The sequence below is a fragment of the Mya arenaria genome, chromosome 3, assembly GCF_026914265.1.
Source record: "Mya arenaria isolate MELC-2E11 chromosome 3, ASM2691426v1".
Classification (NCBI taxonomy): domain Eukaryota; kingdom Metazoa; phylum Mollusca; class Bivalvia; order Myida; family Myidae; genus Mya; species Mya arenaria.
Window position 1 is genome coordinate 11,567,753 of NC_069124.1, and position 54,804 is coordinate 11,622,556.

Consider the following 54,804-nt stretch of genomic DNA (forward strand, 5'->3'; position numbering starts at 1 on the left):
ATATAGCGCAGTCTACGCCGCTTATGGAGCCCCGCCTTCGGTCTTTTACCAGAGTTTGATTAAGAGTTTAGTTTTTTAAAACACTTCGACAAACCTTTTCACAACATGGCCGTCTGACGGAGCACTGTCAAAACATTATTTTGGTTTGTCAAAGTGTTTGATGAAACTTATCACCTTATCAAACTTGTGTAATAACACGAAGGCGGGGCTCTGTAAGCGGCATAGACTGCCCTTTGTTTTATTTAATTTGGTGTAGTTAAAGAAAAGTTATCTTTGATTTAAGTCTTTATTTAAGGTAAAATGTTGCCTTCCGACGTAGCATATGTGACGTAATTTATCACGTGGTATACACACACTGTATAGTTAATGTCTGTTCATTTTCTCCTAACCCCATAAAAGATTTGATAAAACTTGGTTAAATGTTAATCAAGACATGTTCACCTCCTGGACACAACACCCGTAATCCATTCATTTGCCTCAGTAGTCAACTGCGATGGAACAATAAGACGAGCATGGTGTGAAATCCATGTTGTTGTGGCCAATGATTTATTTTTTTTCGTTTGGGATAGGTTAAATTTGTTGATGTTTTGGATTGTCCAGACTAACTTTTGTCGTACCTGGAAGGATTTTAAAATGAAAATTCAAAATGATAAGAATATAGGTTCATGACAAAGGTCTGCAAGTCATATCAAGGTCACACTAAAGGGTCATTGGTCAAAATAACTGATTATGAAGTATGGCCACATTATATTTATCCTACACAGAAGGATTTTAGGATAAAATGGCATACCTTTTATGTAAACCAAGTTAGACTGTGTTTCGTATGTAAGACACATGTTCTGCATATAGTTGAGGTGAGGTCATGTACGTGAGAGACAAAAAAATATCAGATACGAATGGACAGACACACTAACACATGTATATAAGTGGAACCTGCGACACGGCCTCATCATGCTGAACCTCCATGGCAAGTTTTTAAAAAATCTTCTAATGCATGGTCATGATACAGCCCAGACAAGGATCATTTCATTCTTTGACCTTTAAGCCTGAACTTGACCTTTGCTTAACAGAACTGGGTCTTGTGCTCAACACGCCACCTTATCATGGTGAACCTACATTGCAAGTTCTTTTTTGAAAATCATATAAATGCATGGTTGAGATACAGCCCAGAGATAGATCATTCAACCTTTGACCTCTAAGCATGACCTTGACCTTTCAGGCACAGACATGGGTCTTGTGCACAACATGGAGCCTCATCATGGTGAACCTTCATGGCAAGTTTATTGAAATCCTATAATGCACGGTCAATGTACAGCCCGAAGAAGAATCATTCAACATAGTACCCCTATTAAGCATGATCTTTACCTTTGAGGTTCAGACCTGGATCTTGCGAGCAACAATGCACATTCATGTCAAGTTTCAAGGAAATCCTATAATATCTGGCCCAGACAACGAACAGTGCTATCAACAGTTATCATTTCAACTATTGACCTCTAAGCGTGAACCTCATCAAGGTGAACCTTCATTGCAAGTTTTTTTTAAATCCTATAATGCATGGTCAAGACATAGCATGTACAAGGATAATATCAGCCATTGACCTCTAAGCGTGACCTTGACCTTTGAGGTACAGACCTAGGTCTTGTGGTCTCTTTGCTACCTCAATCCTCATCAGTTAGCCTTCATGGCAAGTTTATTTGAAAATCCTATAAGGCATGATCAAGATACAACACAGAAAAGGATTTTTTCAACCTTGAACACCTCTTACCATGACCATGACCTTCAAGGTACAGACCTTGATCTTTTGAGTGACATACCACCTCATCTTGTTGAACCCTCATGGCAAGTTTTTTGAAAATCTTTTCACACAGCCAGTACTAAAATCATTTCACCCTTTGACCTCTTTAAACGTGACATTGACCTTTAAGGTACAGCCCGGACAAATGCACATTCACCACACACAGGCTCCACAACAATGATAGTATACAAGTTGTTGTCTATCTTGTTTGTACATGCAGTACTGTTCAAACTTGGGTAAAACAGCTGTTGCTAATTTTAAACCAGATAAACCTCTATCAGGGCTTCCATTGATGATCTACCTTGCCATCGATTGCACAAGTTCTTCTTGAAAATAATGAAGTTTAAATTCTCCAGAACACTTGATTGTTCAACCAATGTCAAAGTTTGATATTAAAAAAGTAATACTTTGTTCCGTATTAAACTATAACATGCCAATTTCACAGTGGTATTCAAATAATTCAGTTAACTTGAAGGCATATATATTATTGAAAATGTTACCATCTCAGTAATTGACTAAAAATGACACTTGGTGTTGAATATTTTGAACTCCAAATTCTTCAAAATTATGGAAATTGTTTGTACCTCCAAGGAATTTCAGAATTTTTAGCCAATTTTAAGGGAATGATATATTTTCCAAACTTCCTATTACAGAAGCCCTGGAAGACAAACATCATTTGTTTATTAATGTGGTTTATGAAATCACTTTGCTCGTGTGATGGTGCCTATACATCTTTTATTTGAAAAGGGTCATTTCAAACTTTAACAAGCTCAGAATGTCCTTTTTATTTGTTTAATCACAGCTTGTAGAAGTTATATATGGAAAAGCATACCAATGAGATTGCTTCAATATTATCAAAATAACAAAACATTGCGACTATTTTTCACAATACGAACACAAAAGTATTGAGCATATCAAGTTCACTAATTAATGCATATAAATACATCATTTATAACTACAGCAAATACTGGTCAACATGATTTGCAAGTTCCGTAGTTACTAATTAAGTTCCCTTGTAACAAATTGATTTTAATAACACAAGGCCTTTTGTACGATCTCTGAAACTCGAGAATAACAGCTATTTTTAATATGGTTTATTTCAAATTTCCAGCAACATATCAGTGTTTACCAAGTTACTTTGATATTATGAGGCAATTACTTTCTAAATTCATCGCATTGGATGTTTAAAAATAAAGTTTAGGGATATCTGTTTAAATTGTATGAACTTATATGATGATAATATATAATAAAAAAAAAATGTTTGTTTATATCTACTGATGAATGCGTTACGCAGAAACGTTTAAGATAATAAACTTTACATGTTTTATAAACTTTACATGTTTTATAAACTTTACATGTTTTATAAACTTTACGTGTTTGTGTGGTTTATTTTATTCATGATAACATATAATGAAATCTTAAATAATTTGACACAATACAAATTGTTTTGACTTTTGAAAACACTCAGTTTTGAAATAATAGATAGGACACTTTTCAACACAAAGCAGAATTTTTCTTCTATATCATATATAATGCAGAATACAAGGAAAATCAGTCTGGATCTGATACTTCCAAAATGGTCAATTGTACTTGTACAAAATGGTCAAGTGAACAACCTTTTCTAGTTATATTAAAAGATTAAACACAGAGATTTCAGAAAATATAACTCTGATCAAATTCTGTTTCTAGTTCGAGTGTCTTCATTATTTTGTATGTACGGAGGAAGACTTAAGGCCGATTTTTTGTGATGTCTGCCATATCAATGAGGTAGAATTGGAATAAAGAATGAATTTCTGCAAATAATCAATATCAAAGACTATTTTCAAATTATTGTCTCACATTATCTGTTGTCTGGAATATAATATTTACATAACAGATTTTTCAAAATTTACATAAATTATAAACTGAATACAATTTCTGCACTATCAAAAATTCACAAGCTGAATATTTGCAATTCCACAAAACAATGGAACCACATGAATCACTAAGGTCTTATAGAAGTTCAAGTCTGGTGAAGTTGATTCAGTCCAACGAATGAATTGTTTTCTGTCCAGTAGTATTAGAGACCTTTAGATTTCAAGTCTGGCACTGTATGTTTCTTCAGCAGCTGCTCTTGTCTTTCTAGTGCTAGCATGGATTCTGTAAATCTGAAAAAATCACAACACTCTTGAATACATGCGCAGGTACCTTTTAATAACACTAATGATCCAAAAACAATTTTAATATCTTAATTTTAACTTAGTGTCAATGCCTGACAGATTATTTATTTGCCAATTTTCTTTAAAATTCAAAATAACAACATCCTGAAAGAAATGTTATTCCTGTGAATGGCACATTGAACCCACCATTTACTTCACATAGGCATGTTCCTTTCTGAAATTCTGAAGGCTTCTGCAGTGGGTAAGCCTATCCAACACAGGTAGGACTTCTCCATCATCATCCTCATTTAACGACTCTGTTCCAGAATCAGAGGATGAACCAACATCTTCCTCCATTTCACAGTCTTCAGATGGAATCACGTAACTGTGATCTGTGTCATTGTCCATTTCCATCTGTACAGTTTCTTTTGATCCTTTCGGTCTTGGAGTCAGTAGTTTCTTTCCACCTGGATGTTGTTCATAGGTATGATCAAGGCACTGACTAAACATCTTTTTCTGCAATTTGTCAATCTCATTTATTTGCTTTGTGTCAGATGCGACCGTGTCTCTGTTATTTCTTCCTCTCTGTCTCTCGATAGATTGGTAAGAGTGATCCAGAAAAGGAGAGTTTTTAAAGTCTTGTCTTTTCAACTGTCCATTGTTCACAAGGCTCAAGTCATCATTACTCAATCCTCTTTTCAAACTATCACTTTGCGCCAAGGCATTCAAACTATTTGACTTCTTTTCACAATAATCGTATGGATGGTCAAGGAATAATGACACAATATCCATCTTTGATGCGCTCCTCTCCAATGATTCATGACTGTATGAATGATCTACTACGCTGAACTTAAAATTCGGACTACTTGGCATTGATGAAGAAGATTCTATTGTCATTCTAGATATGTCTGGGTCTGATATGCCCGATATTAACCGTGGCTCTGTGCGAACATCGATTGTTCTAACATTTATATTTTCATGAGAGAGATACTGTTCGGAAATTGTATCACAACTTGTCAAATCTAGAGCGCTATCGTTAGATCTGTAGTGTGGAAGAACGGTCAGCTTTTCCCCCTCATAACTTGACTGTAACAAATTGTCATTTGAAGAGAACTGCATATTCTTCTTTTTCTTCTTTTTAAAAGAACTTGTTCTTGAGAGATTTGATGAAAAGTATACATGGTCTGGCAGAACTCTATCACGGTCAGAATCTGTCACGTTTTGTTCAGACTGTGACGATTGAGAAAAATAACTATGGTCTTTGTCCATCCCATCTTTAGCACAACATTGAAAACTGAAAGCATAGGAGTGTTCATTAAGTGGGTCTTTTTCCAACCCAAGGGCAGTGTGAATCAGTTTTTCGAATGAAGTCATTTCAACAACTTGTCTGCCTCGTGGCTCATCTTCAACAACCGTTTTCACTGAAATTTCAACACATTCATCGTGCATGAGTGGAAAACAAGCCAAGTCTGACATTTTCTTAAGTTTGCAAAATAGAATTGCGTCGTTAAATCGTTCAGATGAGTGTACTTTCGTTTGCAAACGTCTTGTTTTCGTGTCAATTTTTTTTTAATCAATGTCAAGGGTCAGGGATTATTGTTTACTTCCGGGTTCAATCTTGGTCACAGTCTACTAATTTTGTTTCGAACAAGATTCTTCACAATATCATACACGATGGTCTCCCCTTACAAGCATTGGACAAAATGGGAATATACATTTTTGTTTGGAATTTCCGATTTATTCACCGCCTCTATTCAATTGCGTACCAAATACCACCCTAAGTTTCTATTAGAAATGTGCGTTTTATGCCAGTATACTGTATAGTACAAAATTATAACTATTACTAAACTATGAGTATATTCAACCAAATACTGCATACATGTTAATAAACTGCAGTATGTTACTTTGTACCCATAGACTTAGATAAGAATTATAAATGAGTTCATTGAACACAGATTTTACCAAAATGTTTTTATAATTTAAGGAACTATAAGGCGAAATGATCTTATCAATTCTAATATAAATAAGACTAAATTCAATTGTTGTGGCCTTCTATGAAAAGACTGTTCATAAATGTAAGTGCCCCGCCACACATTGTCCGTTTGGTTGTTTAAAGGTGACAAGTAATATAACTCCATCTTAAATTTGTCAAATAATGTGTACATATGGCCCTTTTATGATCATACAATAAAAAACTCTTAAATGGTTCGAAGAAAGCGTTGAGATAAAAATGTTATTGATTTTTAATATACAGTAACTAGCGTTTCGGTCTCGTATATGTGATGTTTACATCGTTTATGAATCAACAAACCAAATTACTTTTTATCAGAACTAACAGGATTGAAAGGAATTAAATGAAGCTTGATGCAATATATATATGGCAATACGAACTTAGGTCACATACAAAAACAGTATCGCCAGTTTTAAAAACTGTTCTCCATTAAAATAAAGCATCATTTACATGAAAAGAAATGTTAAATTAAGTTTATGATATGCTTTGCGGTGGTTTATAGAGATTTATCAGTGAGATAAAAATGATAGTTCACTGTTTCAAATAGTGAAATAAAATTTTGATATTTTTCACTGTTTTGAAATTTTAGTCCGCTCTAAATGTCAGCGCGCACAGGGCTGGGAAATAATTTCAACGACCGCATTTCCGAAATGACGTTACGTTCCAATAAAAATTGGCGTGCTTATTTAAAACAACACTTAAATGTCATACGATATCCCTTTTAGGCATATAATAAAAAAGACAAATTGTTTGTTTCAGTGTAGGATAACAATAAAGTTGACCTCGTGAGCACCAAAGGTGAATAAAGCCGTGATGCTACTCGGTGAAATATATTACGATCTTACACTGAAACAAACAAGTATCATCTATTTATTATATGCTTTCTGGTGGTTTATGGAGATAAATCAGTAAAATAAAAGTGATATTTCACTGTTTTGAAATTAAAGCCCGCTCTCAGTTCATTCCAAATCAAATGTCAGCGTGAACAGGGCTGGGTCACAATTTCAACGGCGTCAATTCCGAAATGACGAAACGTGCGTATACAGATTTTCTCAAAATATAACTAAATTATTTTAACTCCAATATTAGGCATATATAATAAAAAAATGTTTGTTTCAGTGTAAGATAGCAATATATTTCACCTCGTGAACACCAAACGTGAATATTTCACTCGTGGCTATTTTTGATGCTCACTCGGTGAAATATAATACGATCCTACACTGAAACAATAAATTATCCTGTATTTATTCACGCTGAACAAACACACATTTCAGTAGAGGTCAAACTGGCATAATATAAAGTAAGTCATAAATGATTTTACCTCGATTTCGGGGTCAAATGTTATATTATATAGTTTTTTGAATTTAAAGGGACGTAAAATACATTTAATAAGTAGTTATAGCAAACGATTTAAAACTATATGTTGAAAATTTATAACATGTTGTGCTGGTTTCTTAAAATTTAAGATACAACTGAAATAAATAAGATTATGACAATCATTCTAACACATAATCCTTTGAAAACATAAACTCATGTTATGTTTCTATGGAGAGCTATTAAACACTTCTCAAAGTAAGTACATTTCAACTGAAGTGGAATTCATCGTATATGTCATTTCGGTAACATAAAGAAGATCTCGGTGATTTCTTTCAATTCCATGCCAGTGATTTTTTTAACGGCCAAATGGTTATTGCAAAGTTTCAATTTTGTGAGAGGCTGGATAAACATGTTTCGAAAATGAATTATTAAACTTTTTAAACTCATGGTCATTTCTCCAATCCTATAATAGTTACCTTTTTGAGACTCCGTATCTGTTTGTATCGATTTTTCAGTGATATCTCAACAAGATTTAACACATATTCATTTGTTTCGTCATAGTACTGGGTTTCTCCATGCAAAGCTTATTTCACATCCATCCATATAAAAGTCGAATATTGTGTAGCCATGAATATTTTTTATTTTCTCGAACAATCTAATTACAAACTGTTATATATAATATCTAAGATAAGTTGTAAGACTAATTACTTTTAGTTTTTAATACAAAAATCCTGAAGTCCGATCCTAAATATCAACAATAAGTGAAAATATACTAAAGTCACCATGAACCTTAATATGAGTTGTTGTTTTTTTTCTATTTACTTTTAAATGATTCATTTAATCAATATGTATTTTATCTGCTGAGCTAAGGTCACCTTAACCCCACACTTCACAGCCATATAACATAATTCGTTAAACAGTATTATCTGTAAGTTTCAGTTGACAATCAAATGGTAAATCTAAGATTGTTTTTAACATACAAACTAAATAAGGCCCTTTTAGGCTTGTTCAATCACATGCTTTTGGCATTTACAATTGGTTGACTCTTTTGCACATTTAATTTTTTCTACAACTTCAAACCTTTGACCTATAACAACAATAATTATTTCTCTTGGCTGTCATCAAATACTAGTGTTAACGTTTAATCTACATTAATATTTAAATTCCATATTTTGCTAAAGTTAAAAAATATATATTTCCATGGATAGAATAGAATCGTTTTCAATATATACAATATAACTGTATCATCAGTATATTAATGTGCAACACGTTTAAGGTAAACATCTAGGTTATCACCAACCATAGTCACACTGATATTGTTTTTACTAAACATAGTATGCTCTAAATAGTTCAGTTAGAGAAAATAAAGTGGGTGATAAATCTTCACCTTGACGTATGATACAAGAGACCCTTGGTCGGGTATATTTTAAATACTTGTATTGCTATTGTCTTTACTTTTGCTTGAAACAGACAGCAATTTGAACTGTATGCAAAGCGCAAGAACTGTAAATGTACAATATATCATGACAGACAGACAAACAGACAAACAGACAGACTGACTATAATAGTAATAAATACACCTTACAATATACAAATATGTAAAAATAAACACACAAAAAACAATAAATAATAAATGAGAAGGTGAACACGGCTTATAAATGTAATTACATTTTAAAACATTTCTACACAGAAACAACATAAAACATTTTAAAAAAATAATAGTATTTAGTCCGTCTTTGCAGAAAGTGATGGGAATGGGGTTAATTATACTGGATTTTTGGACGTTTGCGGTGTTCTTCAAAAGGTAAATATAACAACTTTATATATAGTTAATTACGAAATAAAATATTTCAATGAAAAATGTATGATCTGTAGGCAACATTTTTAAGAATTGTCATATGTACAAAGTTTTCCCGACTCACCTTAACCATGCCTCTGTCAATATGTTATAATTCGTCCTATGAAGGCTGTCGTATGTTCTTGTTTTCTATGGATGATAAGATAAATAATAATGAGTTACTTTGAAATGTGATAATCAAGAAACTGTAAAAGAAAAGGCAGTCTCGATTCCGTAAAGCCCAACTGACCCATTCACTGGTCAAAATTCTCTACGAGTATAAAGGACTGCTGTGAGCCATCTATAAAATATATGAATAGTTTCAGCTCACCATTTCTGCTGACATAAAATGATTTATAACTTAAGAATTTTATTATGTTGATACTTTTACAGGCATGTAAATAATTCAAGTTCCTCGTTGGATAAGTACGATGTTGTTTGAACATTAGTGTGAAGAAATTATATGATTATCATACTCAAACTAGTTTTACGTATTTAAGTTTCAGAAAAAAACATAAACGATTAACGGTAAATATTTCCATGGATCATAAAACTGCCACATTATAGCAAGCTAGGTCAGTCGTGTCACGTGATAGCGTGATGGCGCGGGTCAAGGGTCCTCCATTACTGACACGCCCACTTGTGAAATCTTACACGTACGTAGGAAATTGTCTGGGACGCGTCATAGTTTATTCATAAATTGTGTATTGAATTCGCTTCGACAAGGAACAAATGATCCGTTCAATAACCTCTGATCAATGAGCATTTATTATAATCAAGATGAAGTAGAGAATGATATAAATAATAAAGTAAATAAACACATGAACATTGCCAATTCAATAGCTTTTATGGTCAGCGAATATTACTAGAATCAGTGCATATGATCAGCATATGCACTAGCGGATGCATAAATGTGCTTCTAGCTCACACCCTTTTCATCCTCACTTTAAAAAATAGTATGCCTATATTGGACAAAACACACCAATTTGCACACTTTCAGACTAAAAATAACCATAAGTTGTAGGGGGGGGGGGGGGGGGGGGGAGGCCAATTCCATACGCGAATTTGAACCATATGTATCTCGGTTCTTCGGAAGGGGGACGTGGCCAAAGCTGCGTCACAAGGCGCGCCCCCTCTGACCCCAAATTCTTGAGCCGCCATTGATATGGCTATTATCCTGTATGGAAATTTTTGAAAACTAAATGATTAAAAATACAGACCTCAGTTGTTAAATGACTTTTAATATGAACATTTTAATACGCATAACAAATTGTTTTTCTACAAAATTATTCGAGGTTAGATAGAACACTCATTATTTAACTATTCGGTTTTGTAAAATATGTTCATGGCCAAATGCTTATGTATTGCCGATATTGTCAATAAAACTAGGAACAAGTGATAGCTTTTTCTATGTTCTATTGTTTCAAAGGAAGACCAACATGGTTGAGTTCTTGAATTTTGTATTAATTCCCTTAAATTGAAGTAATTGTCGTTTTCTTTTCGCGTGACGGTGTTGGTTATACAAACATTTTAATAGCTATTTTAATATACATATTTAATAGATAAGTTATTTTACATGTTCTTTTACATATGTATAGTCATGTCCTTCGAGAGTCTGTCAGTGAATGTTAAAGTATTAATGCATTGATTAACAGAATGTTTTATAGATTTATATGCAATTGTAACTTTCTAGTTTTATAACATTGACGGTTGACTTTTTTTCAAGTATATTGCTAATTTTTTTGTTTCTTTAATTTGAAGGCCAAATTAGAATATAATTTATGTTCTCATATGTCTAAATGTGTAACCTTCGGTAAGTAAAGCTATTATTATTATTTACAAAAATATGCATATATGCGTTTGATGAAATTAGATGAAGTAAACTTTATTTCACTAGAAGTAACTAGTTGAATATTGCGCGGGGGTTAAGGGCTGGCTAAAAGGTGTCCTTAGATGACAGAATCAGATCAGAGTAACGTATATTACCTTATAATCTTTACCGTACTTTGTTTTATTTGTCAAACATGACGGCGGAACTTGTGGTCCTTTTGATTCGAGGACGTTGATCAAAGGTACATTTCAATTTGGTGTTTGATCGTCATGATAATCGCCGGCGATACAAGTTTAATCACAGGGTTGGGGATCTTATCAAAAAAATCATCAACTAGATACCCGGGATAGCGCCGTCTACGTAATGTACGCCTAAACCCGTACGTTACCTGCCACGGTAATTCTTTCTTCATTTTTTTAATCATTATTAAGTATTAAAAATGTGCGGTATGGAAATTTCAATTACAAAAATGCCGATGCCCCATTCCCCTCCCCCTCACCCCCTTCCCGCAATTTGGCACAGCCGGCCAACTTTCCCCGCTATTTTCTCTGGATTTACAATTAGAGTGTTCAAACACTTAAACAAAATATATTAGTATTGTCTGGGACCAATCACAATACCTACTCAGAGGAATGATGGAATATTTCTTCCGCATATGCAAAAATGGTTGTGATATTTTGTCCGGGCGGTGTTTTTGCCATCCCCTTTGCGATTATTATTATAATTATTATTATTATTATTATTATTATTCGTTAATAAATTTGCCAGTCGTTTTAATGGACAAAAGCGGTTGGAGCAGTAGAATTGTATCTCAGATTTATACAATTCGGGTCTTATACTACGATACGCATGTGAGGATCAACATATATAATATTATGACTGTCATTTTATGGTTTATGTGAATGGACTACAGATGGAGTCAATAAAACAATTTACCGAAATGTTAGCTAAACGAATACACACCATAAACTTTTACAGCCCTTGGATGTAAATAGTCAACAATTAACCGTACGTAACATACTCCCCTTCTATCTGGGATGAAATAGGCCTGCTTGATTAAAACTCTTTGAATGTCCGACTAAAATAAGGGTAAAATTTACAAGCATCGAGTTTTCATCAATAAAGTTATGAACATTTGATAATGAAGCAATTTAGATGTAACGGTTCTTTTCATTAGTTCTGCTGAAGTTCTGGAACAACCAGACAACTGAGTATTCGGGAAGAAGAGTGGAATAATATTAGTCTTATAAATATGTTGAACATATGTGATATAAAATCGTGTATATACAAATGAAAATAAAATAAAATAGCAATATCTATTATTATTATTATTATTATTATTATTAGTATCATCATCATCATCATCATCATCATCATCATCATCATCATCATCATCATCATCATTTGTGTCGCATGCTTGTGTCTCATCATTTCTGTCGTTGTCAGAATTTTTAAAAAGCTAGGACTGTGACCCTGTCTGAGAGTTAAAGAACGTTTACCTATCAGTTATCATTTTCTTTGTTGAAAATTGGTGTGTATTCATAGCGCATATATTACGAATATATATATTTATACATGGATCGTATTATATGCGCTCTGAATTTAGGAAAAATAAAAAATAAAAAGCATATTAATTTCAGATTGAAATTACTACCGCATTAACTGTTTTAGTAAAAGAGGTGGGTTTTGGAGGGGTTAGGGGAACATAGAAAAGCTATTTTTATGAACTGTAACTATACATACAGTGTACTGAAAACAGAGAGGAGTTGCAGGAATAAGAATTACAAGTATCATTATGCTGAAATGAATAATGAATAAGACATCCAAAATTAATAAATAAATATATCAATTGGTCGGCATTTTTCTTTGAAGACTTCATTATCACCATAATCGCAAGTGACCTGTCGATCTAGCCACTTTTTCTTGTACGATCAAAGGGCTGGCCACACCAAATCTCAGTTTTTACACATTATCTGCTAGGTTTTTAACACGATTACTTACTTTTTAACATTATCTTCTTTTGTCATCTTTTGAAAATATTTTTGAAACAATCTGTAGAAATATTGATAAATAATGTTGATGACAACAGATAACGGAGTGGAAAAATACGCTTAATTTAAAAATATTAAATCTTATTTGAAATAAAATTAGTTATATACGTTATTATTTAAAACAAATATACAAAATATGATATTTACATACTTAAATACAACTGATATTGTTTAAACCAAAATATGATGTACTATGAAATTATGATGATGCTGTCCAAAGCTCTAAGATTGATGAAGAAAAAAGAATTAGTGCAATATTCGACATGCGAATGATATAATGTATCACTAAAAATGTTCATTTCTGTCAATTACTAAGAATTTTATTTGTAATTCCACATTGTAAAATTTAATCTAATGCCGCCGACGAGGACACAAAAGTATAATATCAGAGATAACTTTAGACGATTTTGAAGGCTGACTTCGGGTGGTCAATCATGTCTTTATATGAACGAATCTTTCAGTAGTAGGTACTTGAAACTAATTATAAATGATTTAAGTTTGTGATTTATTCTCCACATTTTAGATTCATGATTTATGAATTTTAAGAAATTGAGAAGAATTCTTGAAATGGGAATATGCCATGCTGGGGATAAGTAATTATTATTTTGTCCATGGTAACAATATGGCATGTTTTTACAAGAATATACAGTCTTGAACATGCTGTCATTTTTACTACCAATTTTCAGACCGAGATCTTCTGCTTCCGTTCCTTATGGAGAATATATTCCTGATATGGCAGGGGACAGATCGGGCCCCTACCCCAAACAGTGTCACGTGTCACCGAAATACACACCTAAGCACCATAAGTCCCCCCAACAGTGCGATATGGCAGAATTATTGACCCTGATCTGACATGCGCCTCTTCAAGGTGAATCGCGACACATTGACCAATCAGAGTAAGGCACCGAGTCACATGACGCGTTGGACATAGGTATGGAGGTGGAGTTACGACCGATTGAATGAAGATTACATGAATATTGATTAGCTGCGGTTCTTATCAGTCGATTAGCTCCGCCCTAATTTATTTGTGCAATGATACCACAATAAAAGTTGGAATAAATTGAGTTTCATCAGTGTTGACAATTCATTCTTCAAAAGTAAACTGTTTTATGGACTTGGTTTATATACCATCAAAGAGACATTGTAATTCGTAGTAAATCAATTTTTATTATTACTCAAAAATAAACAGCAAGTGTTTTAAATTCAGGCTATAAACTGTTGTGTTTTTTGAGTGAGTAAAAGGACTAGCTACCGGAAATGTCTGCTATGGTGATGAGTGTTGACCAGCCGCAGGTCGCCGGGATGTTTCAGCGCTATCCGACGCCGCCGCCATTAAACTATCCCTTCAACGGTTTTGGTTATGGCGGGCCCGGCGGCCAGCATCCACAAGACTACAATCAGTTCCAAGTACCCGACAATGGAGTCCAGCATCCATGGTACATGTACGGCGCCCGCTCCGATGAATGGGGCTATGGCGGATCCGGCGTATCCGGCGCACAGACCGCCATGACGAGCACACCGACGGCGATGGGCGGCTACCCCTACCGTCCAGTGGGTCTGGACTACACGCAGCCTGGGGTTCAGGCACCCTCCGATTCCCCCGCAGACACCAGCTCATCCAGTTCCTCCACCGGTTCGCCAACCAACAAGCAGCTGCGGCCGCCATATGACTGGATGAAGAAGGCCAGCTACCAGTCTGCTCCCATTTCCGGTAAGTTTTCGAGAATAGTCGAGGTGCTACATTTCTCATGATCATATTTTACACAAATTATAAAAAATGAAGACATGTCTGATAACATGTTCAACAAATGTAATTTATATTTTCTTAATCTGTGCACTCATCTACTTTACTTCCGAACCTCTCATTAAGAAAATGGGAACAACGTATTCTTCGTAATAAGTTGTTTGTTCATTTAAATTTTCTTTGGATAAACGTATAAATACAATATATCTTATGCTATATTATGAAAGCATATTTGTGGTGATTTCACAATTCCAGTAACTTGGCTAGTGGATTTAAATGTTCTCGTGCACCTCGTGTTGTGTACAAATGTTAAAAAAAGCAAAACAGTTCGACAAATTATTCAGGTTATGACCGTATTAACATTAAAATATATGTAGAAAGTAATGATATAATGAATATAATGTAACCACTGCTACTTGTCATAATAGTAGCAGTATGTCCGGCACCATGACTTTGTTGCCAGCTAGGTACTTATGTAGGACAGATAAAGCAATATTTTTGTGTGTACAATTTTTAACATACTAAAAGTAAACGTCGCTGTTATGAGTACATGTATATATTTTTAATTACATTTTCAACCTTCTAAATTCACCTAGTAACCTTTGTAACGGTTCCTACCCAACGTTGTTTCGTGAGATTACAGTGTATTGTAGCCCAAAAAATGTATATGTTGATAAATTCTGGGATTCAAAATGAACTAGTTCAATATATTAGCTATGGTATCTGTCTTTTATCTCTTAATATACGATTTATAATTTGCATCCTATTACACGCGCACACAGTAGAATCTAACCTTAACTAAGAAATCGTTCAGCAACATAGTTTAGACATTTTCCATACTCTACCGCGCCAAAAGTTCATTTATTAGTCCATAAATGTAATACCCATTCAATTTCAGTAATTATAATGATATATTATTAACGGGATTTCGGGAATAACTCCTTATTTTTTTCTTCTTATTAAATCTTTAATGTACAATAATTTTAGCCAAGTTGTATATGGGCATGGTGCTTCAGGCTAAGGGTTAAAAGGCCCATGCTGTATAGGGCTGTGAACAATACATATTTTATAAATTTGTATATATTTATAAGCATAAGCCTTTAATCAAAACAAATGAAATATTTGATTATCTAAAGCAATCAATTCTAAAATGGCAGAAGGGTTCACGTGCCAGTGTCCATGATGGCAGACTTGAACTACTCAGAAGGGACAGGATGGAACATCTTTATATAACTCTGATTTAACTTACTATGATTTAAGCTAAATCATCCAATAACTCTTTATTATATGGAACTAGTCATAACTCTACAGTTTCGGTTTTTTAAGGATATTTATTATGTGGTTTTAATTTGATCCGTTATATAATTCTTGTAACATTTCAAATATTTTAGGTACATTCTTTTGGCGTGTTTAAAAACCTCATTATTTTCCACCAAGAAATCAATTTTCTATTTCCTGTTATTTGTTTCCTACTTTCTATTATTTAAGTTTCAAGAGCCTTATATAAGATTAGAAAGTGTCCATGAAGATCAAAAGTTAATCTATCCACAACAAAGCGTTCATTTCGGTTTCTATCTAGGTCTAAACCGGCACCGTTCGAACCTTCTTTGCCTATTTGGGGTGGGATAATTATTCATTGAATACTTTAAAATAGTACGTAGAATTGCGTTAATTTTAACAAAAATGATAAATAGACCTATCACCCTCGCTTAAATGACCGCATATGCCGAGCTGAGAAAAGTCGTTGTAATTAAATAAACCATTGAATGGGTCATCTCTTAAACTTGTTTATAATATGATGTAACCAAGATGTATTAGAGATACAAAGTCACACGAAGGTGAAAGTTGGATTTCAATTAACCGTAATTGGCTATGCTCTAACATTGTTGAAGGCCGAACGCCGGCACACGTTTTCAATACACTGAAGTGTGACCTATTCAATAAATCAACAAATCTTTCGAAAATTTCAAAATGTTGACATTTTTAATGAAATTCTTTTATTCGGACTGATCGCAATAGAAGCATTCATGAAGATTTGCTGCATAGTCATAATTTCTAGCAGTTACAAAGATTCTTCTTGGCATTTTTTTCCTATTTTTTTAATGTTGTAAATAACACAGCCTTTCTTTTGATGTACCGCAAAATCGGCACCGGTCATTGCTTTGTTTTTTTCTGATTTGACTAATGGGTTTAGGATGAGCCTTTTAACCGTGAGATGGAACGAATTACGGTGCCTTCTGATAAATTTTACCGGAAAATCGCTTCGAATCTCCCGACGGAGTATTATCAGTGAACCAAAATACTTCCACAACCTGTCAGGACCTTTTAAATTTTATAAGCATTAGGTTGTTGTTATTATTATTATTATTAATAATAATTATTATTATTATTATTTAAACGAGTAACTATAGTCGAATAAAAAAGAGGTTGGAAACGGACTTTTTACTTGGAGAAAAATCAAATGCAGATAACTTGAATATCATTTCTTATGAGAATTTCTGGGTAATTGGTGTTATTTATTAAGAATAATGGGCGCAATTAAAAACAATATGCATTTTTCGAAAATAACGGGTATAAGTCTGGTACACATTATGAAATTCTAAAGGAAGTTAGGACCACCCATTGATCAGTTCCCGGAATCCCAGGTGGGGACGGGGTTTACACTGCGCAACATCAGGATCATTACTATCTCGTTAGGGTACCGGTGTGAGCCGCATGTTACACAACGAAACACTTGTTAGGTGTAAGGATCAAAGAACAAATGTAATGCGAAGTATGGATGATAATCGGCATATTTACCGGTGCATATTACAACTATTATTTTACAATAATTCACAATATTTTACTACCTTCATATGGTTTTCAAGAAACATTAATTACGGATCTAGGAGATTAATTGATAACATACGGAATATTTTTTACAAGTATCGGATAAGAATTTTCATATGATAAAATAACATAAGAGGGAAATTGGAAATAATCTCAGCAGTGTCGGTGCGAAGACAGACATCTTCAGGAAGAAATATAAATTTTAGTCCCTGTCACTTGTAGATAGAAGTGACTTCTTTTTGGTATCTTAAGTAACAAGTTAAAGCTGCACTTTCACAGATTGAACGCTTGGCAACTTTACTTTTTTGACTTAGCCAATGATTGCGAAAATGCATCGAAACGAGCGATATAAGACTGTTGACAAAAACGATCGCAGGGTTTTTATAGTTCTGTTCAAAAGTGATGTTTTATGCATTTTTCTTGATTTTTCGAACGGAAATATGAAAAAATGCGATCTAATGTTTTGTCAGCAGTCATATCAAAAATACGCAAAAATTCCGGCTTATTCCAAAAAAAAGTTGCCAAACGGTAAATCTGTGAGAGTGCAACTCTAAGGTGTCTGACCTAATCCATATTTTGACGAAATGACGGGTTCACTTAGTGCTGTGAGTAAATGTTAATGATAAAAAGACATAATTTTTCAAAATTTCATTTCTCATATTAATGCCACTTAGAATCTACCATGTATAAATGGGGTCTCGTTTGAAATTGTTGAAGTGCACTGTTTTACGATATCATTTCGTATTCGAAGTGATAAAGAAAACTATCATTAATATCGTTCAGACTTAAAAGATTTTATTAAATGAAATTATCTTTTTGAAGTAAAACCCACGACTCTGATATGCATTGATCTCTGAAAAACAGACACGAGTTCGTCCTTATAAGCAAATTTAGGTGTAGTCTTAATTAAATTTCTCTACATGAAACTAAAAAGTACTTGACATTATATGTAAACGATCAGAGACGAGCAACGATTTCAGAAATATTCAGCTCTTTGAAAAATTGTTTATTTAAAGAGATTTGCACCGGTATTATTAAACATTGGTTGCTGTGAAGAAATTGGGAGCTCAGCAAATAAGAAGAGATACCTTAGAGTCAAACTGTCCTTAATTGGACATTAGGACGATCAAGCTGAATTGCCTATCAATAAAAGTGATAATCTTCCAGTAAAACAAATAAATAATGCAATCTAAAACTGATACTGGTATATTGTAAAGTGTCATTAAGTTTTGAAGAATCAGGCAAATTGCAGAACGATTTATCTGACGTTGTTTTATCAAATCGGGGTTTAGCATTGTTGAAGTTTTTTGTCTCAAAATGCATATTGCGTATTTGTGCGCGTGGGTCTGTAATCCTCACATATGTATATTTAATTGATATTTCGTGCTTATTCCCATTTAGATGCTCATGTTAGCTAGTACGGAAGTTGCCTTTTATTTGACCATCAATCTTTGCGAATTTGAATAGGATAAAGAATAAAGAAAAGGTTAGCTTTGCTTGTCGATACAAAATCAACAATTCTTTCTAATCAGAGGCTTTACGAATAATTTCAAAACGGATTGTCAGGTGCCCTATACATAATTTCTATATAAAATAAAGTATATATAAGTATTTGAGTAGGAATCCATTTCTTTCTTTGATTCCAAGCAAAATCTTGAAATACTTTTCTGAAAATACCCGGATATCAGGGCCTGATGTTGTATAATTGATGAAGCGGCCGGTGCCGGCCACACCTCACGCGCGGTCTTCACACCTCGCCGCCATCGTCCCATGCCGCCGGCCGCCGTCGCCGACAAAGCTATAAAAGATTTAATCAAATTGTAAACTAATCAGAAAAGAAAGACTCCAAAGTCGCATGGCGATTGAATACACTATTCTTCTAATTCCCGCAAGAATATTTATCTGTGGATTGTCAGGTAGGTGCGAATTGCAAGCCCAATTGACCAGGCCCGTTCATTGTAGCCACAGAGTTTCCATTGACAGGGAAGAATATCGAATTCCTGGTTTTGTAAGGCAAACCATTATACTGAAAATTGTGTATAAGTCAAATTATGAAGTCATGACATCAAGCAGTAATATGCATGAATAAACGAAAATCGAACGAATATATAAATATAATTTAATTATAAACACATAACAACGTGAAACCCACAAAACTAGCAAAACAAAGCTAACACAAGAAATATTTATATCATAAAGACTTAATATGATTATTACAATATCCCTTGAAGAATCATTGACCATGATAATTCATTTAGAATTAACATCAGTTTTGATCAATTACTTAGAAATCAGGCGAAATTTTTAGCCAATAAAATGATTACGGTCATCACCACAAGTGTGAAACATCAACTCGGTGGGAAGTCGTAAAACTAATGGCGCACATAATCAAACTTTAATGCGAGAATGTTTTGTTCAGAAGTAAACAGACCATATATCATTGTTTTTTTTTAAAGTATTACATCATTTGTATTGGATAATTCATACTTTCTGGATAATATTAAAGCCAGTTTCAAAAACAAAAATCTTAGAAATTTCATCGAAATCTATTTTATATCTACGAGCATAAATATATATGTAAATTTTAATATACCAAAACCCCATCTTTGAGGCAAGTACCTGATGAAATACATGGTCAATTGTATCGTTGTATAAAGGGCCCCAGTTTCAGCAAACACATGATTCTATAATTTACCCTTTTCTATTTTTACAAAAGATATTAAAAACGAAATGACCTATTTGAAAGACGAGAACAGATCAACCAGAACCGCGTTTCTTGGTTAAGTTTGTATGTACCCTTAATTTGCAGGCAAGAACCGTATGAAGGCCATGCACCTCGTGTTTTACCAAACAATTATACCTTAGTTATGTGTAAATTAAAAATTATCCACAATATAACCCCAATTTCCTCTGTATTCCAGGCAAGACGAGGACTAAAGACAAGTACCGCGTGGTGTACAGCGACCACCAGCGCCTGGAGCTGGAGAAGGAGTTCCACTACAGCCGCTACATCACCATCCGCCGGAAGGCCGAGCTCGCACAGACATTGCAGCTTTCAGAGAGACAGGTACGGACACGGTCAAATTCAGTCCTTATATACTTCGCAAATTTTGATAAAATTGCACCATTTCGGTCTAAATGCAGCAACAGAGGTCCGCCCTTGTATTCTGTTCCTAAATAGAGACGCTTATTGTTATGTGTTCCTACTTGAGGCGTAATATAATCAAATTGAAATCTAATTATATAATCATCGAATTAAGAAACCATTGCATCCACGAACCTTTTTTTCTAAAATAAGACTATATTGAGCATTGATGTTTTTTGTCAACACTGTAATTCTATATTCAGGGTTACCATTGAAGTTTTTGAAGTATTTTGAATCCTAAACATGGGCTTAAACTTCAAAACTTTTTATATATAGATACGTCCATAATTTTGTATAAAATTGAAGGCTTTGAAATTCAAAATATAAAAATCTCGTGTCACTTTCGTTGCCTTTTTTTGCGCTAAGTAACGAATTGAATTTACTGTAACATAAATCTGTAGAGTTAGTATGTTTTAGTAAAAAAAATTATCGGTATTATCAGAAGCTGTTGCAAAAGTGAAGATATTCTCGAGAGTTTAGAAGCCTTAAACTTCCATATTTCAGAGAAAAAACTCGATGACAATCTATGTTCAAATTGTTTTTGAAGCACTTAATATGATAAGATATACTTCTTTTAATCTAAATACTGAAGCGTATCGATAATTGTGCAATTTCCCATATTTGCAGGTGAAGATCTGGTTCCAAAATCGTCGCGCCAAGGAACGAAAGCAGAACAAGAAACGCGAGGAGAATCAGGTTCTTAAGATGGCCTCCGACCTCTCCGATCTGTCCGATGACTCAAAACATCATATGACGTCACAGATGAACATGGTGGCAGCACTTCCGCAGCACCAAGTCCAGATGACCGCGCCATCACCCAACGCCATGCACGCACATAATCCGTTCAGCTACCCAGAGCAAGTGCACATGTCACCACAGAACGCGCTGTCACCGCACACTCACATGACAGGAAGTGGCGGTCAGTTCTCCTCCCCCAACCACCTCCAGCTGCCGATCTCCCCCGGAAACGACCATCCTGGCGCCGCCCCTCCACAGTCCTGCTCTGTGTCTCCACAGCCGCTTGCCATCAAGACAGATGTGGATGCGATTGACGCTCATGAGTGAATAATTGTTTATGAATTTAATTCAGATCTGATAAAGTGTAATTTATAAATACAGATAAACTTAATGTAAATAAAATATAACAATGTTAAATGTACTAATGAAATAATGCGCGAAATTGCAAGAGCTGTCATTGTAGTTTTGAAATTGAAAGTACTCAATGTGTCATAAAAGTCAGCAAAAGTTGTTATTGAGTGGTTAATTGTTAATAATATAAAAAATTAAAGTATTCCATTTTTATTCTTTAAATGGGTCACTTCTCAGTTTTGCAACTCTGTGGGTAGTTTTTTTAATGAAAAAGTGGAAAAAAATACAAACAGATTCCTGCAAATGCTCGAAAAGTGTTCAATACCTAATTATATTGAAAGACGCAAAATAGGCAAGTTTTAAGTAAAACTTACATGAAATCTTAAAGATGAATAAATATCTGTAGATAAATAAAAATAATATCAGAACATTTAATTACAGAGTAATATGTTGTTAAAAGTATAACTGAACAATATGTATATAAGATAAATAAATGTGCAAAGTATGTGTATATGTGTAAATGTTAAATTGCATATCAAAATCGTCTGTGATTTTAAACTTCACCTGATCATATGGAATCTTGTTCACTGCAATGATGTATGTACAAGGTAATAAAATATGAACTTGTTACAATGGTTGTCGTTTTTCGTTAATGATGCTAGCGATTTGATGTCACTGAATAAATGTCAATGACGATGGTGATGATGATGATGATGATGATGATGATGATGTTCAGGAAATATATTAATAAGCGGGCTTTTGCCTAACTAAATAGCCTGTCAGATTTCCTGCACAAACACATGGAGCACCGAACGTCTTTAAACATGTTTACAGGAGACAAAATACCAGATCTAGATTGAGATGGAAAATGTCCTACTGTATTCAAATAAATCTTTTTCACGAATACAAAATGAAAAATAAACGTTTGATTCGCTGGAATATTGCCAATTAAGCATTTATTTTTACCAATTAATTCGTTTAAAAACATGTGGAGTGGTACATTTTCTGACCAAAAGAACTGAAGCTAGAGAAATGTTGTAGTACACACGAAAGAACAATACTCGATGACCATATATTTAACTAGAAACAACGTATGGCATGATATTAAAAAAAAAACATAATTTAGGATACGATTTTCAAGCAACCGATGGGGACCTGCTATCACAGAAATACTTCAAATGGTCTTTAAAGTAGAACCTGTGAATTGTACACAATAAAGGGAGACAAATCTGTCAAAACTTATCTTTCAACATCAACAAAAGAATATAATATATAATTTTCTACGTTTGAGTAATAAGAAAATTATTTTTTTGCGCATATTAATGTAAATGCATTCCGCTCTGAAGAACCGATACGCTAACATAGATTCAATTGTTTGTTATTTTTTACAAGAAAACGTTATGGTGAAAGTTTGCTATATTTTGTAAGTTCATTATATGAATTATCAAAATTGTTTTCACTTGCCTACGAAGAACATAGCGATATAATATACACTTGTACAACTCGATATCGCACGTATACATGATTCATGTAAATTGATATGTTTTCTATACATTAATGTTAATGAGCTTATGCGTGATGAGGACCGACATCTCTTGGTATAAGACAAATCCTGTAAATCTGGATGAAAACGGGTGTAGGTTTCTGAGTTTCCCCCCCAAAAAGGGTTTTATATCAGATTTTCCTCGACCAGTCTCTAACTTCCATTTTCTGTCAAGCATCTATACTTCAGTATAGTTCATCAGTTCATTTTTATCGGTTTCCGAAGTGCTTTTCTGAGATTTCCAAAATAAGAACATGGTATTGATTTTGTTGTTTTCAATAAGATGTTATAGAACGTTATTCAGGGAGTACATAGTTTAATTATGCAGACACTTTTTAGAACAGTTAAGCACAAAACAAATCATGTGAAAACTCACCCGGCTTCAATGCACACTTTTGGATGTGTTATATGTATAACTTTTTATTGCAATAATTAGTTTTCCTTATATTAACACAAAGTCATTCTAGGAGAAAACGGATAGAACCCTAAAACGCGACCGTCTTGAAAATTAAATAGCAAAAAATGTCAATATTTAAGAGAAAAATACTTATTAGACCATATGCAGTATATTCTCTATATAATTACTTTTCTTTTAAATATTGAGCAATATTGATATCATCATGATACATCAATAATGTTTGCTTTTAAAAAGGGTGAACCATGTATATAAATGACGTGATGTGAAAGAATCAGTTGAGAATGAAAAAGTACTTGTTTGATGATACTTGGCTGATTAGTTGGCTGATGATACTTGGCTGATGATACTTGGTTGATGATACTTGGCTGATGATACAATGATACTTGGCTGATGATACTTGGCTGATGATACTTGGCTGATGATAATTGGCTGATGATACAATGATACTTGGCTGATGATACTTGGTTGATGATACTTGGCTGATGATACAATGATACTTGGCTGATGATACTTGGCTGATGATACAATGATACTTGGCTGATGATACTTGGCTGATGATACTTGGCTGATGATACAATGATACTTGGCTGATGATACTTGGTTGATGATACTTGGCTGATGATACAATGATACTTGGCTGATGATACTTGGTTGATGATACTTGGCTGATGATACTTGGTACCTGGGTGAAAACGTTCTTCGGAAAATGCCTGCTGAGCAGCGTGCGATACACATACTCCGTTAACACTCTTATTCAAAATCAATACATACACATGTATAACAAACATATATTTTGAGTGATAATCCTTCAACTACTTACTAAATAATGCATTTATGGAAAATATTAATTACTGAAAACAAGATTGTAACCGTGTATTTAACAGCAGAAAGCGTAAACAACTATTAAATGATTGGTGAATGCTAAAAGATTTACTGTGATCTACTGTACATTTTTAAGGTAGAAATACCGTGTTTTATTCACATCTATTTCAAATTAAATTCGGTATCCTTCATAAGGACCATTGGTTTCGACATTTATTCATCCTTAAGGACTGTTAAACAATGTTATTAATTGTGGTAAATCTTATTTGGGAGTAAGAGTGCATCTTTAATCAAGATATATACAACTCCACTATCAACATTGATTTAACAATATTATTAAAGCATAATGCATTGTAGATATTGAACGTTTTGTTAAAGAAAGAGGGCTCCTACTATTTTACATACATTTTTTATTGTAAAGGTGACACGTGTGAATGTCAATCATCCGTTTAGGTATAAAACAGTTGTCAATACCAACGAAAAAGTAAACAAAATGAATGAAATGTGTTGGATTTATGAACAAATGTCTCATAAAAGGATAGTTTATAATGATTGGAAAATAAATACACATTCAATTGTAAACTCATGATATTGAATTCATACAATGCTCAAATATAATTGAGAATGAAGGACACATCGCATTCCTGATATTATAATAAGGTGTTTGAAACAAATTTTTCCTCAGCATAAAATAATTATAAATATCATTTTTTACGAAATGAAATTCGTTTTAGTAACTATGGGTGCCGCCTCTTCGCATGGTACTTTGTTTTAAATGAGCTTCACTTGTACTAATATGATTCTAGAACTATTTTCACAGAAGAGTCTTATAGATAGTGTTTAATTTCTGCATAATTTTAAAGAACATTGCACGATTATTAGTTTCACATGGAAAGAAGCTGTCTAAAGTTTCAAATATGCCCGCCACTTCTCGTGTAGGTTTACTATCTTTATTCACTTCAGTCTCATTGACCGTTAGCTCTGTTGTCAGGGTATACGGATTGTAACGTATACTACTGCAGCCGTTATTTTTGAAATTATTTGGTATACACTGTAACAATTAGAGACTTCTGTTTAACAACGAAATAACAGTCTTCACTTTTAATCAAAACGGTCATCAAAACATATTATAGATTATTATAACTTGCAATGCAAGGCATATTATTTATCTGTTGTTCAAACGCGGTACCGGTATTTGCAGATACATATAACTGTAATTTTAACAAAGGGCCGACGTTAACTGTCGCATCATTTAGGGAGAAACTATTAATAATATGTAAACAATCCGTACTTCATTTATTGTTGGATATTTTAAATAAAATATCATTGATTGAACACATTGTAAAATTAGTTTCATTGTCCGCTCAAACGATATACACATTTTGAAACAGCTTGTATGTTTGGGCTTATAAAGTCATAAATGTCCTTTATGTTTTACCTACTTCACCCGTTATAAAATTGTATTTAATACGAATTAAATAGGCAACAACATGAATAATGTATATTATGTTAAAACGTTATGCCCTGAATAATAATAACGCAAAAGACAAATAGTATTTATAAAACAATATCATATGGGACAAGGCCCATAAATTAATGTACGGATTGAGTACCGTGACCACCGCCATACTGATATTGTCAACTGTCGATTGTCGGAAAGGACGTGAAATTGGCCATACACACGTGAGCATATGGATATTTATACTTAATTAAGGGGAACTGAGTCAAATATGCACACTAAATTTCGGTTATTAAAACATCACGAAATCTTGTATTTGTCTTGGAACCGACATGCTAGAGAAAAGCAAACAGTTCCGAGGCCCATATTGTTGTTGTCGGGGATCGTTATCATGCACCTTTGTCACCGGGACCTATATATCTCTCAACAATGATTATTCAATGTTTTAGTTAGAATTTCAAGCATCTTCTGTCCCAGATAGGCGCTCGGTGCCGCCTGGTTCAAGTTTATCTCGATGTTTGCTTGCCTCTCCAATCCCGGTTTTACGATGTGACCGGGCCTTTAAAATGCCATAAACCATATCTTAAGGATGTCGTGAATCATAAAAGGCCGTAAATCGTCTGACCGTCTGACTGTATGCGAAACAAGCACGGTCGTCAACAGATGTAGAGGTTGGCGCTTGTTTTGAACCTAAGCTGGTCTTATTCGGCAAAGACAGATTTTTTTTCAACTAGATCGCACTGAATAAGACTTTCAGTTTTACGGCCAGCTCATTTCCGTGTCTCACGCCATTTTGTACTTTATTATTTCAAAGCATCGCAATGGTAATAGGCTTGAACAGTCATGACAAAACTCAGACATTCTCTTAATAATAGAACTCAAGGTCTCAATCATTTCTTTTGAATTAAAAAAACACATCACACAAATATTTTTTCGCTTCTCAACTATAAATACTATAAATATGTATCGCTTGCTTAAAATTTTATTGGATAATTTTTGCCATTGGCATTGTATTTTGTTGAAAATCATATTGACCTACTTTAAACATAAGCATGTATATACTCTTCCAACTCATTTAAAGCATAGCTTTGAACAATACTAATAGTAATAACAACAATAATAATAATAATAATAATAATAATAATAATAATAATAATAATAATAATAATCATAATAATAATAATAATAATAATAATAATAATAATAATAATAATAATAATAATAATAATCATAATAATAATAATCATAATAATAATCATAGTTATAATATGTCAAGCAGTTTGTATAATTATTATTTTATTATAAAACATATCATTCGATTTTTCAGTATATATTCTTTAGTATAGTTTTTATATTTTTACAACTGTTTTGTATTTCGTATTAGAAAATTCATTTAAAATTATTTAAAAAAATACAAAACATCAATGTCTCATTTGTTTGATTTTGTATGTTTGTTCAATAAATATAAAATAAAATATTTTCACAATGGGTCATATTGACCTTTATAAAACATTTAATTTATATATACTAATTCGAGAAAACAATATTCTTCATAAGCGTTACTTGGGGTTGAAGGAACGTACTGATAATCTACTTGAATATTTTTATTTTGCCAACTTGAAATTACTAGCTCAACAGACACGTTAAATTGTAACTTTTGCAAACAAAAACACTAAATAACAATTATATTTCATTTAATTTATATACATAATATCCAAAACACTAAACAATTGGTCACCAGCATAGCAAAAGATGTATTCATTAGACCACAGCATTCAAAACAATTAATATATATATATATATATATATATATATATATATATATATATATATATATATATATATATATATATATATATATATATATATATATATATATATATATATATATATATTAATTTGTGCTCGACAGAGCCAATTCCATGCGTAGTGAAGCACATTTTTTCACACTTTGTATATTCTCATTTATTTATTTTTGTCAACGAACACAATTTTCACAATATTGATTTAACTTTCCCATGGATTTTAAATCGATTTTATTTTATTAAAAATGGGCATACATGTTATAAAGTCGAACGGTCGGACATTTGGAACGGTCGAAAGGGGTAAATCACTCGAATAACACCCCCTCTCCCCTCCACTTTCCCATTAATAAATTAACGCTTGAAGTCAGAATATAATGCATATATGCATTACGTAATTAAGCAATAAATAACAACATAATGCACTATTTGGTACACTAATCAACCAATATTTTCTTTCACAACCCCCCCCCCCCCCATACAGCCTTTAAAGCAAGCACCTCATAGTTCAGAGAAAGAGGGCGCAATTTAGCCCCATGGTATTCATGTCAAGGGTAGGGTATGAACAGATTAACATTGCAGGGAGACATTCGGAAAGACAACAGACTAGAAGATGGGGTACAGAAAACCGACATACGGACGGGCAAAAGGAATAAAGTTATGAATCTGCGTTTCAATTTTTGTTATGTTGTATTAAAGTGACACTCTTATTCAAATATACTACACACACATGTATAACAAACATAAATTTTGAGTGATAAACCTTTAACAAGTAACTAAATTATATTTTTTGGAAAATATTAATTACATATAACAAGATTGTAACCGTGTGTTTGATACAAGCAATACTGTTAAATGATTGGTGAGTGCTAAAAATTTTACTGTGATCTACTATTGTCTAATAAGGTAGAAATACTGTGTTTTCTGTATAAATTATTGTAAATCTTATTTGGGGGAAAGAGTGCATCTTTAAATAAATGATAAATGAGTGAGCTTACATGAAATACTGCGGGAATATGTTACTGTATTAAAGAAATAGTTTGGCCTTCTTGTATTTCTCAAACCTGTGCAAGCGAATAATACGGATACATCATACCGAAAGCCTTAATTATGTCCGACATATGGCATTTTTCATGTGCTAAGAACATCAAGTTTTAAGGTTTAGAGTTTAAATAGAATTGCTGTGTAGCAGTGATTTTGAATTTCAAGTCCAACCATTTATACGCCTTCAATAACAGGGTGAGGAATCACGTGACTTAAAAGGGGTTCTCACATGAGTCACCACGGGTCACAACCGATGTAAACAAACAAGTATTAAGTGATTTTAATTTTTAAATAACTTGTTTGATCGAAAAGGTATGAACCTTTTTCTAAGCCTATAAACGACTATGCTACTGGCTGCTACTACACGTGTGATTTTTTCGAGTTGCTTGTATTTTAATGATGCAATCCTTGGTCAAAATTTCAACTTTACGGAACGATGCATCGCTGATATCATTCAAATACAAGCAAATCGGAAATATTTCACACTATTCCTCACCCTACAAAAGCAAACTTCGTTAGAGGAGTGTGTAGCGCACCGAATTCCACCAATGCATCCTTAAATCGATTCCCGGCTTGGGCGTATGTGATATTGATGTGTATTTTCTCCGGGCGATCCGATTCCCCAGCAATCCACACAACATCGCGTCAAACGAGAGTGATTTAGCATAAGTTGATATAAATTTCCTACAAATCGTTGTAAAGTAAATAAAGTTTTAAACTAAACACACTAATTTCACCATCGAAAAGGTCGCACCAAATCGATTCCAAATGGTACCAATATCACCATATGGCCAAGATTGGATTAACGGGAAATGGAAACAATTGTCAGGTCGAGTGGCCGAGGAACTCCAAATAGACAAAATACGGACGGATTAAAAACCCAGACGGATAGACAGAATACAGACGGATAAAAAACCTAGACGGATAGACAGAATACAGACGGATACAATACAGACGGATAGACCAAATACTGACGGATAAGCAAAAATGGACGGATAGACAAAATACTGACGGATACACAAAAACAGACGGAAAGACCAAATACTGACGGAGAAGCAAAATCGGACGGATAGACAAAATACAGAAAGATAGACAAAATACTGACGGATAGACAAAATACAGACATATGGACAAAATACTGACGGATAGACAAAATACTGACGGATAGACAAAAAACAGACATATAGACAAAATACTGACGGATATACAAAATACAGGAAGATAGACAAAATACTGACGGATAGACAAAATACTGACATATAGACAAAATACAGGAAGATAGACAAAATACTGACGGATAGACAAAATACTGACGGATATACTGACGGATATACAAAATACTGACGGATATACAAAATACAGGAAGATAGACAATTTGATACTAAGTATATAAGTATAGACAAAATACTGACGTATAGACAAAATACTGACGGATGGACAAACACTGACGGATAGAAAAAATACAGACATATAGACAAAATACTGACAGATAAACAAACTACTGACGTATAGACAAAATACTGACGGATAGACATGGATAGAATACTGACGTATGGACAGAATACTGACGTATAGACAAAATACAGGAAGATAGCCAAATACTGACGGATGGACAAAATACTGACGTATAGACAAAATACTGGCGGATGGACAAAATACTGGCGAATAGACAAAATACAGGAAGATAGCCAAATACAGACGTATAGACAAAATACTGGCGGATGGACAAAATACTGGCGGATGGACAAAATACTGACGTATAGACAAAATACAGGAAGATAGCCAAAATACAGGAAGATAGCCAAATACAGACGTATAGACAAAATACTGGCGGATGGACAAAATACTGGCGGATGGACAAAATACTGACGGATAGACAAAATACAGGAAAATACCCAAATACAGACGTATAGACAAAATACTGACGGATGGACAAAATACAGACAGATAGACAAAATACAGGAATATAGCCAAATACAGACGTATAGACAAAATACTGGCGGATGGACAAAATACTGGCGGATGGACAAAATACTGACGTATAGACAAAATACAGGAAAATAGCCAAATACAGACGTATAGACAAAATACTGGCGGATGGACAAAATACTGACGGATAGACAAAATACTGACGTATAGACAAAATACAGGAAGATAGCCAAATACAGACGTATAGACAAAATACTGGCGGATGGACAAAATACTGACGGATAGACAAAAAACAGACATATAGACAAAATACTGACGGATAGACAAAATACTGGCGGATGGACAAAATACTGACGAATAGACAAAATACAGGAAGATAGCCAAATACTGACGTATAGACAAAATACTGGCGGATGGACAAAATACTGGCGGATGGAAAAAATACTGACGTATAGACAAAATACTGACGGATATACAAAATACAGGAAGATTGACAAAATACCGACGGATAAACAAAATACTGACGGATATACAAAATACTGGCGGATGGACAAAATACTGGCGGATGGACAAAATACTGACGTATAGACAAAATACTGACGGATATACAAAATACAGGAAGATAGCCAAATACAGACGTATAGACAAAATACTGGCGGATGGACAAAATACTGACGGATAGACAAAATACAGACAGATAGACAAAATACAGACAGATTGACAAAATACCGACGGATAAACAAAATACTGACGGATATACAAAATACTGACGGATAGACAAAAAACTGACGGATAGACAAAATACAGACAGATAGACAAAATACCGACGGATAAACAAAATACGAACGGATAGACAAAATACTGACGGATAGACAAAATACAGACAAAATACAGACATATTGACAAAATACCGACGGATAAACAAAATACGAACGGATAGACAAAATACTGACGGATAGACAAAATACAGACAAAATACAGACAGATTGACAAAATACCGACGGATAAACAAAATACGAACGGATAGACAAAATACTGACGGATAGAAAAAATACAGACAAAATACAGAGAGATTGACAAAATACCGACGGATAAACAAAATACGAACGGATAGACAAAATACTGACGGATAGACAAAATACAGAAAAAATACAGACAGATAGACAAAATACAGACAGATAGACAAAATACAGACAGATAGACAAAATACTGACGGCTAGACAAAATACAGATCTACAGATAGACGGACAAATGAACGCGCTGTTAACGGATACTCTATTTTAGTTGTCACTCGAATTTCCAGATGTATGAAATGCAGAAGACACATATGGAAACCTTTGTAAAAGAAATGCCTGGCTATGCGACCCCAAATTAGACCTTTCATATTTTTCGCTAATCGATTTAATTCGTAATCACATAATTCCCAAATTTGTTGAAAACGTGATAAGAATAATGTGGTCTAACAATTCATAAGCACTTGTTACGTATAAATAGTACTAAATACCCAGCAGTTCGATTTTTTTTTATATTTTTCAAAATATTTTCCAAGTCTTTTTAAGACCCAGTGTACATTTGTATACAGAACATTTCATCCACAAATGTTTTAATGTATACATGTGCAATCTTTAAGTGTTACTATTTCTTAGCATAAATCCACCACCTTGCAGCATAGGTTTATAACGTTACACTGTGCAAAGAAAAATTCACAGAAACATATATCCAGAAACTGTAAAAAAACACTAAGATGGGCCTTTCATTTCATTTGTTTCTAAGAACGCCATAATCACCGAAAACAAATCCATTGAATCACAGACCATTTCATTCAGTTGCAGACCAGCTTAATCCTAAAACAGAACTGATTTGAGAACCATAATCCCCGTTATTTTATACAGTATTAATTCATTAAAGGACAATAAAACAATGAAACTGTAACTTTGTATTGCTTTATTAAGGTTATTATAAATTTTCAGCCCTCATCATTTCAAAGTATTACGGGTCTTTAAAACAATTTATGTGTATATGAGCCCTGTGTAAATTACTATAAATTGCGGGCATAGAGTAAATGGCTGGGACTTTTTCAAACATATTCCTTTGTAGTTTTATTATCACCGTAAATCTTGGCCGGTTGAAAACAACAAAACAGGTTTTTATGGAAGCAATATACAGTCATGTAAATATTTAATCCTCATAATTGTTTATGACGTGGTAGGTGTCGTTTTCCCTTTTTTCAGCATCACCAGAAAATACTACAAGATGGCAGAAACGTATTACTTGCAATGAATGTCAATGGTTTTTATGGTGTGTGTTGAAAAAATGAGATCAGAATTGTAACGAAATGCACAAATATTTCAACGTGAAGTTTATGGGGATAAATCTTTTAAAAAACCAACTAAAAAGGTGTTAAAGGGTCGGTGAAAAAGGGGAATGAAATCTCAGTTTTATTTATTATTTATGATTATCCGCAAGTCACCAATTATTTAAACTGCTACCGTTTAGACTATTTTGGTATCAAATAAAACTGTCTTTCAAATTTCAGAGCGTATCAATAAAGTACCAAGAAGGTTTCACGTATACTATGTTTCAGCAACCATTTTCATTTTTTTTATACAACAAAATAGAATAAAAATATTTTGAATAAAACCAATTTGCAATTCGACGGGTAATTTTAAATACAATAAAAGACGCACAAAATTAATAAATACATAAATTTTCCATATTGTATATATGCTTGCATATACGTATTTATGTATGTATGTGTGTATGCATATATGTACGTATGTTTGTATGTATGCGTGCACCTTATCACGTGGGTCAGCACTACGATCTGATTGGCTGCGAATGACGTAGAATCCTCAAGTGCCCGTCAGGTGATCAAAGCTGTGTCATGGCGGAACACTTAGATCAGGGGTTTGTTTATTGCCTCTTCATAGACCACGACTTTCAGTTCAAATCGCAAATTGACAAATTTATTATAAAATTTATTGACTATGTACAAATACATTTATTCATCTGAGGTCAACCCTTATTTGCTTTCAGTTGTTTCAAACAAGAAATTCCTTGTGTATCGTATTACTAAATGACAAAGCGATTTGCATTTGTCTTTTAAAGACATGTAAAAAATAAATATTCAAGATTTGTTTCATGACGATATTAACGGAATCGGTAATGAAGTCGGCTTTTGTTCCTTCTTCCTTATCATGTTGAACAAGTGGTTTACAGAACGATACTAGGCGATAAATCCCATCCTGAATCTACTGACCAGTGTGAAGCATGTTTTAAATCCATTTCTTTCAACCTATCTGGTGCTTTTACTCTTGCATTTCTACCATGTGTTGCATTCTTCGACAGAAACGCATTTCCCGTGCACAAGGGCATCACTATCGTTCTTTGTCAAAATGACGCAATCATATGGAGGATGGCGGTAAACTTTAATTGGTCTAAACATATATTTCACTAGATCTTCGAAGAAGGTTCGATTTGATAGAATTTACTTTGACTGTTAGTCAACCATATACTTTAATATAATACGATGATATCCATCTTTCATTATCCTGTAACCCACATGGCGTTTGTCACAGGATAAGGGAGACTACTTTGTCTGCCAGGACTCCTGCAAACTTCAGTGGTTATCTCTCAGTACACTTTAAATTTACAGTAAATTGACCGATTTTCAAACGATATTATTCTGATTTTCACGACGCGTACACCATTTATGGAAAGAAACTTCCACTTCCACTTCTGTACTAAACATTAACCCTAGGTTAGATAAAAGTCACGTTTCTTACGAGATTAGAAAAATCGGTTGAACCCAAATGCGGCGTAGGAGCACGACCGTCAATGCGGTGAAATTAAAAAAAAAGTAGATCCAGCATGATCAGCGAGATTTTTGAAAGTAACCAAGCGTGCTGCTTCAAAACCTTAAAAGATGGAGACTCGCACATAATTGTGATATGGAAAGCGGTTATGCATTGATTGAGTGTCATGTGTAATAAAAAGCACGTAACTCCGAGAAGTCACTTTCGACTTGATGTTATCTGCCCTGCAGTCGTCGAACCAACCCGCCAAATGCCACGTACTCAGATAGTTTTACTTCTGGAATAAGAAAATCTTTTTACTTAGTAATGCTGTTCATACTTATTGAGTGCAAACCATCTCTCAGTGTAAAGAAACAAATAGTTCCCTGCCTACATGTGACCAACAGAAAACAGACATTTATGAGAATAGCCAGTTTGTATTGTTAGAGTATCATCGTACACACATTGGGGCGTATTGAAACGGGACTAGCTATTTAAATAGTATACAGTTCCTTTATTGTAAACAGAAAATTATTGGTTATGATTGACATGCTAGGTCAGTCAGCTGATTCTTGATAGACTTAAGCAGTTGGAATGTTTCGACCTGCAGCACACGGTGATTGGATGCAATAGCGGCCAGCTCGCCTTTATCTACTCGCGGACCAATGCCGATGGAAATCACTTCCGCTTCCTTCTGCAGTTCGTGTGCCTGCGCGCTTGTTGCATCCGGATCGTCTGACCGCCCGTCGGTGACAACAATCACGAACTTGGACGAGTTAGTTCGTGCTCCGTTGGCGGCATCGAGGTTGTTAAGGCGCACCTGCTCCAAGGCGAAGCTCGTGTTAGTTCCCGTGCCGAGGTACGGAATATCGTTACGTATTGCGGTAAGGACGTCGTGACGTGATTTGTGGTCGTTAAAATAGAACACGTTTTGAACGTCACTTGAGAAGGAAACGACGCTGAACTGGACGCTGTTGACACCGATTGAGAATTGGGCAGCAAAATTGTAGACAAAGTCGACCTCCCGCTGGAAGTTATCGGCTCCCTCGCTGTCTGACGAATCTAACACAAACACGATATCTGCGGGCTTCAGTCCGCACGCTGGAACAGAAGAAAAGTATGGAATATGAAGCGTTAGATGAGTGCTCACTAGAAACTTAAAAAAAAGATGCAACCGGTGTATACGGTGCTTTGTAAGGTAAACCCTTATTCGCCCTAACGCGAAGGAGCGAAGAAGCAAAGGGCTAAGACACAAAAGTACGAAAGTACAAATACGAAGGAGGGAATGGGCGAAGGCGAAGACACGAAAGAAAGTACAAAAATATGAAGGCGTCAGCGTCCTTCACTCCTCCGTCTTCGTACTTTCCTACTTTGATCTTTTCATGCCCCCCCCCCCGCCCCCACCCCCACTCCCCACCGTCCTCCCGATCTAAACATTATAGACCTTCTAAACTTCTAAAGGTAATAAGTGAAGGTTTACAGTTATATTCGTATTATATTAACATAAACGCGTAAATGCGCCACCTAATACATGATCCGCGTGCACAAGAAAGACAATTCGTTCTCATATTTGGTACAACTGTAGACCGAGATCTTTCCCTTACATCAAACGTGTCAAGTTTCCGCAGCAAAAATAATTGGTCAACTTGTGTTAAACTGATTGTAAAGCGCTTGTGCAAACGGAAAGGGTCGTAGTATGAAGGTGCGAAAGTACGATGCGAGGAAGCAAAGGGACGAAGGCGATGGAGCGAAGCATTCGGAACTCCTCGGCCATTTTTTTTTTCAAAAACAACCTCGGATGTATATGGACGGTTTACATACTTAAAAAGTGGTACGTTTAAGTCCGCTGCAAATAGATCGCGTAGTAATCTTATTTAGTAGTTAAAATTTATGACTTAACTCTTGGGAATCGTAATTATGTTTGCAATAATACACTTCACTGGCAATCAATTTAAACTGAGAGCAATGAATACAACTCTTAAACATTACATTTAATTAATGCTTTTATTAAAAAAAATACGGACTACTTCAACAGATGTACCGGCATACATCCGAGGTTGTTTTTGAAAAAATGGCCGAGGAGCTCCGAATGGGAGCGAAGTTATCTTCGCTTCTTCGTACTTTCCTACTTTCGTCCATTCGCTTCTTCGCCTTCCTTCTTTTGTATCTTCCACGTCGTTCGTTCGCCCATTCGCTCCTTCGCGTCAGGCTGAAAACACGATGGCCCTATCAGAACATCATATGTGTATTAGATGCATATTGCTGCTTTGAATTAATTTAGCTCTACTGTTGTTGAAATAAAAGGTTGATTATTTATCTTCTTCATTGTTTTTCAAGGAATAATGTAAGCAGCAAGGCATAGTATAAAACGCATCTTTAAATGACCTGCTTTAGTTGTGGTCGGCGGCAATGTGGTTGTTGGTGTCGTAGGGGCGTGTGTTGTGGTTGTTGTAGTGGTGGTTGTCGTTGTTCTGAGGCGGCTCTCTGCAAATATTAAGACCAGTCAATGCACCAGTAATACACTTCTTGGAAAAACAGATCAGATCATTTTTTTAATTGTTAATGCATCAAATAGTTCTTCGAATTAAGCAGATCTATTATTAAGTAATTTATATATATAAGCAAAATAATAGACGTTAAAACACATATCTTTATAACGCTCATTTGAGCCTCACTGCTCTTGAAAACACACATTTTATTTAGTTTGATGAATACTGGTTAGAAATGATGGTAGCTAGTATTAAATGTCAATAAATATTTTTAATGTTTACTGAATAACCTAGTTTTTGACGGCACATACAACTAGTTTCCAACTTGAACAAGATTTAATGACAAAAAACAACAGCACAATATCATTCTGACCAAGTATGTGCCCAAATCGTGGCATCTAGAGTAAAAAGAAGAGTTTTCTTGTATTTGATCTAGAGACCTAACTTTTAACTGCACATGACGTTGTTTCAAAAGTGATGTTCGTTTCTGAAGACAAACATTCTGAGCACGTTTCATTGATCTTGGGCCAAAACTATTACCTTTAGATTGTTAACAAGATTTTTCTTTGATTTTGCCTGGTTCCATTGTTTTTGACTATACATGATTCTTGGTTACATAAAGACCAACTTTCTGTCCGAGATGGGTTAGGAAGAGTCTTCCATTGATTTGACGTATATACCTACTTTTGAACGCACTTAAATCGTAACTAAACTTGATCTAGATTTGATAGAGACAGACACAGAGACAAAGTTTCATTGAATTTAATCGAACTATAACCTCTGGAGTGTTAAAGATCGAATCATGTACCGTCATCTACGGCACACGTCGGACGGATGGACGACGGACACTCAATGGTCCTCAAAGTTCACCCTGAGAACTTACAAAAATATTCAAAAAAACTCTTTTTAGCTTATTTAATGTGCCACTAAAGACGGTCCGATAAAAAAAACCCGGGTTTGTTTGTCTTGAATATCGCATTCACACAAAACAAACCACGAGCAAATAAAAAAAACAAGGCCTTACTGGCGCAAATGCTATCCACTACACTCTGGTGGATGGCCTCGAGGTCATTGAAGCTTTTGACGCGGAATGAATGAGCGTGATCTGAAGCGATCACGTCCAGCTCTAGCCCGTCAATGTTAGGACCGATACCGATAGCGAATGTATCAATCCCTCTTCTGGAAAACGAGAGGGAAACAGGCAAAAAGGTTTTCCCTAATAGGAATTAAGTTATAAGGTTATTGTTTATGTATAGATGATAAACTGTCAGACAGACACACAGCTAGACAGCAAGGCAGAAAGGGAAACACAAAAACCGTCAGTCAGTTAGTCAGACAGTCAGACAGACAGACAGACAGACAGACATGCTTATGGACTTTTAAGTCAGTCGCATTTAAAGTAAACGAGACAAAAGGCTTATCAAGAACACATATAAGGATATGGATGCACTTTACCTGTGTACCAGTTGTGCCTCGCGTGTAGTCCTTTCCGGTTCTGTGGACCGTCCGTCCGTGATGACAATCATCACCTTGTTGGCGTCGACCCGAGCGCCGTCGTGGGTCCGTAGTATCTCATCGAGCGCCCGGCTCATTCCTTCGTTCGTCATGGTCTCCCCGTCTCTATAACAAATTAATCATTATTTGGTGTTTAGTTATTGGTGTATAATGACCATTATCCATCATATTTGTACTCTGCGTAGGGCCCTCGAAAGAGAACTCGTTGACGATCATGTTGACGAACTCGAGCTGTTTGTGGAAGTTGAGGGAGCCTTCAGAAAATAAAGCGAGCGGAGACCGAAAAATCTCGTAGCATTTTCTGTAGCACGCCAAATATGAACTCTAACTTGTTTGGTGTTCGCACTTATTTGACTTAAATCACTAGCCCTGCTCTTTTTGTAGTAAGGGAAACTAAGGAAAACCTTGCAATTCACTGGACATATGGCCATACAAACATAACAGGCAAGGCAATTGTGGATTGCGAAGGCAGCAGCAGTAAAGAGTACATGACATGAGGAGATCACCGACAACAGAAAAAGACATATCCAAAAATGTCAAGAACCTCAGAGGATAAAAGAATGACATAGAAAATACCCTATTTTAGATTTTAATTCATTTGAGTTTCATGGAAACTTTTTCAGAAGTGTTCACCTTTTGTGAAAGCAAGTACTGTGAACGCTGTACAGAAAACCGTCATTTACTTCGGGCATAAACCATATTGACCTAAATATTAATCTAAATGTTTTATGCCCATGGCAGGAAGTTGTATTTACTGCATTCGTAAACATAGTATTTCTATAATTATTTGCTGAAATAAGAAAGATCTTGCACCAAAATCAACAAACATTCCTTGGTCTTTGCAATGCGTATGGGTAAATAAGAGAAAAGTATTGTTAGATGAAGTTTGATCATTTCACTCTGTCTGGAGTGGAATAATAACAGTTTATTAACAATTTCACTCTGGCTTGAGAAGAACTACTGTTTTCAAAAATTGATGAGCTTGTAGTTCAAACTTATCTTAATTATGTTGTGTTTGTGGAAACGTGTGAGCGCAATGTTTCTTTGACCACTCATGAAAAACGATACGATCCTACTGCAATTTCATTTATACGAGTATCCTCTAGTATCTAGCGCTGCTCACATGTATGGTATCCGCAGGATGTTGTCCATCAACGACTGGGCGTCATTGTACGCGTTCAGCTTGATGTTCAGTTTTGCGTGGGTTGAGTAGGTCACCACGCAAACCTGTGTGTTATTTTTAATACACAATCAATAATTCATTTATAAAAAAACATATCACATTATACAATATATAGAAACAAAAGAACTGTGTATTCAAGTAAGCCGAATTATATTTTACGAGTACATTTCATTTTAAGACAAAATTAGGAAACATGCAATGCATTTCGTATTGATATACTAGTATGTCGTTTTGTGTATTTCATTATTGCATTTGTTCCTGTTTGTCAGCTGTGGTTTTCTTAATATGGTGTTATTAAATTGATGTACTTTGTGGCGTAGTAAGAGCTCTTCTAAGGTTTCATGAAAACGTTACGTGACGTGAAAAATTTAATTGGTATATATATTTATATATATATATATATTATAATAGCATTGGGAACAGCGGCTTGCATATCACGATAAGAGTTTAAAAATATAAATCAGAATTCATTAGTTGTATGCGCTTAAATTGACCCTTTTAATCAACGTGGGATAACTGGTAAAAAAAATAAAAAATAAAAGCTCCCTGAGTTAGAACAGTTAAAAGTAAATTACTAAACTAGAAACGCCGAAATACAAAATATTAGTAAGAATTAACAAATGATATTAAGGAGGCAGACAAGAAGAAGGAGTTTTGCATTATATATACACAACTTATTAGCGATAATGTAGGCTACATCTATGGCTAACACCTGGCTGGTACCAGCGAATAAGGGCCAGCTAGGGGTCAGGTTGACTAGAAATGACTCAAAGGGTCACGAACCACACATTTTGCTACAATAAGCCAGTATGTTGACTTTCGGGTGAGGTTAGTACTACTATAAGGATGCGATGTGACGCCCGAAGACCAGATACTGGCACGTATGGTGGCAGGTATGGGTCATCTAGGGCTCATACCTGGTACCAGCTAATAAGCGCCAGCATGGGGCCAGGTTTACCGAAAATGACTACCAAAATACACTGAGTGTTTAAAATAACTTAAACTAGCATTAAATTTACTTTAGCAAAAAAATGCAATTGCATTATTATAAAGCATAATGAGTGAACTGGCGGATAATCCCTTTCATAGAAACTTTGCAATAGATTTGATGGATATGTGTGACATCATGCATTTCTGTTGTACATAGTTGGTATAAATATGACATCGAAAAGATATATAAAGAAAGCGAATATGACCTTTGTGTTGTCCTGACCCTCGAAAGAGAACTCGTTGACGATCATGTTGACGAACTCGAGCTGTTTGTGGAAGTTGAGGGAGCCTTCGCTGCCCGAGGAGTCGAGTACGAAACAGATGTCAGACATGTCGTTACACACTGTCGGGGTAAGGCATAAATGAAAACATTTGTAACAGTCACTGTATATTTGTATAAGGAAAAATTGAAACAACAATAAACATATGGACAGATTACTTACCATATATGCGTTTTCGTAAAATTAACACAATTCATCGTGAACAAATCAAAGCGAAGTGCTTACAAGGGTCGAATGATATGTACGTGAAGTTAGCGGCCTAGCGGCCTACCGGCGTGAAGTTAGCGGCCTAGCGGCCTAGCGGCGTGAAGTTAGCGGTCTAGCGGTCTAGCGGCCTGGCGGCCTAGCGGCGTGAAGTTGGCGGCCTAGCGGCCTGGCGGCCTAATATTGTTCTCTATTTCTAAGCAATTGATAATGCTTTTTTTTAAAACAATGATAAATCAAAGTTTTTTTTCATACAGTTACATAGCGGCCTTAAATTGTTTACTATTCAGAACATTTCGAAGCATTAAACATGCCTGTTCTTCTAAAACAATTATATATTTACTGTTTTTATGCACAAATTATCACTCTTAAGCGTTTTTCAACTTTTTTTCCAAAAAGTCGATCGAGCACTTCAGCGGCCTAGCGGCCTAGCGGCGTGAAGTTAGCGGCCTGGCGGCCTAGCGGCCTAAAATGGTATCCAATTTCAAAGCATTTATACATGCTTTTATGCACAAATTAACACTTTGAAGCGATAAGCGATTATCAACCTTTTTTATTATAAACCATTTAAACATGCCTTTTCTTCTTAAATAAAATGACAAATTTATGTTTTCTATACACAAATCACCATCCTTTAGCGAATATATGCATTTCGCCCAAAACTCGACCAAGCTGCCTAAAAATCCATTATAGCGAATATATCAGCATTTTTTTTTTTTTTTGTATTTAGCAAAATTGTTAAACCATAGATTTATCATTGTTTTGGAAGAAAATGCATGTATTCATACTTTGAAATAGGACACCATTTTAGGCCGCTAGGCCGCTAGGCCGCCAGGCCGCTAACTTCACGCCGCTAGGCCGCTGAAGTGCTCAATCGACTTTCTTAAAAAAACGTTTATAATTGCTTAAGAGTGATGATTTGGGCATAAAAACAGAAAATATAAAAAAAAAAATAGAAGGAGAGGCATGTTCACATGCTTTGAAAAACTGACTGCTTGTTCGACTTTTTGAAAAAAAAAAAATGTTGATAATCTCCTCAGAGTGATAATGTGTGCATAAAAACAGTTAATATATCATGTTTTTAGAAGAAATGTATACATACATGCTTTGAAATAGATAGCATTTTAGGCCGCCAGGCCGCTAGGCCGCTAACTTCACGCAGCTAGGCCGCTGAAGTGCTCGATCGACATTTTGGAAAAAAAAGTTGAAAAACGCTTCAGAGTGATATGTTTTGCATAAAAAGAGTAAATATACCATTGTTTTAGAAGAACAGGCATGTTTAATGCTTTGAAATAGCTGACTGCTTAATCGACTTTCTTGAAAAAATATGTTGATTATCGCTAATCGCTTCAAAGTGTTAATTTGCATAAAAACAGTTAATATGTCATTGTTTTAGACGAAATGCATGTATACATGCTTTGAAATAGGATACCATTTTAGGCCGCTAGGCCTCTAGGCCGCCAGGCCGCTAACTTGACGCTGCTATGCCGCTAGGCCGCTGAAGTGATCGATCGACTTTTTTGGAAAAAAACGCTTCAGAGTGATAATTTGTGCTTAATAACAGTAAATATATCATTGTTTTAGAAGAACAGGCATGTTTAATAATGCTTAAGTTTGAATTAGCTGACTAATTTATGCTTCAATGTCACGGTTAATATGTGCATAAAAACAGTTAATATGTCATTGTTTTAGAAGAAAATGCATGTATACATGCTTTGAAATAGGATTCAATTTTAGGCCGCTAGGCCGCTAGGCCGCTAATTTCACGCCGCTAGGCCGCTAGGTCGCTGAAGTGCTTGATCGACTTTTTTGAAAAAAGTTGAAAAACGCTTCAGAGTGATAATTTGTGCATAAAACAGTTAATTTATAATTGTTTTAGAATAAAACGTATAGAAAAATGTTCTGAATAGTAAACAATTTAAGGCCACTATGTAACTGTATGAAAAAAAACTTTGATTTATCATTGTTTTGTTTTTTTTAAAAACGCATTAACAATTGCTTAGAAATAGAGAAAACATTAAGTCGCCAGGCCGCTAGGCCGCCAACTTCACGCCGCTAGGCCGATAACTTCACGCCGCTAGGCCGCTAACTTCACGCCGCTAGGCCGCTAGGCCGCTAACTTCACGTACATTCGAATGATTAGATATAGTGAGCGAACAGCGCGTGTGGACTTGGACTAAATTCCAAACTCAAGTAAGTCAAAAGATGCTAGCAACAAGATGAAAATATGATAAATAAAACCTATTAAAACGTTCAATTATATTCCTATTGTGGCATTCCTAAGAGAGACACTTCAGTTAATCAAACAATTCTGAATATCCTGTCCTACTATCGCAGGTTTTCTCTGTGAGGTCGGCGCGGATGGACTCGAGGCCATCAAAGTCAACCACACGGAACGTATGGTTGGCGTCACTAGCGATATCCAGCAGCTCCCGATCGTCCACGTGACTGCCAATGCCCACAGCCACAACCGTTACCAAGGGGTTTTTCTGCAAAATTAAATATTGAGAAAATTGTTGAAATTGTTCTCATTCTGCGATTGGTTGTTTTCGATGTTCCTCAATAAATTACATCGTCAATACATATTTAGAGACAAGCCATAAGGCGATCCTCACTTAGCTTGGACAATATAACAAGTCCCTTCATTTATATATTTTATTAAATGCTTATTATTATTTTGTAAACAATATTTAAGGATATTTTAATGTTCAAGCTATGTGACGGACACCTTTGGACAAGCGCAAGAGTCAAAAATTCAAAAGTACTAATCAAATGTAAAAGTTGTGTATTTGCGTAGAACATACCTGAAGGTATAAAAATAATTCCATGTACAAAATCGGGAGGAGTTTTTTTTTAAAACAGCTAAAATGACATCAATATTTAATTGTTTAGTATTGCAAAAACAGTGTATGTTTGGTATTTTCAGGAACATTGATATGTGCATCAGTTGTTTGCGAAACCTATAGTGAGTGAGTGAGTGATTAAATCGCCTATAATGTAAAGCCAAGCCTAGGCTCATCAATACTTATATGTATATATACACACAGTCTAAACACTGACTCTTTATTTCATTTCAATATGTAAATTGCTGCCGATAAAATACTTTCTCGGGACTATAAACAGAGACTTATCAGCATACGTACAGCAAACAATTCTATAACTGTGTCATGATCACGTGACTGCCGTCGACTAAAACCTTACTCCTATATAGCTTTACCTTAAGCTCCGCAGCTGCAATTTTGGTTAGGGCGGGTTCTAGTGACTGTCCGTCCGTCAGAACAAACACTATCTTAGAAACGTTGCGCTCCGCCCCTGCGTTATGGCCATGTAGGATGTTTGTGCGGACATAGTTGAGAGCTTGAAGCATAAAAATGCGGGCAAATTATGTTCTTTTTTTACTTTAAAGTTACATGCATTAAATCTTATATCGTAGAAAATCTTTGATATTTTATGCAATTAACGAAAGGGACTGGCTCACACATGTTGGCCTCAATAATTTCATTTTATTTTAAATGAAGTATATTAGATATTGTTATGAACCAACAGCAACTGACAGATTCCCACTTGAACCATGATGCTTTTAATACCGTAAGCTCACACTATACGCAAACATTTTATTTCTATGTCTGATCCTGTAACATGTCATAGAGTCCCTTTAAGTTTTAATTGAAAAGCTTTACTAGCGTGATTTTCTTTTCTATATACCCACCAAGGTGTGTGTTCGTCTCGCCATTCGGATAGGAAATGTGCTCAATCTTATTCAGCAGTGTGTCGTTGTCGTGGTACCGCTGTAGGTTAAACCCGCTGGTAACTTGCGTGGCATACGGTACCAGAGCAACGCGCGTATTATTGAGTCCGATTTCAAACTGGTTTGAAAAGTTGGAAACGAACAGCAACTGCTTGTTAAAATTGTTGACCCCTTCGCTTCCAGACCCGTCTAACACAAATATCAGGTCAGTTGGTTTGAACGGACAGGCTGCAGAGTAATAAAATTAGTGTATTACGCCCATTCTACAGAGAGGGGTTATTTTATGGATATTTTCAGGTTATTATTTTACATTTTCCTCACATAGTCTCAATAAAACAACCATAAACTTGTAGTCCGTGTTTGACCACGATTGATGATCGAAGCAATGCTATAAAGGATTAGCACCGGTAGCTAATGCACCAGTCAATTGTAACCACGGCCCCCCAGGTCCGAGGGTATACCGGGGATAGCCGGGGAAATGGGCCGTGTTTTTACCATTCAGGCAAAATATAGCGGGGAATGGGCCTTATCTAGGGTCCCTGGGGTGCGAGTGCATTTGGCGGGGATTTTACCATAAGTTCGTCCACACAGGACGGAGATTTTATCTGGGGTTGGCTTGACCGAAAGTCAAAGTCCCCGCTATTGCCCGGACCTGGGGGTGCCATGGTTACAAATGACTGGTGCATAATGTACTTTTACTTTCGTGACATGTATTATCTCGCAATGCTCATCTCTAGTACGCTCCAAATTTATCAACTTCGGTTTTTTTGCGCTACAACGGATAGTTTGTAAACTACTTTAGACGGTCCACAAAAGTATTTTTTGTATTTCTTTTTTGTGAGATCATTTCGCAAACAATCTGTGCAACATATCATGATGCTATTAATTGTCAAGATTCGCTGCTAAATTTGAGCATTGGCGAGATTAATGTATTGTAACGTATCTGTTGCTCCCATAACGTATCTGCTCAGTACTTTATTTTCTTTTGATATCACGAATTAAGTTGCTTAGACCTAGCTCGTACATCTGGACGTTTGCAAAAATTTGCAACAAGTCATATAAATACAGATTTATAAAAAAAACGTCAATTTACTGTTATACCAATATACATAATATATTTCATTTCTTTTTTTAAAAAGATAATATATTTCTTTACATAACTCATTTGATTGTGATCATATATTTATATATAGATGCTTGCCTAATGCAGTTAAGTTCAAATTATAAAATGTAAAACGTATATGCTAGGTCGATATATACTTTATTTGGTGTTTACGTTCATCAATATTTATTTTTTTCAGATATAAAATAGACTTACAATACAATTTTGTTTTAATACAGCAAGAATTTGTACAAAACTTGTAAACTTTAATAACGCTATTAATATGAATATTTTATGCAATATGGCATAGTATCCTCTTTAATTGTGTTAAGTTTGTTTTTACATGAATATATTATATCATATTCAACTCTTGGTATTATCGAATGGATTGCAGGTCCGTGAAAAAATAACGTAATAATTTGTATCGAACATTATTAAAACATTGTGCATTAAAATAAAAAGTTCAAATAAATTAGTTGGTACCATAATTTGGTATTCAATATGCCTCTACCCAAATTAAGACTGTACCTGTATAATGGACGGCCGACTGCGTAAAATTGCAATCTTCGTCCCTTTATAGCCGTAATCCGAATTTTAATCATGGTCAAATGGCAGTTTAATTGATGTCAACCCCTCGAGTAAAACCAAGTATCGCAAAAGGTATTGAAATTAAGGTGAAGAAAATTCTAGAGAAAGAAACGCCAAATCGATATGTTTATATCGGCACCCTTGATTTGAACAACAATTTATTAGTATATCATCACGTTTACACCCTACTTTCGCATTCCAGTCTTCTATTAAAAAGCTCTGTCCTGGTTTTAAAAAAAACTAATAAATAAAAAAATAACATTCACAACATCATATGCCGACTTGCTTCATTCATTCCAAACCGTATTTTTTATCTGTTCAGCCTCATTTCCTGGACTTACTGTGTCCTGTGTGTCACCCCTTTGAAATTCAATTTTCACAGTGACCTCCATTTAAAAATGTCAAAGGAACTTCAACAGTAAAGGACCAAAACACAACCTCCTCATGAAGGCCATGTTTTTTGTATTTTTAAAGTTTAATTGTAAGCAAGCATATTGCACGATACCTTTCACTCAGGTCTTGTTGTTTTGTGAGCTAAGCAAATTTTGCGCGATTAAATGAATTTATAAGATTATGGCTCAAAAAGCATATCATTGCATTTTATATGGTTGAAGGCCCTTACATGTAGCTCTACAACAGCTCGTATATTTAGATATATTTGTAATTATTGAATATATTTATTCTATGAAAACTGCTCTACTTTTAACATGCACCTTGTAAAAGAAGTGATTCTGTACGGTTGATATATAAGGGATATACTAAAATAATAATAATTGATACCAATTGCATTTGTTAGTAACTAGATATACTTGTGTTAGCACTATTATTTGTTAAACGAAGCAAAGAATTCTTTATAATTACAAACCTTTGTCCAATGCACTTGCAGAGAAAACCAGCAAAACTGCGAACACACATAGAAGAGGAAACATGTTCGTATTGGTTGCTCACTGCACTTAAACTAACTGCAGAGAAATGTTGATACATGTATTTATATGTCCCTGCTTACTGGCACAATTATGGTTTTGAACGAACTTTTACTCCAGTGTATTCATGTATATGACATTTTGTTTCCATTTCAAATCAGCAACTGATAAAGAACTGATCATCATGCTAATGCGTGTGCCGAATATAAGGGACCGCCTCACACAACAATAGGTTGCGGAGGGGTGTTTAGGGGCTTATATATAATTTAGGCCTTTTTGAAAAGTATTAATGTGTTTTGTTTTTTTTGCGATGGTCTCCCTGTACAGCCTTATTTACACTCATTGATTAAATGTTGATGAACACCTTAAAAGCATTGTCATTTTTTTTAAAAAAAATGTGATATAAAAGTATTGCATAGCATTTCCTTGCTGACACAAAAACGAAATTGTACAAAGGTTGTTCCTTTTTCAACAATAATACTAATTAGATAGTTTGTTTCTTCTACGATTGCTTTTGAAACCTGCCTCAATATTCTGTCGCCATCGTTACCTGAAGACACTATGCAATAGCAAATAAAACCCGTATAAAAACCTCTGGAGAATCTCACATTCTGTCATATCTTATTACCTTAATTCGAACATACAGGAACTGATTACAACATAAGCATTCATTTATAAAGAACATAAAATACAAAATAAGTAAGATCAAAGCTACAATTTATGTAAGTGGCGCAAACTGTCCTTCAAGTAACGTTTGCTCTTGTCTAGTCTTGTAACAACCAGTGTTTTAAATATACCCAAGATTATATAAACGAAATATTTGAATGACTGATGCTTCAATAATGTCGTAATTCATTAGAAAAAACGCCTTTTCAAGGACCATAAAAGCAATGTTATTTCCCAGAAAGAGTGAAAATCTCCTTCGTCATATGGTTTTGTTTCACTCTAAATGACAAGTAACCATAATAAGACAATCGGGTAAGACAATTAGGTTTTGATGAAAATCTGATTAAATGTGTAAATTGTTAAGTGGGTAAATTCATAAAATTAAGAATGGCTACTCAATTGATGAACCGAAATCCGAGTTCGACAAGGTGGCCGCCTGTCTTCTTATTTATTTATTGTTTACATCGATATACTTTCAAATTTTGTATGAATAAAAGATTCGTCGCATGTTTGACCATAGATGAAAGTGAATGAAAGTGACAAAACAATCTTGTTGTTTTAATACGCAGCGACTTACATAAGCAATGCCACCGACTAACCATTTATCGCCCTTTGTCAATACAAGGTCGGAAGAATATCTGGTCTAAAACTTAACAGCACAAGATATGTCCTAAGTAGTAAGAAGGGAACAACACGCCATCTTACTAAATATACCGGAAAAGTAATTAAAAAGGACCTCATATCATTAAGCCAACACCGTGTCTAGGGGGTAGCCCCACAGAACGCCCTTGTTCATATTTTATTTTTGGGGGTTGAGAGGAAGAGGCGTATGCCACCCCCACCCCCGGATGCGTCGTTAAAGTGCGCGCGCTCTAACACCAAATCTAGCCCCTATATTGCGGTCTACTCAATTTAATAATGAGAATAAATCCATTTAAAAGGTTCAATGCATTGTTATAAGGACAGGATTTATAAGCAATATGGTGCATGAAAGTATCTTGAATCGCATGAACATCAGTTTAGTTTAGTTAAGATTAGTTAGGAAACCGGCCTATACCACATCAGCCAATAATGGTTTTAGAATGTTATAATATTTGCGATTATTAATATTTCAACAGTTCATCAATGTTAAAATTCGGATATATTTTTGGCCCCTCCTATCAAGCAATTAATTTGAGGCGACCCCTTTAGGACGAAGATCAGGGTTACAGACTATGTAGTGTGGTGCAGTAATTTAGGGAGATAATTTTTTTATCGTGTTGTAATTTTCATTTGCGGATCTAGGGTGCGTTAATCGTCCAAGTTTTGTTTTTTTTGTCAATATCGGAGAAAAAAAATAATAAACACGCTGAAAATGCGATATTTAGAACTAGAAAATGTTTAAATTATAATTGGGTGCACCCTCAACCCGCCTGCAAACATTTAAAACTATTTAAATTTCGGTTCGGGGGGAGGGGCAATGCCAAAAGGTTACGCCCCTTGTAACACCCACTCTAGCGTCATTTTTTGGGTCCACCACTGCTTTGATTTTGCTGAAGAGACAGCACGCGGAAAATACGATGGTTGGATACATGGCCAGACCCTTTGGTTCTGACACGTGCTCGGTGTAAAGCACCGATACACTTAGCTAGGCTAAACCAGTCCTGAGTACACCACTTTTTCAAGCATAACACGCGAGGCAATGTAGCAATTTGTCCTTCGCTACGACGCGGCCAGGGATCGAACCCACTACCTGCCGATTCCAGATACCATTTCGGACTAGACATTGTGAAAAGTTTCAGTAAACAGTTTAATTTTCGGTTCTGAGGGAGGGGTGAATGTCAAAAGGTTGTGCACCTAAGTAAGTCCCCCTCTAAGATGAATTCCTGGACCCGCCCCTGATTTTGCTCTGTGAATGACAGAAGTTTGAAATTTGATATGGAATCCATAACGGGATCGGTGTGTGTACTGTACACACTCTTAAAGTTAAAATAGGGAATATCACAAAGATATTTAGAACGTTTAACTAAACGACTCCCTAACGTAAATGAAACGAAATGAAACTGTACTGTACACACTCTTAAAGTTAAAATAGGGAATATTACAAACTATTTAGAACGTGTTTCTGAACCACTCCCTTATGAAAATGACACCTGTTGACACCATCGCTTGATCGACTTCATGGAAAAAATGTTGAAAATCGCTTCAGACTGATGATTGGTGCATATAAATAGCAATTATATCATTGTTTAAGAAGAAAAGGTATGTATTCGTACTTTGAAATAAGATATCATATTAGGCCGCTAGGCCGCTAGGCCGCTAGGCCGCTAGATCGCTTGATCGACTTCATGGAAAAAATGTTGAAAATCGCTTCAGACTGATGATTGGTGCATATAAACAGCAAATATATCAGTCTGTTAGCAGAGAAGGCATGTTTGCATGCTATAAAATAGAAAAATGTTTAACAAACTTTTTTGATTTTTTTTTTTGAAAATCGTTTGAAATTGATATGTGCACAAAAACAGTTAATTTATCATTGTTTAGAAGAAATAGCATATATTCATACTTTGAAATAAAATACCATATTAGGCCGCTAGGCCGCTAGGCCGCTAACTTCACGCCGCTAGGCCGCTAGGCCGCTAACTTCAGGCCGCTAGGCCGCTAACTTCACGCCGCTAGGCCGCTAACTTCACGCCGCTAGGCCGCTAACTTCACGTACATCCTTTAGACGTAGCATTTATGACGCAATTTATCACGTGGTATACGCACACTGTTCTATTGATGTACCGGCATTAAACATCCGAGATTGTTTTCGATAGCCGAGGAGTTCCGTATGATATTCTAGCATTATGTTGTTTTTCATTTAAATTTAGATGAAGTTTCAAGAACAAATTACAGAAAACATATAGCAAAATACGCATATAAGCGCTGTAAAATATGAGTAAGAACAAATTTAGCACAGTAGCTGGCATAAAAAGACTTGTACAATATACAGTATATAATATTCGTCTAAAAATAATCAAGAAAGATAACCTCCAAAAATAATTCCAAACTTTGGATACTGGGTCTCTTCGAATTATTTTCTAATTAGACTGAAAAGGGCATATAAGTAAGTAAGTGCATTTCATGATTTTCATCACCAAGATCATTTAAAGTGACACACTTATTCAAAATAAATACATACACATATATAACAAACATAAATTTTGAGTGATAAACCCTCAACTACTTACTAAATAATGCATTTATGCGAAATAATAATTATTGATAATGAAATGATAATCGAATATTCAATAGCTAACAACGCTATTAAATGGTTGGTGAATGGTAAAGGATTTACTGCGATCTACTATCGTCTCATAAGGTAGCAATACCGTGTTTTCTGCATGTTTATTTCAAATTAAATTCAGTATCCTTTAAGCACCATTGTTTTCAACATTTATTCATCCTTTTTGGTATATTAAAACAATTACATTAAATGTGTTACATCTTATTTGGGAGTAATAGTGATAGTAATAGCATCTTTAAATTGCCAATAATGCACTTTCAATTGACATGTGTTACATAATTTGTTCTTCATCTATTAACTTCAATAGGAATTTTGTGATTGGTAGTACTAAAATGTAGTAGAGGAAAACATTGAGAAGTTGGAAATATATGGAAGTACTCTCCAAATGTACATCACGGCGGGGAATCCACGTGACCAAATGGTAGGTTTCAGTGCAAGATGGCGTCACCAGAACGCTCGACTCGAGCCGAAAATCAAGGTAATACATATAATTATAATAGTTTCTTTAATTTTTAACATAGCCTATCACATGCCCACCTACCTAGTGTGTATTAGCATATCCATGTTTTCCTTGAAACTTTGACCGTTCTCGAGAACACTTCGGCAATGTTTCCAAAATGTACGAAATCCGACTGGTAGGTTACAGTTCCATTTATCATTTTGGCTCGGATTTAGCGGAAAATGAGGTTATAATTTGGGAAAATCGCAGAAAACACTTAAGTTTTGTTTAAACATAACAGGCACATGCATTTGGGAACGAAGATTTTAATGATTTTAAAAGATATGAGAACGAAAAGAAAATGATAGGTTGCAGCTCCGATTTTTGAAGAGATAGGTTGCAGTTCCATATTTAGGTTGCCGTCTGGACTGCAGATTCTTTGACTTAGTTTTAGTGTTCCAGTCAAACATATAGGTTCCCATAAAACTCAACTGATATTTTTCTATACCATTGTTCTTTTTACATAGTTATAACATCTAAAATTATAAAATCATTGAAAATCACATCGAGACTGCTGTTTTTATACTTTTGATTTTTCTGCTTACAAATTTATAAGGTTACCATCATTAATGATTTGTTTTCTGTGACAAATTGATGTATTACACGTTTAGAGTTGAATTGTTAAACCATTATCTGTGATAAAATCTGCACACCAGTATACTTTTATTGTATGACGTGTCAATCGATGTTTTGCAATTTTCGATATATATATGGAATGCATTTTTATCTTTTAGGCCAATGACACGAATAAGAGAGTCTTTCCCTTCATCAACCTAAACGAAATGAATGCAGGATATCTAAACAGCCAACCAAAACAAATGGCAGCGATACAGCAAAACAAAAGAAGTGTTCAGTGAGCATTCGTTTGATCACAAGATGAGGTCAAGACTGGCCTCACGCAGAAAGAAAGCGACAGCACCCACAGACAGAAATGCATTACATAGGGAAACTTTAGGTGTACGTTGGGAAAAGGCTAGATGAAATTTGTCGAAACAGCTTCCAACAAAGATCATCGGAAAAGACTCATGTGCCATTCTCATAACAAAAAAACACGACAAATATATCCATTTTCACTGTAAATATCATAATAAAAAGTTCATGTTATGCTGATGCCGTTCTTACATTTGATATTTTAGCTTTAATATATATATATATGTGTGTGTGTGTTATAGTATTAATTAATCAACATTTTGTGTTAATTGTTGTAGAATGCCGATTGGTGCATGTCAAAAGCAACTTCCTATATGAGCTTGTACACTTATTACCCATTTACGTTTGAACTTTTAAATCGCTCCTTTGTAATACATATTTGGTCACCAGTTCATGTAAGCAGAACTCATGAAAGGCAATGTTTGTCATTTTAGTTAAGTATAACGTTTAACTTTGTAACTTGCGTTTGAACAAGATCAACGAATTAAACTCGACTGGTTTTCAATGTCAACATGCATTTTATATGTAAAAATATTGTTTAATCGCAGGATGGTGTGGTTTAAACCTAGCTTATTCCTCCATTGTTTAATTATAAAACTACATTCGTCGCTGTTATGATCCTTCCGTGTCATGAACATGCATTACCTGACTTAATATCAGTACTAGAAAAAAATATGATGTAAGATATTGAAGAGTTAGCTTTCGATTAATGCGCCGTGTTGAACAACTTCGGACCAATTGAGACCACCTTTGTTTAAATGAACAAATACCAAACAAGTGATTGGTATTTTTTATTTATTAAACCTTGTGTTAACCTAAAGGTAACTTCAACTAAAGAAATCTTTAACACTTGATCAGGATAAAGATTATAAGTTTCTTCACTGGCCGAGAGTGTAAGATAGGTTCATTCCGACCCGAGCGTAGGGTGTTTTGCGGAAACGAGGTTTACCCTTTATTACGCGAGCGGCTATGGTAGATGCTTTTTCTCCCACCTCAGTTAAAAATAATTAAGTAAAAATGAGTTTTTTGCTGGAACTCTATTGTGCATAGTGAAAATAATTGCGTATGGATATGAGATAATTCGTGGTTGTCATGGATATGCGCGCAGTGATTCAGATTAAATCAATAGTAAAATCGGTCGTTAAATAGTCCTAAGGAGAGTGAACCATTATTTCTTGAATGGTGCGTGAAAACTGTTTTATAGTGACATTCGAAGCGAGAAATAATTAACTAGCATTCTAAATATTGCCACAAGACAAGGTTTCCATGATGCTACAGACGACAGTCTTCAACAAGGGAGGTAATTACAATGTGGTGACCATTAAAAAGGAGTTCCATACGGGCATTTTATCTTTGCCCGTGGGCAAGATAAGAATATCTAGCATGGTTAAATTATTGGATGTACTTATCTTAGGTGGGAGAAAAGTTGTATCTATAATACTTCACATAATAATATATGGGCAGTAAATAAATAAAAATGTTAAAATATGGAACTGCAACCTATCTCTTCAAAAATCGGAGCGGCAACCTATCATTTTCCTTTCGTGCTCATATCTTTTAAAATCATTAAAATATTCGTTGCCAAATGCATATGCCTGTTATGTTTAAACAAAACTTAAGTGTTTTTTGCGATTTTTTCAAATTAAAACCTCATTTTCTGCTAAATCCGAGCCAAAATGATAAATGGAACTGTAACTTACCAGTCGGATTTCGTACATTTTGGAAACATTGCCGAAGTGTTCTCGAGAACAGTTAAAGTTTCAAGGAAAACATGGATATGCTAATACACACTAGGTAGGTGGGCATATGATAGGCTATGT

At 34.8% G+C, this 54,804-nt stretch overlaps 3 protein-coding genes across 3 annotated transcripts; 1 reads left to right on the top strand and 2 right to left on the bottom strand.

Moving 5' to 3' along the window:
• Window positions 1-2,573: 2,573 nt before the first annotated feature.
• On the bottom strand, window positions 2,574-5,517 carry LOC128227489 (uncharacterized). Its single transcript, XM_052938093.1, has 2 exons — window positions 4,141-5,517; window positions 2,574-3,942 (listed from the first exon to the last, which is right to left on the bottom strand). The coding sequence occupies exon 1, from the start codon at window positions 5,407-5,409 to the stop codon at window positions 4,144-4,146; it is 1,266 nt and encodes a 421-aa protein (XP_052794053.1). The 5' UTR covers window positions 5,410-5,517; the 3' UTR covers window positions 2,574-3,942; window positions 4,141-4,143.
• An 8,647-nt stretch (window positions 5,518-14,164) lies between these two features.
• Window positions 14,165-22,277, top strand: LOC128228802 (homeobox protein CHOX-CAD-like). Its single transcript, XM_052940305.1, has 3 exons — window positions 14,165-14,691; window positions 20,475-20,620; window positions 21,326-22,277. Exons 1-3 carry the CDS (start codon window positions 14,238-14,240, stop codon window positions 21,761-21,763), a joined length of 1,038 nt encoding a protein of 345 aa, XP_052796265.1. The 5' UTR covers window positions 14,165-14,237; the 3' UTR covers window positions 21,764-22,277.
• Window positions 22,278-35,091: 12,814 nt separating this feature from the next.
• Window positions 35,092-47,712, bottom strand: LOC128227016 (collagen alpha-1(XII) chain-like). Its single transcript, XM_052937177.1, has 10 exons — window positions 47,564-47,712; window positions 44,970-45,236; window positions 44,478-44,617; window positions 43,590-43,749; window positions 40,982-41,118; window positions 39,726-39,829; window positions 38,543-38,707; window positions 38,112-38,266; window positions 36,984-37,082; window positions 35,092-35,699 (listed from the first exon to the last, which is right to left on the bottom strand). The coding sequence occupies exons 1-10, from the start codon at window positions 47,625-47,627 to the stop codon at window positions 35,137-35,139; spliced, it is 1,854 nt and encodes a 617-aa protein (XP_052793137.1). The 5' UTR covers window positions 47,628-47,712; the 3' UTR covers window positions 35,092-35,136.
• Window positions 47,713-54,804: the final 7,092 nt, after the last annotated feature.

What these genes read in the sequence shown, in the direction of transcription:
- LOC128227016 (XM_052937177.1), bottom strand. Translation starts at nt 47,627, where the DNA reads ATGTTTCCTCTTCTATGTGTGTTCGCAGTTTTGCTGGTTTTCTCTGCA. An exon ending in TGCAAGTGCATTGGACAAAG is followed by an intron (nt 45,237 to 47,563) that starts GTTTGTAATTAT and finishes ATTACTCTGCAG; the next exon opens with CCTGTCCGTTCAAACCAACT. An exon ending in AGTGGATAGCATTTGCGCCA is followed by an intron (nt 37,083 to 38,111) that starts GTAAGGCCTTGT and finishes TAATATTTGCAG; the next exon opens with AGAGCCGCCTCAGAACAACG.
- LOC128228802 (XM_052940305.1), top strand. Translation starts at nt 14,238, where the DNA reads ATGTCTGCTATGGTGATGAGTGTTGACCAGCCGCAGGTCGCCGGGATG. An exon ending in CCAGTCTGCTCCCATTTCCG is followed by an intron (nt 14,692 to 20,474) that starts GTAAGTTTTCGA and finishes TCTGTATTCCAG; the next exon opens with GCAAGACGAGGACTAAAGAC. An exon ending in TGCAGCTTTCAGAGAGACAG is followed by an intron (nt 20,621 to 21,325) that starts GTACGGACACGG and finishes CCATATTTGCAG; the next exon opens with GTGAAGATCTGGTTCCAAAA.
- LOC128227489 (XM_052938093.1), bottom strand. Translation starts at nt 5,409, where the DNA reads ATGTCAGACTTGGCTTGTTTTCCACTCATGCACGATGAATGTGTTGAA.